The following is a 72,089-nucleotide window of genomic DNA, read 5'->3' on the forward strand; positions in this document are numbered from 1 at the left end:
CCCCCCCCCCCGTTCATATGGTTACTGATTGTATTGGCTTTTATCATTAGTGCTCACTGTCGCTGCAATGTGATGTATTTTGCATGTCTCTCAATATTATTATTAAGTGGCTGCAATGATAATCATAGCTTCAAATCAAGTCTTCTCTGCTCCTGGCTCACATGAGATCACTTGAAAGTCATCTTGGTCTTGTATAACCAAGTCATGTTGGCATTGTATGGTACCAGAGTTCTGAAATTCATAGGTGGTTGCTAATGTCAACATGCATGTTACAAAAGAGTGACCCAGCTTTCATGTTCTACAGTAGTTTTCACCCATGAAAGCAATATATTTTTCCATCCTATTCATTTCTTTGTCTGCTTTTAGATTTGAGTTTGGGCAGCTAATTCTATCCTCCAAACCCAACTGAGACCAGTCTAATGAATGTAGAAACAAAATACAGTGGTGCCTCGCAAGACGATTGCTTGGCATGACGACGAATTCACTTTACGATGAGGTTTTTGGAGCGATCTTGCGCTTCGTTTAACAATGTTTCCTATGGGCGATTTTTGCTTTACGATGTTAGGGACCTTGCCTCGCAAGATGGTTAAATTTTAGGTCCCTGTTTTTCGCTTTACAATGTTTTTGACAGCTTGGTCTTGCTTCGCTATATGAGTCTTTCAATGGTCTCTGTTTTGTTAGACAGCTGTCTTCGCTTGGGAACCACGTTTCGCTTAATGATGTTTCCTATGGCAATTTTCGCTTTACGGTGACAATCCATTCCCATTGGAATGGATTATCAGGTTTTCAATGCATTTCAATGGGAAAACGTGTTTCGCAAGACGATGTTTTTGCTTAACAGCGATTTTCACGGAACGAATTAACATCATCTTACGAGGCACCACTGTACATAGCTTAGGCAAAATTACAATTTGCCTTAAACTGAAATAATTGTTTGAAAGCTCTTTATATATTTCAACCCAGTAGACTTGTTCATGTGGTGGGGAGGTATTAAATGGAATAATTAAATGGAATGTGTTCATTTAGGATAATCTGACAACAAAGAAGTGCTGACTGTTGGTTTAATTAAAAGGTCACTTAGTGCTGCCCAGAAGAAATAAGTAGCTCCCAGCTGCTCCAATAAAATAAAGCTGTTTTGTCAATTTTATGATGGATTATTTATATCATCTGTACTTGGAGATATTCTCCCCTGTTTGCAATAGGATAATTCAGAAATGCTTGTCTCTCAGATTTTGCACCATGGAACTCCTGTTTCCCCACCCACATCTCTCAGTGTTTTGTTGTTGTTCGTTCGTTCGTTCATTCGTTTGCTTAAAAGAACTACCATATGATTTCCTATTTGTAACCCGCCTTGCTCATGATCCCTCAAATTGGGTGCTAAAGGAATATGAATGACTCTGAAAAAGGAGCAATTTGTTTTTTAAAAATGCTCCCAGTTCTGGATTTGTGCTCAGCAACAACACTTTGGGACAGGATATCATAAATTAAAGGAATAATAAATAATAATCATGTGCTATCAAGTCAGTTCTGACTTCGGGTGACCCTTTTTGTGGTTTTCTAGGTGCATTAGAGAGTACTCAGAGGTGGTTTACAACTCCCTTCTTCGTAGGGGGGCATTTTGGGGCTATGCAGCTTGCCTATGATTACACAGGTTGTCTCCTATTGTAGGAAGCAGTGGGGGATCAAACTCCCAACCACTAAAAAGGGGCTAAGTGGTTGTATAACTCACTGCCCTATCAAAGCATACCACTGTCTTCTGACAAAAAAAGAAACCCAGACAACATGAGTTGCACCTCCGGTCACTAGAGGCAAGTAAATATGTAGAAATCATGTGCTCCACCAAGATAGTTCATCTGCCCTTTTAATCAGTTTTATATACTGAATGAAATCGCTGTCTTGGTCAGAGCTTAATTTCGTTTAAAATGAGATAGACAGGCTGTGAAGCTTGCCTAGACAGGCTGTGAAGCTTGCACAAGCAGTGCCTAGAAGCTATTCCTTATGCTAATGGCAAGTGTGTGCCTTCTGGCTGTGGTTATTCAGTTTTCTAAGAAAGATCACATCTCAATTGTGATAAGAAAGATATTGTCTCTGTATCAAGGAGCTTTATTTGTTATACTAGGCCTCCAGGTGAAAAAAATTAGCCCTGTAAACATAGCCTGAGCCAAAATTAGTCCTTGCACTTGAGAAAAATGACTCGTAAAGTTATTTAATGCATCACCACAAGATATGGTGCTGGCTGCCAAGTTGAACAGCTCCAAAAGGGGATTAGATGAATTCTTGGAGGTGAGGGCCATCCAGGGCTCCTGGTGAGGACGGTTATATTTGCTTCCACTATTCAAAACCAAAAAATAAGCTGCTACTGCATAATATTTGGATGGCCAATGCTGATGCTACATATCAAAGATTTATTTGACAGACTTCATATATTTACACATCAAGAAAACAGCAGGAAAGTCTTTGCCATCAGCGTAATCCACTGTGGAGAACTAAGAGGATAATTATTTCAAGCAAATTCATTTTGGTCATCCAAGGTGATAGTGGAAAAGACAGATAAGATTGTGAATTTAGGGTAGTATTCAGGGTAGCACCATAAAGCATGGATATGTGACCTATCTCGCCAAAGTTTATACACCTTTGCCTCTTAGAATTGTTACTGAGGACCGCCACCATTTTATGAATCATTTTCACAGCTGAAGTCCACCAGGAACATAGAGAGATTGAACATCTCTTTCCCTCTCCCTCCGTCCCTCCCCCCCCTCTTTTTAAAATGCCTCTTCAAATGGAAAGGCTACTGTTGGACACACCCCAACACTTCGTCATCTGCAATTTGGCAGGCACAATCTCCTCTGGCCCATCTGGAAAATATATTTCAATTCTGCAGAGAATTAAAAAGTTATCAGCTGGAATCGTGTAAGTATTATGCAGTCTGCTGCCACTCATAGCAGCTAACTGATGAGGATCTAGGGGCATCTCACCGATGCAGCTAGGCATGTAATCAGACCTTAAATTGCTATGCAGACCTTACATGAACACCAATAGGATTCTGGCCGCTGGCACTTACAAAAGCAAAATCAAACACATGAAACACATTTGTGACACTTTATATGCAATTGATCAGCTGATACCTCAGGGTATATGTTGACTTTGAGCGACCCTAATAGGGCTTTCAAGGTAAGTGAGATATTTGAGCAGTGTTTTTATCAGTTCCACTCCCCCAGTGAGTTTCCATGGCTGAGCGGGGATTTCAGCCCTGTTCTCCAGAGTCCTAGTCTGTCACTCTATCTACTGTACAACACAACACGGGGAATTCACATCTCTTAGAAGAGGATGCAAATAACAGACATCTCACTTCAGTTATGAAAAAGAGAAGATAACTGACAATCATCTCCCCACACACACATATACACACCACTCATGATAATCCCTTGGAGACATGAATGATCAGTACTTCAATTCTGTGCATGAGTTTGGGAGTAGATCTGAAGTAGATTAGAGTTTGGGAGTAGATCTGAAGCAGCCCACTTTCAGATGAACTGAACTAGGATCTAAATTCACTTAGCATCCTCTGATGAGTGTGGACCTTCACCTCAAGGTCCATTAAGATACTCAACCTTGTCTTTGTGGACCTTGAGCTTCACTGCAACTGGACATCTGATGTCCCTCTAGGGTCTTTTTTTGCTAGCTAGCTAGCTGGCTTGCTTATTTTTGGTCAGTCCAAGGTCTCCAGTCTGTGGGAGATGGGATTTCTGTATATTCTGGATCATGTTTTATGTAGAGTAAGATGACATAACTTCCATGAGCACCCTTCTCCCCCCTTTCCCTCTTTCTCTCCCTCCTTCCCCCCCCCCTTCTCTCTCTGACACTGAGTAGATGTACTGTAATCCGGAATGTATGAACCTTCACTGTTAAAGCAAGACATAGTGAGAGAGACGTATGTTGTAAAGAAGCAATCAGCATTTGTAATATCATCTCTTTTTTATTCAGCTGTTTGCAGATTGAATCTTAGGAAGTGCAGCCCTGTATTCTTGATGGTCTCTACATGACATACAGTGTTATTCACTCAGATTCTTGTCAGGGAGGAATTCCTCATTCTAGGAGAAAGAGGTGGATATACAGAAAGTGGGCACTCAACCCAGGAGTTTCAAGAACTTTGAGATGGAGGGACGTAATGTTTCTCAAGGTTAGTGTTCTTACTCAAACCTCGGCTTTGTGGAACTTAAACTCCATGGCAAATGGAGACCCTGTGCCCCTCCAGCCGCTATGCTTTTATTCAGCTTTTCTGTCATTTTCAGTACATGCTTGTATGGAGACAAATGATGAGAAAGGGCAGCCTTATCCCTGACCATATGGCCAGTGTGTGTGTTTGCGCGCACGCATGTGCAGACGGCATGCTCTGATTATGATGAAACATCAGCCTTCTTTCGATTCTCCATGTGTTCAGAAACATTTTTGAATTCCTTGTCCTTTTGTTTTCTGTATCAAAACAGGAGGAAGTGACAGCGCAGTCTTAGCTGTTTGCAAAGAAATAAATTTCACCAGGAAGAACAGATAAGGCCCAATAATTATTTTACAGATTCCATTATCTGAGCTATTTGGCAAGCACCTTTATCAGGCCTTCTTGTCCAGTGCTGGTGCACCAATCCAGAGATATGGGCTGCGACTCATGTTTACAGATCCTGGAAAGCAATTTGTTGCAGGGAAACCAAATGAAAGCACCTGTTCTTCTTTCTAGGCCTAAGATTACCTTGTGAAATGAGAGAAGGGGAAGTCAATCAGAGTCATCAAAAATTTCTACCTCCTTTCACCTTGGGAGGCTGATTGCTGACTGAAAGTGGAAAAACCACCATTTGCTGAAGTAGCAATTCTTAGTGCAACTATTTCACAGAACACATTGGCCCGTGCAGTTCTCAATAGTGGCTTTATAAGATGCTTTGGACCTCTATACATTCATAAATACAACATGGAAGTTTTGTTCTCTTCCTGGAGAACTGGAAGAAGGCAGGTGGACCGATCCATTGCTCAGCTAGCTCAGGTGCTCAGAGATTGAAAACCTACGCAGGCAATCCGAAAAGGGAAATCTAAATGTTTGAAGAGGGTGATGGTGCTAGCTTCGGCCCCAGCCCCAGCTCTCTTTTCATGTGAAGAGTGAGGACCAGAAGAAACCCTCTGCAAAGGATGAGGGAGAAAGCAGGGCTAAAACCCAGCTTTTGTGTTCAAAACAGGCATTCTTGAACTGCATCCTATATCCTCAACCTGATTCAGATCCTTGATTCTGATCTAGAACCCATTTGACTCGGTTCTGATCCAACTCAGAATTTTTGTGTGGTCCATTGATTTGTGATGGGAAACCAAAATGGTCCTAAAGTCTTTGTTTTCCCAAAAAAATGCAGGAGACTGGGCTGCACCTCAGCCCCGCCGGAGGCTGAAACACATTCCCACTACAGGAAATGAACCCAAAGGAACTGTGGACAAATACTGTCAATCTAGAGGGTATGTGTGTCAATAACTGTGTTTGAAATTTGCTGATTAATAATGTTGCTCCTAAATACTGACATTAACATATAAATAAGGAACAAATACAGAACCAAGAAGGATAAAATGAGATTGGGAAATGGTTAGGAGAAGGTTGAAGGCTAAGCAACTGACGGAATGCTGGAAGAAGAGGCACAAGTTACAATAAACACAAAGCTGCCACCATGCTCCAGAAACATTCCTTCTGCAAACTCAGAACTAGCAAAAGAGCACTGGAAGACTCTCCACCATCCTCCAAGCTCCGCGTCTGAACAAGGCTGCTGAGATCTTTGCCCTTTGCAAAAATCTAGAAGCTAGAGCCGTCAATGAGTGAAATCTCATTTCTCTTTTACATTTTCCTTTTCTGGTGCTTTATTGCAACTTTTTGGAGACACACATTTTGGCTTTCTGTTCCTATCCAGTAAGCTGAATTGTGGAAACCAACTTGACTGGATTAATTTGGACTGGGTTTGGGTGATTTAAAACCAATCAGAATCAATCCAATTTGGCTTGATCCACTTCAGGATTTCACTGAAGCCATTGCACAGCCTTACCATATACTAGATTTTAAAACTTAGTGAGGATCAAAATTCCTTAAACATTCCAGCAGCTGTGCCCTTTGTTCTTGACTGACAATATTTTCCCTACTGGGTGCTTTCCTTCAAAAACAAAGACAGACAGAGAGACAGGCAGGCAGGCAGGCGGACAGACAGACAAACAAACAAACAAATGCATTGTTTTCACTTTTAATGCCCCTTGTTCCACATTGGTGGCAACACTGTACAGAGCATGGACAGAGTTCCTACTCCAGTCCTCTGAAGATGCCGGCCACAGAGACTAGCAAAACGTCAGGAAGAGCCACCTTCAGAACATGGCCAAAGAGCCCAAAAAACCCACAGCAACTACTGTCAGGTTTCTTGGTATTCTTGTACTATTACTTTCTTTTCTGTTCCCCCTCCATCTACCCTCTCTATAAGCCTGTTCAAACTGGATATGATATATGGATTGCAGATCACATGGTTTGGACTGGAGTGTGGGGGGAAAGACCTCATCTGCAAGTGTTTCTACAGTATTTAGAACAATCCATCCTTCCCCTTTAAGAGCTGTCATGTACCTTTCTGACCCAGCAGTAGGGCATGCATTCCTTTTTGGCACTCTCATTGTGTAACTTGTTTATCTGGGATATAACAGCCTCCAGAAGCTGCAGCTTCCAAGGGAGAGTTTAAAAGAGAGGGAGAATGAAGAAGGGGAAGCAAGGAGGGGGGAAGGGAGAAAATGGAACGGAACTGACAGAGGGAGAGAGGAAAAGCAAAAAACAAAGTGTGGTGCTGTGCAGTTTATAATTTAATGATGCAGTCTACACATTGCCCCTCCCAACAAGCTGAGTACTCAATTTGCCAATCTTGGAAAGATGGAAGACTAAATTAACTTCAAGCTAGCTACCAGAGCCAGAGATCAAACTGAAGTTGTGAGCAGAGTCTTCACTGCAGTACTGCAGTTTAAGCACTGCACCACGAGACTCCTAATGTTAAAAAAAATCACTTCCCTTGAGGCTCTGCAGATGACAAGGAAAGTGCTTAATTGTCAAAGGGCCATTTGCTGTTTGGATGGAAGGAGAAAGGCAAATAGCACATTGATCCTCCCATTGACCTCAAAAGACCCTTTGTAGCCCAATCCACCCATACCTAAAACAGTCAGTCTGGACAGACCCTGTATGGAATGCCATTATTGAACTGAAGACATCAAGAAGAACCTGCAAGGAAGATTTGTCCCTGTGAGAGGTTGTGGCACTTTTTTCATGAAAGCGATTATAACTGCATTTGCATGGATAGTTGACATGGATGGCTTTTGCCCAGCTGTGATGCAGAGACGATCCTTTGCTTTCTAGGAGTGATTTGTTGTAACTCTGTTCCATATATCTGACTCTTCTAGCATCAACATCAAGCATAGCAAGAAGCTACATTGCATTTATTTTTGATTTATCTTACTTAATGTTTTCTCTGAATAGTCTTTATTCTTCTTGAATGAGCCTTAGTTCAATCCCGAGTTCCTCTTGTCACATCATCCTCTCAGGTTTTATTTGACAAGATAGGAGAGAAATGTGGTAATCTGGAAGGCAAATAAAATCCTGAAGGGAGGGGGATCTAAAGCTCTAGCACCTGAATTCCTGGGAAGCTGCCAATCCCAAGAAACCTGGGTGAACTATGGCGCTCTCTGAAAGTTAGTGCCGTGCTGCTGCTTCCCTTGAATCAAGTTTCTGTGAATTCAGTAAAAAATACATCCACTTCCTTCAAACATAAGTACAAAAAAATTTCCCTCAATTCTGACTCCAAGTTGAGTTTGTTATCAGTGTAGCTTGTTTTACCACAGAACTTTGTGACAATTCAAAATAGCTATTATAATTACAAAACCTTCAAGAGATATTGGTTCAACAATATCATAAAGATAGTCAGGAAAATATGCTCTGATAATGGAGAAAGCTCACCAAGAATTACTTCTAAGGCAAAAAAAGGAAAAAAGAAACGGAGGGGTCTTTTTTGTGCCTCTTTCTTGGTACTTGGTGCCCTTCCCTGCTTCTGAGAAGTTTGCCTTTAAGAACTCCTGCTGTCTGCCAAGGATAATTTGTTGGCTTTTGCACTCTGAGGAAATCCAAGCTGAAAAGGATGCGGCACCCAGCATCCCCAAAGTACCATTCCTGGATGAAGTAGGTCCCGACAATGAAGGGGATGGTGGGAAGTTAGAGGAGACCTGCTAGGGCCAGGTTGATGATGTAGATGTACATCGAGGCTGAGTATCTTAGGTAGTGGCACATCACCACCAAGGTGTAGACATTGCCCGACACCCCAATAATGCACATCAGGGAGAGGATTGTCCCAAAGGTGCAGGTGGCTATGATGTCTTCCATGGAGTTGTTGTTGGAGTACCCATCCCAGGTGGTGTTGTAGGAAATGTTGAGGTTGATTCTGAGTGAGCTGCCATGTTTTGTGTCTGTGTCCACCATTGCAACTGAGAAGACAGTCACCTTCATCTTCTTGAATTATCTAACTACCTTAACATGTCTTGACCAGAACTAGAGTGTTTTTCCCATTGTTTCCTATTTAAATATTTTATTTTTAAACTACTAGGAATAGGGTAGGGAATACAAAAGGTAAAAGGAAGTGTAAGGGATGGGAAAAGGCTTTTAAGGATAGGAGAACACAAAGTATACAATCATCCAATCTATTCATATTAGGTATACATGCATCCAGTCCATTCATTTTTCAATGCAAAAAACAACTTTATATTCTTTTTTTATACTGTTTGGTTATCTTCTAAATATCAGCTTATATTCATGTTTTAATTTAAATCTAAGTTATTCCAACTCTATCAGGAAATCGAGACCAATTATAAAATACATCCCCTCTTTCAATTTCCTTCTGTCTTGGACTGTTTTTTTCCCATTGCTGTAAGGAGGGGAGGGAAATGAAAGATGCCTTATCTCATAGTTTTATAATGAGAAACAACACCAGGAGCTGTCAGACATACACATTTGCAATTCATTCTAGAGAAATAGTTTAAGAAACTAGTTTGCTAGTTAGTAGGTTTTATTATGTATGTTATATTATTGTGTTTTATTACTCATGTAGACTTTGTCTAGAGGGGCGGGGTATAAGTTCAATAAAAGTAAAATAAAGTGTTAAAATCATAAATGGTAAATCTGTAGAATCACCAAATGTTGGAGATATATCTGTGACCATAACAAGAAAGAAGTCTAGTTGCCATGACTCAATTTCCAGACAAATGTTGGAGAGTTTTAGTGATGGGTTGATAAAACTTTAAACAGTTTGTTTCTTTTTGGCTATGGAATTAATAACATGTGAATTTTTCTCTTTTCAACTTTTGAATCTTTGTTGAGTAACTCTGGATGAGCTAGCTCTCTGCTAAGAAACGGTGAGGCTGACTGCATTTAGTGCACTGTTTAGTTAGTTGCAGGGATGGTCTGGTTGATTCCTAAAGATAGGAATCAGACACTGGATGACCTGCTATCAGGGATGCTGGGAGGTGTGGATGTCCTGCACTGGCAGGGAGGTGATCTCAGGGACCCTTGAAGTCCCTTCCAGTTCTGCGATTCTATGATTCTATGTTTCTATGTCAATTTTGCTGAAGCAAACCAGGACAACCCCAGAGTGATTTTACCTGCACCTTTCTGGCCCCTGTTTTGGGTACAGGCAGGATTGCTCTCTTTTGGTTTGTTTCCAGGGTGTGTGATCACTGGGGATGAACCAAAAGACTTCCTTTAAAAAAATCTAGAAGTATTGTGAAGTGGCTTAAGAAGAAAGCTACTTCAGGATATTGGCTAATTAAACACTTCAACAGTGGAGGGGCAGAGGAAGTGGGGAAAAAATGAAAGTCTCTAACAGGACAGAAAAAATGTGCTGTATCACTTTAAAAAAGACAAATACAAAACCTCCTCCTAGAAGTGGGAGGAGAGAGGAGAACTAATAAGAGAGATTTTCATTTGATTTTCTCTTAAAAGTGAGTTTGAAAGTCTTCCTCATCTGGCCATGGGCAGGCTCTCAACAGTTACTGGCTTCAGTAATATCTGGCCAATGAAGTTTCTTCTTAGGAATAAATAAATAACAGACAGCTCAGCTGGCATGTATCTAAATGATTTTCACACATATAAAGAATCAGAGCAAGAGCCAACACTTGGAGTATCTGGAAGGGATATGAAAACAAAAAAGATCAGAGACAGAGACAGCGATTTAGCCAAGTATGTCTGAAATGTGTGCCCTCCCAATCCATACATTCACTCATGCCTGCTATTTAAGCTGCCTGATATGTTTAACATAGTGGAACTACAGCTGCAGCCAGCTATGTCAGGAGTGCTTTGAAAGAAGGTGGCACCGTCATTTGGAAAACCAGAGCTAATGGTTCCAGTGTTCTGCCTGCTAGCCTCAAATGCACTGAGCCATGCAAGAAGGACATTTGTGCTGTTTCTTTCAGAAAGAGGTGGGAAAGGCCACTTACACACTTTTAAAGACTATCCATTAGACTATCCTTTCCTTAAACTGGTGTAGGGAGTCAGGGGCAGTACCCTGGCCAATGAATCAGCATTTTCTCCACTGAAGCTTGGGGATGGAACAGCTAGCCAAGCAGCACATTTCCATGTAAAAAAAAAAGGGGGACCCATCCTTTTGTAACGGGCTCGTGTCCAGACGAATTCCAAAAGGGACCTGAGGTTTGTTTGGGTTGGAAAATGTATTGACACCTGATCTGCTGTGAGAGTATCTTATGTGACATCTTTTCAGACAGGTTATTCAGATCATAATCAACAACTGTCCAGTTTGTTTAGGCATAGGCGTATTTCTCTTTTGGTTGACTTCTCCTCCGATTGAGGTTGATTTTGGCAAAAATAGAAGGCAGAAAAGAAAATTGGACTGCTTTGAAAATGAAGCAAATGGGGACGCGGCTTTATGAAGGCCCAAGATAAGTGCAATTAGTGCAAAGTAGGGGTGGAAAATATTGAACTCGATCAGAGTTGGAATGAACATTATTTTCCCCAAATTTATTCTGATTTATAACAACTCATGTGAGGTTAAATGATGTCCTGTCCTTCTTTTGATTTAGCAAGGGTTAATTTGGTTAGCTTTATGCCCTACCACTACCAAATTCCTTGATAGAAAACAAATGCAGGTCTCTTTCATTATATGTAAAAAATTAGATTTGGGGGAGTGTCCATGGGGTGCTGTGCTACCATCCAGTTAGATTATAATAATGCAAGACTATGACTCCTACTTGACCAAGAAAAGGAGTTGTATATAATCAACACATTTTTAACTAGGGAACAGGTCATGATTTTACTCTTGGTGGTGCCTGTAAATGAAGAATGGAGAACCAAACGTACTCTCCTTGCTTCAGTTAGAATTGGTAACTGAACAGGGAGGGAATAAAAAAACGAAGTGGAACATTGAGCCATTCTCACTTCTTTCAACCTGAAAAGAAGAGTTTTGGTTATAAATCCTTTGGAAAAATGGACTGTCCTACTGTATCTTATCTCAGTCCCGCTACAGTTCTCTATGACACTTGACAACAACTCCATCTTTCTTTCTGCCTAATGTACGGTGGGGAATGAGAATAACAGTGGCAGTGGAGAAGAGAGTAACAAGAATGGGAAACCAGGGTCAACAGTGGAATCTCAAAAGGACACACTGTACAGGAGAACAGTGGTGCAGTGAGACAGTAGTGGAGTGGGTGGGAGACTTTCTGTAAGCCGTCTTTGTGATCAAATTCGCACAGATTCACGCTCCCCAAACACACTATCTTAAATAAGTGTATATTGTGCTTTTGTGCACATATTTGCTTCTGCAACTTATTCTTTTTGCATTTTGAAATATCTTTAGAGGAATATATTGGATGGAACTAAATATCGCCCCCAACCTTTTAAAGAAAAAAAATATTAAAAATGAACCTGTAACCAGTCCCTATAAATAGTTATTGTCCAAACGGATTGGACTTCTACTAGAACAGCAAGTTCCATCAATCCTAGTCAATACAAACAACGGGATGGTGGAAGATGCAGTCTGAAAACATGATGGAGGGTGCAGTTTAACAGCATCTAGAAAGGCACAAACTGCCCACCTTGGCTTTAGCCTTGCAAGAAAAGAGGATGGGGATAAAACTAAATAGCATGATCCCTCCCCGTTGGCCACATGGCTCTATGTCTATTGAATCTTCTGCTCTGCTGCTGTCCTCCACCTGGCCATGCCCAATGGGCACCTGCTGCCACAGCTGGCTGGCTTGGTTGAGGTGTGGTAAGAATTATCGAAGCAATGAATATCAATGTATTTTTTTTCATTTAGAAGAAATACTGAATAATTCACAAGTAGTCTTGTTTGTTTAGGAGAACAGACCAGAAGGCAAAGGTCAGAGCAACAAGTGGCATGCTGGCATTTTTGAAATATACAAAAACTTTTTATCAGTCACACCAGGGCCGGTGTGTGTGTTTTGAGCTGGCAGCTGAGATGTGATAAGAATGAATAGGCTTAGACTGATACAATTGATACCTTGTTTAAATATCAAGAAAAGACCTAGTAACCGGGGTTAAAAGAAATATTTGCATTTTAGAATTTGTTGTGAGGTCCTTCTAAGTCATTTAGTACAGTCAGGCAGCTAGGGAAATAAATTAAGAAAACTGTTAACAATAACCTTCCTTCCTTCCTTCCTTCCTTCCTTCCTTCCTTCCTTCCTTCCTTCCTTCCTTCCTTCCTTCCTTCCTTCCTTCCTTCCTTCCTTCCTTCCTTCCTTCCTTCCTTCCTTCCTTCCTTCCTTCCTTCCTTCCTTCCTTCCTTCCTTCCTTCCTTCCTTCCTTCCTTCCTTCCTTCCTTCCTTCCTTCCTTCCTTCCTTCCTTCCTTCCTTCCTTCCTTCCTTCCTTCCTTCCTTCCTTCCTTCCTTCCTTCCTTCCTTCCTTCCTTCCTTCCTTCCTTCCTTCCTTCCTTCCTTCCTTCCTTCCTTCCTTCCTTCCTTCCTTCCTTCCTTCCTTCCTTCCTTCCTTCCTTCCTTCCTTCCTTCCTTCCTTCCTTCCTTCCTTCCTTCCTTCCTTCCTTCCTTCCTTCCTTCCTTCCTTCCTTCCTTCCTTCCTTCCTTCCTTCCTTCCTTCCTTCCTTCCTTCCTTCCTTCCTTCCTTCCTTCCTTCCTTCCTTCCTTGCACCTGGTGTGCATGTGTGTGGTTTCTCCATTCTTTCTGCTCATTCTTGGCTGCTGCTTTACAGCTGTCTATATCACAGTATAGACATTATGGAGAGTTACTTGAGGTGTGATAGAATACAGAGCCTGACCAGCTCTGACCTGAACCTTTTGCATGCATTTTTAAGCTGCACACAAAATCTCCTTTGTATTTCAGGATAATCAGTTCTGGGGGGCGGGGCGGTGCGGTTTACTAAGTATCCTGATCCTTGTCCAGAAGATGGGTGGGAATTAGAGCTCTGTATTGATTTTCTCATCTATATAGCACTGAAAAAGAATATTGAATAATAAAATGTAGTGTGTGTGTGTGTGTATAATCATATAGTGGTAGTTGCAGTAAGAAGCTGCTAGAATGAGATAGAAAAGTACACCTGAAGATAAAGGGTGTGTTTGTTCAGACATGTTTGATTAATAGCAGGATCTCTTTTTGAGAATGGAAATAATGCCCGCAAGCATGTGTGCTTAAGCAAGCATATAGGCCATGCAATGCCCTGCTTTCTGTGCAAATGTTTTTAATCTTAAATGATGATTTGTTTACCCAGCAGCAGAACGGAGCAGTCGACTTAGGTGGCTGATGTCGGCTCACACTGCAAAAGGGCACCACATTGTTACTGTGCTTTTTTTTAATCATAGAGGGATGCTTTTGAGATTATTTTTGGCCTCAGGCATCGAAAGCCTTCAGCTAACCCCAGGGAAATGTGTAGCCTGCAGCTTCTCCACAGGCAGCAAAATATCCTTGGTGTGTGAGCGGTTGTGAATTCAGAGCCAGCCTGCTGTTAGGCCCTTGGGGTGATGGGAGGTTAGCAACGTATCAATAGGAACGTTGGCAGGTTTGTGGTTCTAAGTTCCAAGTCTGAATCTTTTGTTCCAAGTCCTGAGTCCCTATTAAAAACAAGATTGTCCCTCAGGGGGGAAAAAAGGGAGAAGTGGGTGGGTTTGGAGCCACAACTCAAGTCTGAGTCATTGGGAAAGAAACTCTGACTCGAGTTGCTGGTGCAACTTAGGCCCAAATCCTGTAACTCAAGTTCCCGTCTCTGCTCATGAGCAGTTCAGCACTGCTGATAAGCAAGGGTGGGTGGGTGTTTTCCCCCATTGTTCTGATCACAGTGAATAGTAAGCACATCCTAATGAAAGTCTCTTCCCCACCCCCAATCCATCTTCTTCCCCCAGCAGTGTTTTTGATTTACTTCATGCTGGAAAGATATCCTACCTCTTAAAAGGAGGGATATTTCCTAAAGGTGGGATTTCGCTTGCGAATGGGATGGCAGAATCCACTTGCTTATTAACCTTTTTAAAATGAGCCTCCTTTTCTGATCCTAAGGGTTCCCACAGGTCAGCAGGAGTTTCTCAGTCCTACTTGCATAAATACATTTTTATGTTCACTTTCTTTGAACAAAAGCTAAGAGGGCCAAGCATCAGAGGTTAGGAGACTAGATTCTTTCCCCTTCTCATAACTGGAGCATTGCTACAAGCAACTTCATCCACTCTCGATGAAACATAGGAAGCTGCCTTGCATTTAGGCCTCATGGGAACAGGTCTCAATAGATAGCTCCTGAAAACCTGTTAATATTGCAGAGCGGCGACTGAAGAAGTCATAAAATCAGACTTCAGAGGAAGTATATGCTTAAATCCCAAAGAGCAGGCACCAGATGAAGCAAGTTTATTTGCATGCTCCTGAGATGAGAAAAACCTGTGTTACTATGACACTCAGAAACTTTTATTAGTTAAGGATTTTCCTCTTCTAATCAGAGGCAATCTCTGATGTCTGCTGCTGGCTCAAGTCAGACTCTTGGTCCATCTAACCCAGTATTGTCCACTCTGACTGACAATAACTCTTCAGGGTTTCAGGCAGGATTCCCTCCTAGCCCTACCTGGAGACTCTTGGTATTATGTAGAAGTCTCTAGACAGAGCAAAAGTGTTGTCCTAGTTGGCTGCCTCCCGGAGTTGGGTCACAAAAAGTCGGACACGACTAAACAACAACAACAAGTTGGCTGCAGTTGGCTACAGCTTGTTACCCGTGGTGTACTCATTAAAAGCTTCCAGATGCTAGGCAGCTTTTTTGAAATGGAAATTAACTTTATGTGAAGCATAGAACACCTTATAGGCTAAATTCCACCTCATACAAAACCCCAAAACAACAAAGAGCATCGTGATGCAGTGGTTAAACTGTAGCACTGCAGTCAAACTCAGCTCAGGACCCAGCTTCAATCCCAGGCAGCTGGCTTGAGGTTCACTCAGCCTTCCATCCTCCTGACATCCATAAACTGAACACCCTGTTTGCTGGGGGGGGGGGCATTGTGTAGCATAATTTACCCTAGTTCTTCTAGAGCCATATAAGCCACAACATTGCCTACTTGTTATAGCAACTACAGCTACTATTACAAGTATGTAGGAACATTTCACTTATTTATGTAATTAAAAGATTACATGTTTTGTTGATAAAGCTAACGCTTTGATAGATTAATCTGTATGTTCTGATCTGGATGGGAGAGAGTTGTAACACTCTTGCCCTGTACTCCCATTTTATTGCCCTCGTCCTTCCAGCACCTACAGCAAAGATTTTTGTGCCGACATACACAAAAGGCCAGCCAACAAAGTAGCTTTTGTTTGATTATCTAGATACCCAAGTACTAAATTATCAACCCTTGAAAAGAAAAGAAGAGGGAAAAGGAAAGAAATGGGAAGGGAAGATGAAAGCAGAGAGGGGGCAGGTCCCTAGTGTTCTCGTGTGCTTCCAGAAGCATCTAGTGGGGCCCCTATAAGATACAGGCAGCTGGACTAGATGGGCCCTTGGCCTGATCCAGCATGGCTCTTCTTAGGTCCTTATGTTCAGACCCAGGTAGATACGGGGAGGAGAGGATTCAAATGCCAACCACATTCTCTGCTTCCCTGCCTCTCACACTCTTAGTGTAGGTGCACTGATTTTTACATCATGTAGTCAATGGAAAATAATGCAAATCAGACCATCCCAGTCCTGGAGCATTTCCCACATTATTTGTCAACACAGTCATACCCTACTTTTGTAGTTTATTGGAAACTGAAATAAATCCCTTGAATTGATTGCTATCAATGCCGTACTTAAACAATTTAGAATACCCTGAAATTAGGAGGGCCTTTATGTTATTGTGCGTGGTCTTGTTGCCACCTGCGGTGCTGCAATACAGCAATGCCCCCTATAAGACTCAGTTGTGTGTATGTGATGAGGGGACTCTAGAGACACTGAGTAATGTCATCTTAGAGTGTAAAATTTATGAGCAGATTCAGGAATGGTTCAATAAATCTAGTATACCTTCCTTGGATGGCAGAGACAGGAAAGAGTGCCTACAAAAGCTTTTGGAGGATAAGAATAAAGAGGTAACAAACTGAGTGGCCAAACTTGGACAGCTGGCAATAAAACTAAGGGATAACTGGCTAAATAATAAGGATAGAATAGGAAATACTAGCGATATGGTATAAGATATAGAGCTGATTAGTCTATATAGCTTATAAGATGTACAACATTGTCTATTGTTATATCATTTTACTGTGCATTTTAATGTACAATATATGTATATGCTCATGGTTTTAATAGCCAGTGGCTATAATAAACTTTTACCTTATTTAATTTTTATTGAAAATAATGTGAATCAGACCATTCCAATCCCGGAGCATTTTCCACATTATTTGTCAACATAGCAAAATCCTACTTTTGTAGTTCAATGGAAACTCTCAGCCCACTTTTCTCTTGATGAGAAGTTAGAGGAGTGTAGTGTTTACTTCATTTTGCTTACCTCTTGAAGGAATTCATTGAAGACTAACTGGGATTTTGTCATTTTAGCATTTATTTACAGATGTACAGGCTGAACATAGATGGAAATGAAACTCAGAACACACCAACAGAGAGCCAAAACATACTGTACTTACACTACAGCTTTATGGAAGCAGCCAACATTTGTAAGATTTTTATTGAGGCTCAAACACTGTTTGCTTCTTCTTGTACATGTATACCTAGATTTGCATCCTTAGCCGGTGAGAACAACTGTTTTTGGCTCCTTAACACCAATGGTGGGCAACCTCAGAGAGTCTACAAGCTAATTCTGCTCCCCATGCAGGCTGCATCATGTACTCCAAAAGAAACCATATGTGGCTAGAACTCCCTTTTCAGTTCCAGCCTCCCCAAGATTTTACAAGATTTGTTGTCATGAGAAAACAAATGCACACCAGCTCAACACTTTTCTCTGTTTTCTTTCCACAGGATTTCTTTCCCAAAGCATTCTGCACTGTTGTCTTTGTACATTGCTATTAGAAATGGAGCATGGAAATAACATATGGGAAACCAGAAGGCACGATATAACACAGAAAACCCTAAGGAGTGCGGGCATTGCTCCTACAGATGGATCTCATTGGGCAGTTAGCAAAGTAGGCAGCTACCCTAGCTTGGGACCACTTTTTGTGTAATTGGGTAGAGATTCAGGCTCTACCTTGTAGCTGTTATATAGTTAGGTACATGATCCCTCCACTCCACTCCTATATGGTATCCTATGAACAGCAGACTTTTAGAAGTCCAAAATACTTCAAAAGCCATTGTGTGTGTTTGAAGTGCCTGTATTTTGCATTCCTAGTCATTGCATGATAAAGTCTGAAGCTCAACATCAAAAAAACTAAGATCATGGCCACTGGTCCCATCACCTCCTGGCAAATCGAAGGGGAAGATATGGAGGCAGTGACAGATTTTACTTTCTTGGGCTCCATAATCACTGCAGATGGAAACAGCAGCCCCGAAATTAAAAGACGCCTGCTTCATGGGAGGAAAGCGATGACAAACCTTGACAGCATCTCAAAAAAGCAGAGACATCACCTTTCCAACAAAAGTCCGCATAGTCAAAGCTATGGTTTTTCCTGTAGTGATGTACAGAAGTGAGAGCTGGACCATAAAGAAAGCTGACTGCCGAAGAATTGATGCCTTTGAATTGTGGTGCTGGAGGAGGCTCTTGAGAATCCCCTGGACTGCAAGGAGAACAAACCTATCAATTCTGAAGGAAATCAACCCTGAGTGCTCACTGGAAGGACAGATCCTGAAGCTGAGGCACTTATACTTTGGCCATCTCATGAGAAGAGAAGACTCCTTGGAAAAAACTTTAATGTGGGGAAAGTGTGAGGGCAAGAGGAGAAGGGGACGACAGAGGATGAGATGATTGGACAGTGTCATCAAAGCTACCAACATGAATTTGACTCAACTCCGGGAGGCAGTGGAAGACAAGAGGGCCTGGCATGCTCTGGTTTATGGGGTCACAAAGAGTCAGTCATGACGTAACGACTATACAACAACAGACTTCCCTATACCATTCACTTAACAAAATATTATGAGGCATTTGCCAGTTCTTAGCAATAATCAATCTCTCCACAGTTAACAAATGGCAATATAATTCTCTAAATGACCACTTCCTAAATTTATCATTGCTTATTTTGTTTATTTCCTTTAAAATACCAGTTACCAATTTTTTGTAATATACTCTCATTCTCATCACATGTAGAAATATGTACCTGTTTTCTGGCAGTCCCCCAAGCCCATCTTTGAATAATTACTATCTGTTTGATTGAGTTTCACTGAAGTACCATCTCCAAACTAATAAAAATTCTCTTTTATCTTTATTTACATTGAGGTCAATACTCTAGTGTTCCACACATTTTTCCAACCACTAGAACGTATTCCTTTTCCCACATCAAATTTGGATAAATCATCTTAATCTTCTACTTCCTGTAGTTTATTATAAATAATACTCATTATACCTTTCCTATCTTGCTATTAACTTTTTTTTTACTTTTTGTGCTATAATTTCCTCGTATTTTGTAAATTCTTTACATTTACCATTTTTACATCCAATTTCCCTGTTCCCTGTTCTAACTGAATAATATTATGCCAAACTAATTCTAAAAACCTTGTCTCTTTATTAATAGAGTCTCAATTAATCTTTTTAGATTTTCTGAGAATTTCTCTAACATCTTTACCAGATAAAATGGGAAAACCTGTGGGGATGAATAATTTTCTATATCTATCCCAAGTTGTTCACATATTTCTAAGGAAAGGATATTCTATTTTTTAACTATATTTTTATTATCTTGTATGAAGAAAATATTTATCCAGAATCAAATGAAATCATTGTTATTCCTTGATCAATTAGTTTCTTGGGCTACAACACCAGAAATGTCTTAATTGATTGGCAATATAATATAACCTTAAATTAGGAAGTCCTAAACTTCCAACTTTTTGAAATGTATACCATCTCCTCTTATTACTCCTTGATTTTTTGTCTCTACTACAAAACGTATTGATTATATTTTCCCAGTCTTTTAGCTCATATTCACTAATCCTTATCATCATAAATAAAAAAAATTCTTAGACAATATTTTCATTTTAAGTGCTGCAATTCTGCCAAACCAAGACTGTCCAATCTTGTTTAAACCTTCAAATTTACTCATGGTTAGTTATTTCAATATTTTGGAATTGTCTTATTTCAATCATTCTAAATTACTTTGAATAGTTACAGCTAAATACTTAATAGTCTTTCAGATGTTAACATCCAATTCTTTTTAAATGTTTTATTTCCTCTTTATTATAATCAAAAATCAACATTTCTGATTTATGCTAATTTATGTGTATACCTGTTCCCTTCTCCAAACTTTTTAAAATGTGGTTTTACCTTCTCCATATTGTTAATAGAAAATATTTTCTATTGTTAATAGAAAATATTTTCTATTGTTATTGCCAAATAAACAGATTCTAACTCTATTGCTCGGCCAGTACCAAAAATCTTTCTCTTCTCTAATAGTGTTTGCTAATAGTTCTATAAATAAAACAAACAATACAGAGGAAAGGGGACATCCCTGTCTAGTTCCTCAGCCTAGAAATATTTGTTCTTTTATTCCATTAGTTACTTAATGCTGTTACAGTATTTTCTTAATATAGTTGCTCAATTATCCCTTGAAAACATTTACCAAAAGCTAATACCTTAATCATAATTTTTAATCTGTCATTTCACTGAGTCAACTTTTACTTAAAAATTAATAGTAACTCTTGCTCTTTCATAGCATAAAAAGTACTCAGGGTTCAGGACTGTTTATACAGAAATATTTATAAATTATTTTACTGAATACTGGAAACTTCCAGCTCAGCTGCTAGTCATGTTCAAACTGGAAATGGAACCCCAATCGCAGAAAACATTTGTGGCAGTTTTATTGGAGACCACAGATTCTGTTTGCTGCCATTCTAGCGCTATTAGTAACTCCTTACCAGGGGAGCAGCTTCCAGATTGTAGATCCCATTTTCTAACATTATCCCCCACTTTTTTGAGCAGGCAGGAGATCCATGGGTTGTCAGTCTTTGTCTCTCCATCCACAACCAAGGTGACTGGTGAGTGATCCAGTAAAATTTTGGGAGAGGCTGTGAATACCTACACAATCTTCATTTGAAACCTGCACTCCTCATATATAGGTGGCTGGGCATTTACCTGACTTTAGAACAACAACCTGAAATGGTACCCTTGCCCTCCATTTTTATCTAGAGTTACAGTATGACACTCCAGCTTGTAAAGTGTCTGCTTGTGTCGTAAACACAAAATGGCAATGCATACACAGTCTTTCAAACTTCTGCTTCTCCAGCAACTACAACATGATGTGTTAATATGTGGCATTTAGCTTTTAAGTTCAGTCCTGTTTTTGCTAAGCTGTGTTCACAGAGCAGCAACTGTGTTTTTTTTTTTAAAAAAAAACTGGTACAGTGGTAGTCTAAAACAAAAAAAGTCTTTAAATATACATTCTGACGACACCTTCTGACCTGAACAAATTACCATTTGGCATCTGTATCAAGCTTAGCAAAAATCTATAACACATTTTCTTTCAATTGAGTGGAATTATTTTTTTCAACTAACAAAACTGGTCTCTGAAAATTTTTGTTTTATTCCTGATTCTCCTAAATCATATCCTGCTCTTCTCAGATAGTGTTTTCACAAATCATACATCCATTCTGAGAATGAATTAACATATGTACAGTCACAAACATATCTGTTATTCCTCAAACAATTCTGTTTGTCTGACATTGTTCAAAATCGCCCTCCTCCCTCACAAATACGAGTTGAATAACGTAACTAGTATGTCATGGGATAGCATGGATACGCGACATAACTTCGCAACAGTTCAAAATAGTTTTATAATTACAAAATCGTCAAAGATATTGGTTCAACAATAACATAAAGATAGTCAGGAAAATATGCTCTGATTTTGTGATTTGCGATAATGGAGAAAGCTCACCAAGAATTACTTCTAAGGCAAAAAAAAAAAAGCAATGGGGGTGTCTTTTTTGTGTCTCCTTCTTGGTACTTGGTGCCCTTCCCTGCTTCTGAGAGGCTTGCCTTTACAGGCTCCTGCTCTCTGTCAAGGCTACTTTGTTGGCTGTGGGACTCTGGCGGTGTTCTTGTTCCTTCAGGGAGTGCTGCTTCCCCCAGGGAGGGGAGGGAGCACAAAGGTCTCGGTGTAGTGCTGGCTGCTGGTGGACAAGGATCTCCCTGAGCTTCTCTGAAACCTGCTCCTCCTCTGGAAGTAGCCACTGTGGCTGCTGTTAAAGGAGCGTTGCCTGTTTCTCAAGTACTCCTTATAGTTTTTGGTCAGCAGGGTGTAGAGGAAAGGGTTGATGCAACTGTTGCTGTAGGTCAGGCAGGTGGTCAGGTAATTGATGTTCCTTGTGGCCTTCTGAGAGACTGGGAAAGGCTCGCAGTATTGGGAGAGGAGCTGCCATATCCAGAAGGGCAAGAAGCAGGCCCAGAAGACCAGCACGATGGCGAAGATCAAATAAAGCACTTTTTGGTTGGGGAGCCGCTTGGTCTCTTTCAAGGAGGTGGTTTGGGACACCCAGTAGGTTCTCGCAAGCCGGATGTAAAGGTAGCCAATGACCACCCCTGGGCCCACAATGCTGGTGCAGAAGAGGACAGTGATGTAGATCTTGTAGGACAGCTTGCTCCACGTTGGGAGGCAGATGTTCTTGCCCCCTTGGACCAGCTGGATCATGATGAGCATGGGGAGGGTGAGAAGGAGAGAGACGACCCAGATGACAAGGGCGATGGCTTTGCGGTAGCTCTTGGACCTTTTCACAGTATCCAAAGGCTTCAGGACGGCCAAGTATCTCTCTGTGCTCATCACCATCAAGGTGAAAATGCTAGCATGCATGGTGAGGAAATCCAAGCTGAAGAGGATGCGGCACCCAGCATCCCCAAAGTACCATTCCTGGATGAAGTAGGTCCCAACAATGAAGGGGATGGTGAGAAGGTAGAGGAGATCTGCTAGGGCCAGGTTGATGATGTAGATGTACATCGAGGCTGAGTATCTTAGGTAGTGGCACATCACCACCAAGGTGTAGACATTGCCCGACACCCCAATAATGCACATCAGGGAGAGGATTGTCCCGAAGGTGCAGGTGGCTATGATGTCCTCCATGGAGTTGTTGGTGGAGGAACCATCCCAGGTGGTGTTGTAGGAAATGTTGAGGTTGATTCTGAGCGAGCTGCCATGATATGTATCTGTAGTCACCATCGTGACTGAAGATACAGTCACCTCCATCTTCTTGAATAATCTAACTAGCCTAACATGTCTTGAGCAGAACAAAGAGTGTTTGTTTCATCTGGGGACACCAGACACTGCAAGGAGGGGAGGGAAGGGAAGGGAAAGATTCCTTAATTCATTTGTAATGAAAAAACAACAGTAGTAGCCGCTCCTTGATGGCCACACACACAGTTAATTTGAGAGAAAGAATATAACAAAATTAGTTAGGCAGAATCATAGAACAGTGGCACTGTACAGGTCTATAGATATTGACTGGTGAATTTTTTGCCTATATAATAGTGTGACACGGTAGAAAAAGACTTGATCTATTCTAATTTTGATCCTCTGTCCATTCAGCTCTTTTCATTATTGCTGCTTGAGAGTGCAGCAACAGATATTATGCAACAGAGCAAATCAGGATTCCACAAGGTAACTCAGAAAATGGGGACACCCCAAACAGAAAATTATAATTTCAATATTGGACCTCAAACCTCATGTTTTCCCAAATAATTAATCTCAGGAGGAGAACTTTTTAACGCCTTCCAAGACAAACAGACATGTTAGGTTGTTCTGTCTTCGTACTGCCCCACCTTCCTAACAATAATGCCTTTTCTATTAACTTCTGCTCTGATCTTGCAAACTAACAGCTGCAGCTTCCTCTATTGAGTCAATCCATCTCATGTTAGCTCTTCCTGTTTTCCTACTGTTCCACCCTACATTTCCCAGGAGTATAATCTATTCTGGCCACTTATGTATTTCTATTATATGTGCATGATAGGATAGACTTGGGTTACTCATTTTTGCTCTTTTTGTTCAGACTTGACTTGATTGAGCAACTCCAACCTCTCCCCCACTTTTAAAAAACAATTCAAAAGGCAAAAGGACATATTTTGGGGGGAAATGCACACAACATGGGATTCTATATGGGAGAAGTTTCTGTTGGAATTTGCGTATAGCGTGTGTCTATTTAAATTCCCATTTTAGAAAGCCAGGGAATACAATTCTTAAAAAAAAAAAACTCTCCGGTTTACAAATGTGGGATATTGTGCTTCTTTCTATACCATGATTCAAAAAGCTGCATAATATCGTTCCTGCGTTGCCTGCAGGAAAAACTATGCCAAACTTTACAAAGCAAAGGGCTGCCTGAATATTGGCAGCATCAGTGGCAGCAGGCAAGATGGTCTCTACAGGATATCCTCTTCGGCTCACTACCATTCACACTTGTTGAAAAACAGCCCTGCCCATTGCTTTGCGTTAGGAGTCAACTTCTGAGATTTCCCCTTGTATGGTTTCCCTTTGTGAATGTTAATGAGCAGAAAAGGGTATCCCCAAGACCACCTTGACTGCTGCTATTGGTGTTGTCAATACTCAGGTTGCCGCTCATTTTATAAAACTAGGCATCCTTTTTCTTGCTGGCAACATGGGCACAATATTGTGCAGTAATACGGAGTCATTTCCTGATGTTTTGAATCATGGATTCGGAAGCACAATCTCCCACCTTCACAAACCAGAGGTTGTTTTTTGGGGGGGGGGGAGAATTTCATTAAGGAAGTTTATCACACTGCTCTTTTGAAATACTTGCTTTTTATTTGCCATTTCACTACGCCGTAAGACGACTGTGGAAATGAGCAGTCTCCCAGTGTGTTCAGATGGCGTACAGCCAATAGCTAAATTTTAGTAAAACCTAAAGGTTTAGAAACAGTTTAAAAATCAAAAATAGGGTATGAAGTGTTACGACTGAATCTGATTCTGATTCAGAATAAGGTGCAAAGATTTGTAAAAGCACTTGCAGAGGTAGAGTATCATGAGCTAGGTTTGAATTCTGGTAACCACCACAATGATTGTTATTTCTACTAAACAGAGAAATGAGGAAAGTACTGAGACTTGTTGACTTTGATGTTCTCTCTGTCACAATTTCTGCAACAGCAGCAGAGGCTTTTGCAGACAATATGATCACAGCAAGTGCATTGGAAGGAGTGCATGGACACCAAGTGGGAAGGGGCATTTTCCGTACCATATTAGTTATATATTATGGATGGGACTGTTTGTTTGTTTGTTTGTTTTTAAATACTGTGGATTTCACTGCCCTGTGTTCTGTGAAAAGCATGGGTGAATTTTTTTAAATAAATAAATAACATTTATTATTATATCATCAAGGTGATTTTATAAATAATTTCTACAAGTTAAGAGGTTGGTTTAATAGGATTTCTCATGCATCTTGTCAACTGTGTGGAGTGTTTGCATATGTTTCATTTTGGAAAAGAGATTTGGTGGGCCTGAAGGCTGCTGGCAGGTTTTATCAGGACACATCACTTGGCTTGTGGGTGTTGCGAGTCATCAAGTCACCAACTTACTGTGATTCTGATAGGGTTTTAGGGTATGTGAGATCTTTAAATGGCTTTATCAGTTCTACTCTCCCTAGTGAGTTTCCATTGTCTTTCCTCAATCTATCACTTTATCAACTACGTCACACTGGGGTGCCGGTAGCTTAATAATATTAAGTACTGCATTTACTGCAGCCCAAATTCTGCTCGTGACCTGGGTTCAATCCCAGGTAGCCAGCTTGAGGTTCATTCAGCCCTCCATCCTTCCCAGTTTGGTAAATTGAGTATCCCGCTTATGGTGGGGGGAACGGGGGGAGGGCTATGTGTAGCCTGCATAATTAAATTGTTAACCACCCAGAGAGTGCTTTAAGCACTATCAGGAATATAAGCAGCACACTTTAATGTGCTGTCAAGTCGATTCTGGCTTATGGTGTCTCTTTACAAGGTTTCTAGTCCTCACATATCAACTCAGATGTACGTCCCACTGAGTTCAATGGAGCCTACTCCAAGGTAATGTAAAGGTAAAGGTTCCCCTTGACAATTTTTGTCCAGTCATGTTCGACTCTAGGGGGTGGTGCTCATCCCCGTTTCCAAGCCGTGGAGCCAGCGTTTGTCCGGAGACAATCTTCCGTGGTCACATGGCCAGTGCGACTTAGACACGGAGCGCTGTTACCTTCCCACCGAGGTGGTCCCTATTTATCTACTTGCATTTGCATGCTTTTGAACCACTAGGTTGGCGGGAGCTGGGACAAGCGATGGGTGCTCACTCCGTCACGTGGATTCGATCTTATGACTGCTGGTCTTCTGACCCTGCAGCACAGGCTTCTGCGGTTTAGCCCGCAGGACCACCACGTCCCTACTCCAAGGTAGGGGAGTATAATAATAATAATAATAATAATAATAATAATAATAATAATAATAATAATAATAATAATAATAATAATAATAATAATAATAATAATAATAATAATAATAATAATAATAATAATAATAATAATAATAATAATAATAGTGTGCTGTCAAGCTGATTCTGACTTATGGTGACCCTTTCCAGGGTTTTCTAGTTAGAGAATATACAGAAGTGGTTGACCATTCCCCTTCTTCTGGGGCCACCCTGGGATGGTGTAATTTGTCCAAGGCTACTCCAGCAGCCTCTTCTCCCTGGAGACACAGTGGGGAATTGAACTCACAACCTCTGGCTGCACAGCCAGAAACCTAACTGACTAAGTATCAAGCTAAGCCAGTGGCTTAGGCTCATGCTAATAAATAAATTGGAAAACTGATAGGCCTTAAAGACCAGCAACTGTTTGGATGACAATCTCCTCCTCCTATCCTAAGACCCTTCTTTTCTTCTCTATCCAATATGATGTTTTAAATGTCTATGAAAATTTAGGGAGCTGTAATGAAGATTGTTTGGGAAAAAGACAAAACTGGATTAGAGTGGATTTACATTGCAAATCTGTATTTATTCCCATTTTATTTATTTGTAGCCAAATACAAGGCAAATCGCCCCTGAATCATCTGTTTCCTTATTCCAAGGAAAGAAAACTTAGTGTAAGTATTGGAACCTATTGCAGTCTTCCTGTCCATAGAATCTGGGGGCACAAAACAATATTGAAGCATACTTATTGTATTCTGAATCTATGACTCCATTTGTTCTGAGTTTGTTAAAAAAATAGCTGATGGCCACGATCAAGCAAAAAATTATACATCATTTATCAGATTTTGACAAATTGGGAAGAGATTAAAGTCTCCAGATTAGTAGCCGCTATCCAAAAGTTGAGAAGAAGCTTTTAATATGGTGAATGACATAATTTGATGTTCTCAGGGTACATATGTCTTGTGTTTTTTTAAAAAATTATGTATATGACATCCTTAATGCTTATTTTTGTATTTTTTATCCTTTTAGCATTGTTAAGCTCTTTGTCTATTTACTGAGACTTTCAAGATAAAGATGCATTCTGATTCCCCCCCCCCAAAAAAAAGTATGGAGGTACTTGGAGAAATTCTTTCATTCTTTAAATTTGTGGGGAGGTTAGGGTTGATATAGATGTGTACAGCTTTAAAAAAAAGATTTGGTATATTGGCATGGATATGGCCATGACAGTAGAAACAGCAATAGACTTCAAATATAACATTTACAGAATTGTACCAATTCTCTAGTAGTCGTCTATTTGTATTAACTCTCACGCGTCATTTTCATTCCTTCCTCAGTATTTCCCAGGAGCAAATTAAAATTCCTTTTCAGACTTTGATGGAGAGGGGAAATCTCCACACTGAAATCTGTGGCCACTGTGAGTGTCATCAACATTCATTCAATACTGACCTTTGTTGCCCAGTAGCTAAACAATTCCTTACGATACAACAGAGACACATAATCTGGATCCAGCAGAGGGCTGGCAGCTATTTATTATCATTTCACACTGACAGCTACTTCCCACCAGATACAGCGAGCACAGGATTTCCCAGTATATATGCTTGTCTCTTCTAGTGGTATGAGACCTACCGTATATTCCTAAGAGTCCCTGCCCTTAAAACAACCCTGCCAGTTTGTAACTGCCTAGGAACACATTTGCAACCCAAGTTAGGGCAACTAAATCAGAGTATTCATAGACAACAACTCCTGGGCTATCTATTCAGTACACTTACTTGTTGTCATGTAGAACTCATGGAGACCAATCGTATAAATGTTTTCTGAGACATAAAGCCCATTCACAATAATGAGAATTTCAAGTAAGTCTGTCTAGTTTGCAGTCCTAGTGCAGAGAAAGATTTGCTTCTTCCTAATCTATTCACTTTCATGCATTTAAGTTTGTTATTTGGATTGTTTTGGAAGACACCCAGAGATCCAAGCCATTTACCTGTTCAATGGAGAAGCACAGATATTCCTGAAATGTAGTGCAGAAGAAGATAAATTAGGCAATGTTTGTTAAGTAAGGGAGTAAGCATGCCTAAAATCAAGCAGAGAACATGTAAGTAGACAATAGCATACACAGATAAATTAGTATTACACTTTGTACCAACTGACCATACTGTAACATCACAGAAAGAGAAATTCTTGCCTCTCAACAATGACTTTATGATGGATGATCAACATAGGAAACCACATAGTAACACAACAGCAAACAAGAAGAAGAAGAAGAAGAAGAAGAAGAAGAAGAACCATTCCAGATCCAAACCTGATTTCAGTGAAATCCAGCTGATGAAGTTTTTTGCCTGGGGAAATCCTACGATCTGAAAAGGCTTGCTGACGCATCTAAAGGATCTTTGTGGACTCAAAGAACCAGCCGAAGTCTCGGTGCTCAGAGCATCTGGAATGGTTGTGTGCAAAAAAGAGAGAGCTACCTAGCCAAGTATGTTTGAAATTTGTGCCCTCCCAGTCTTTGCATTCATTCATGCTGCTTGGTGACGTTCAGCAGCTGCAGCAGGCTGGCTGTGGAAATGGATAGCTTTTAAAGAAGCAGCATCAGAGTTCTGAAAGCCAAAGGCAGGTGATTGCAATGGTTCTACCTGCTAGTCCAAAAGTCAGTGAGCCATGCAAACACATCAGTACTGTTTCCTCTTCTCTTAGAGAAACTGCAAGAGTTACTTAAACATTCATTGAAATGCCCCTAACCTTTTCTTAAGCTGTTAGGGGTGGGGGTGGGGAATAATCCCCATATTCTTCACATATACTTGAGGGGGGAAAGACAGGAAAGCTTCTCTCTAAGAACAGGATATGTTCTTGTAGGAAAAGAGTGTTTGCACTTCGATTTATTTCAGAGAGGAGCTGAGATTCATTTGGATCGGATGACTTATTGACAGCTCAGTGGCTGTGAAGGCATCCAAAGTGACATCTTTTGGACACATTGTCTTGATGCTAATAAGCAACGGTCCAATATTTTCCAGGGTAGGAGTATTTGACTTTGGCAGAAGTAAAGGTGGAGAAAACAATGGAAACTTCCCTTAATATTTGAGTATCTGAAAATAAACATTTTGTGCTGGTTGACATGATTTTATACAATTAGTCAATTCCTCCAATTATTGTGCATCAAGCTATAAATACTGAGTTAATTTTAATCTCGCATCTATACAGATCACTCTATTGGCATGTGGCCACCTTCAAAATCTCATCAGGCCTCTGAAACAAAACAAAAAAATTAAAAATTTAAAAGAAGAAGAAGACAAAACCACAGAGTCATTTAGCTGGGCAGAAGAGAAGGGCCCCTTTGATTAGCTGATCGCATTACTGAACTAGAGAAATACCGTGCTTCCCTTGTCTACCTGGATCCCTCTGAAAGAAAAAAAATTATTGCTTTTTAGTTATAGAATTTTGGTTACCTGCCTCGAATAGGATGGTGAAGAACAGGCACTGTGAGACTGTATCTTCAGTTAACCCACACTCCCTTCAAAGGGTGTACTTTGAATAACTGGGTGGCAGCCAGAAGGTCGGAAGCAGCATAGGTTCATAGGAGAGACTGTCAGATTTGAGTAAAAGGAGAGGCCATGGAAGATGTAGAGTCTTATGTGTAGAGGGAACCCTCTTGTCTTTTAACATTTTAAAATAGATTTTGTGATTTTCAAGAGCTAACTTATTCATGTTTACCTAGAAAAATTAATGCGTCCACATGAGCAACGACCTATTAATAAAATTAACATAATGTGCAGTCAGGCCCTTAACCTTGAATCTATAGTGATAAATTAGTGATAACTTTCAATCTACTGTGGTATATTAGTGATAGAATTAGTGTAGTAAAGTGGGTTGAGCTGGCACAGTCTTTATTTCAAATCTCAACCCAGCCACTAACTTAATGGGAAGCCTGAGGAAAACAATCACTTCCACATCTACCCTCTGTCTCCTTTACCCATAATCTGGGAATTACTGGATTTATTTACATAAGTATTGCAAGAATTAATGAGGTGATGAATGTGAATAGGTTTTTAGAGTGTAGGAGAAGTGCTGTATATTATTATATGAGGGCAAATGGGAAGGAAGGAAGGAGAAAATAAAACACATTTTGTTCAAATGAGGTAACATCTGAACCTGAATGACTTCTGTGTCAGGAGCTGATCTGTAATAGGAATGAATAGGTTAAGCCAACAGTGGTAATATTTAGTTCAAATATCAGTGATGAGAGCTGAAAATGTTTGGTATTTTAGGATTTATTATGTGGTTTCCTAACTTCTATTACCATAAGCAAACAAGTAAAAAGAGAGTTGGAAATAAAAGATTGCTATGGTTGCCGAAGTAAACCAGGATAGATATCTTGCAAGGACAGATTTGGAATTGCCTTAACGAGAGGTGCATATGTGGAAGACTCCCTCATCTGTCTGGTTTTCAGCAGGATCCTTTTTCCCTTGGCCAATGAAGCCTTACATTGGTGGGCTTTCCCGCCTCTCATTCTTTCTCTTCATCTCTGTATCTTTTTTAGACATTTAGAGCTGGCTTTGTCATGATGCAGGCAGATCTTATTATATGGGGCTACCTGAAATATACTAGATTTCGTTGCTTGCTCAGCTCTGACCTGAACTTCAGCCTGAATTTGCATGCCGCTCACAAACACTCCTTTGTGTTTGAGGCCAACCCAGTCTTTCAATCCTTTTTATCTGCACCACAGATTCTGCCCTACACAGGTGAGCTTGAAGTGGTTCTGCTGCCGTGCAGAAAATGGTTGGAGAGAGTTCTTCTTGAGACCATGGACTTAAAACTCATTTCAGATCAGCTTCTGCACTGGTCTCCTCATGCAGCTATCACTGGAAAGAATACCAAGGAAGAATACAAATACATAAAATAATGTTGTCTCTTGACTGCTTTAGTGTGCTCTGCATGTCATCAGCATGTTTGTTCTGCAGATAGTATAGCCGCAGGATGACTGCAAAATTAAATTAAATCTCTAAATGCCCTCTTCCTAATTCACTGCAGATACCTCTTTAACCTGTTAGAATTTCTGACAACACAGCACATGTCACATATTTTATGGATTTCATTTTGAAACGCTGACAGCTAAAAACTTCTTTGTTTACGGTGTGCATATGTATGTCTAACTGTGTGGTTTTGCCAGGGTGAGGTATGCGTGAAAATGGGTATTGTTAACTGCTAATGTGTTTCCAAAATTATTTCTGTGAACAGGAAGAGAAAAGAATTCAGAGAAACTTAGGGTCTGATTACATGGGGGGAAAGATAGCAATTTGGACTGTTTCTGGAACCATCAGGTGCTATCCATTTCCTGGTGATCACATGACATACACGGAATTGTGTTTCAGCCTGACCCTGGTCCACATCCAGCTTTTTGGTGTAGACTACAGTGATTCCCCAACAGACAGAAGGGTTGCTTTAAGAAAGATCCCTCCCTATGTGGAGATCCCCCTCACTGTAACGTTGAAATATAACCATGTATACTAGGATTTAGCAATTGTATAAAGACAGTCAATGAATTTCATGCGTATAGCAAAAGTCCAGTAATACTGTCCCTCAATTAAACATGGGAAGACATTGTCTGAGAAGTGTAGAGACACATCTTCCCTACCTTTTAGCAAAGGTATGATGAAAGCAATAAAAATACTCATGCTCCTTCCTGAAGGAAGATCAAAGGGACATCCTGAAAAAAAGGAATTTGAAAGGAACATCCCTGAGAATATGAAAGGGACATCCTGGGAAAGAAAGTTCAAAGGAATACCAATTTAGATTACTTATTTTTGTCCCTTTGTTTCCTACATAGCCATGTACTATCTTCAGTTCTGTAGACTTTCTTTTGGCTCTCTCTACTGGCCCATTATTGAACAAATGCTCTCCTAACCCTGCAAGACACCTTCTTACAAATTCTTAACTCCACACCTGCAAGGAGACCCTTTTTTTCCCCAGTGCAATTTGATGTGTTTCTTTCCCACCATTTGATTGCACCCTGAGTTACTTTCTTGGAAGCCTGGGGAATGGTTGAGGCAGGAGCTTCTAAGGGCGGAGTACTCGCGATGGATCAGCTTGTTGTTGAGAATTTGTAAAAGAGAAGTTTTGTCCCCCTTCCCCATTCACTCCAGTGTGAATTTCTGATTTGCTTCCTGCCAAAAAGATCTGAACTCTCCTGGAGTAAATAGAGACGGGCACAAACCGAACTGTGAACCAGAAAAACCAGTAAATCAGGCTGATCCATGGTTCAGTTCACAAGCACCACCCTGGGTTTTTTGCCTCCGTTCTTCATTTTCCTTTGGCCAAATGGATGCCCACCAGCCCCCTTCCCACTGCCCCTATTGCCTCCCTACCTAGTCCTGCTGCCACCGCCACTGCCTCATCCCTCCTCTGCCACTTCTTCTGCTGCCATCCTCAGAGACAGTGGGCCCAGCTTCCCTTCCAGCAGCCCACTGCCTCTGCACATGTGCCCACCACCCGGCTGATAGGGGGGCACATGTGCAGAGGCAGTAGGTTGGCTTCTTGAAGGGAAGCCGGGCTCACTGTCTCTGAGGTTGGCAGCAGCAGAGGCAGGACCAGGTAGGGAGGTGACAGGGGCAGTGGGAAGGGGGCAGGTGGGCAGATGGTCGCCCCGCCAAAACCTGAAAAATGAACTTTGAACTGGCATGTTTTTCATAGGAGAGGTCATGATGGTTCATAGTTCATGGATAGCCATGAACCATCACAACTCACTGGTTTTCTGGTTCCTGCCCACCTGTAGCAGTGAATAAATTGAGTTTTTTATGTTGAGTTTTTTTTAGTGCATCTCTCTATCTTTCCAGAACAAATGATCCTTTCAATTTGATACATTTCCTGCCTTGTTGAGTTCTGATTTCATTCACCTTTTAGCTATATTGGTGAAATAGCTGTGAATTCCATTCCAATAACAGAAGAATGGGGAGAAATCACATCTATTTTTATAGGGTTGGTGGTATTCTTGCCAAAGTGGAAACACTCACTGCCACATTGATATATTAAGGTTTTCCCACTAAATCGTTATTCATCTATATGACAAGTATGCTGGAACATTTATCGTCTCCTGATTGGCAAGTGTCCCCCACCATATTTCCTTATTCCAGAGGCTTCTTTCCAAATGCCATGATATTCAGCCTGAGCCTCCTGTTGTCAGATTATTGACATCTATATTGGCAGTGGATGAGCTCCTTGCGCTGAGCTTATGACCTCTGAAGAGTGGTAAACCATGCTGGAAACTGGTAATTTAGATATGCAGACAAAATGCATTTTTATTGTTTAAGGAAACCCATCCATGGATAGCGCAGGAGGAAAACATTTTCATCAACATCCCTACAGTGAGCTTCTTGGTTTACTCTTAAGCACCCACAAGAGCCCAACCTCCCTTTTCAGCAAGCTTCATGAAAAAACAGAAAGTGACCTAGAGGGAGGAGGAGGAAAGAGGTAAGCTTAAGAGCAGAAATCTGAATATAAATTTGGAAAAGGGGGGGGGAACACATTCAGATTACTCATCTACCTGTTCTCCACACCAACCCTGAGTCAGCTCACTTGCTTCAGGCATTGGTACTTGATTTCAAGCACACTCTTGTCTCCTAAGCCTGGTGTGAGAGGCAGAAACTTGAACGGAGGATTGGGGAATAAGGTGAATCTTTCTCATAACTTTGCCTCCCACACACTTTGTCTGTTTCCCTGCTGATTGCCATGATAGCCTTTGAGGAGCAGCTGCTCCTTCCAAAGCCCTAGAACTAGTTAACAAAAGAGAGGGGGGGAAAAACACAAATCTGTGCCTTTCCTTCCCAGGATATTTTAAATATATACATAGATAATTCTACAAGCAGTAGAATTAAACCATCAGAGATGCAAGAAAACAGAAAAGCACTTTCCCAGACTAAGATCAATTCCAGAGGCAATACAGAACTGCTAAGAATGCCCTGCCTCCATTAGCCAGCCTCCTTGCCTCAGAAGGCATGACTAACTCAGACTTCAGCCTGCCCTTGCGATCATGTCCTTGACCTTAGGCCACAAATATCCTGCTTGTAGGATACTTTGAGCGTTAAACTCTGAAAAGCTAGGCTGAGCATATGAAGTTCCTCTTGAAATCATAAACTGTAGTTTCCTTTTAGTGTGTTGCCTGAAAATTGAAAAACCACTCACAGAAGTTCATACACCAAGCTAGAAAAACTCTATAAATACTGGTAGAATGGCTGCGTAATACAACAATGGAAACAAAGCTCTGGTTTAAATAATACATTTTTTGGGATTTATAAAAAGTTACAAGCAAGATGAGCTTCGGAGTATTCAAGAACTCTGCATTATGTGAACAAGGCAAACAGAATTGAAATTGAGCCAGTTGCAATGCCCATGGCTCTTGAAAGCTGACCGCAGCAAGGCAAATTGGAGTTAACAGATTCCACAAAGGACAGAAGTGTCAAATACACACTCTTACAATCCCTAGCTCTCTCTGCAGACAAAAACCTGGCTTGGACTCATGGATCTGTCTGTTGCTTTAGACAAGGCACACAGACGTCTTTCAGGCATAGAGTTAAAAAAGGGGTAGAAGGGGGGAACAAATCAATCTTTATGTTAACAAAAAAAATGGAGATCAAATTTAGATATTACACTACATAATACCAATACAGAACTTTGTCCCATAAACATGGTCAGATTGTCACTCGGTTTCCTAGAAATTAGCACTTTTCTAGTAGTGCAGATAAATTTGACATTATTATGGCAAATGTCCATTTATTACTCCCTGGCGTGTTTCCATCACCTGGTTCTGTGATATTGCTACCATGTAAGGTAGCTTTTGTAGGCTTTTATTTTTGTTCCAATGTGAGCAGTTCCTAGTAGTGTGAACTGGGTCCAAAGGAAGAGGGCAGAAAAACAGGCAGTGAAGATATCTTGGAAGCTAGCCATTGAAATTCAGACCCAGCAGTGATAAGCTTTATTTTTTGATAAGGCCAAGGGAAGTCATGCATTCGTCTCGAGTGTGCAAAGCTGAGAAGTATAGAAGAAAATTGCATCTGCTATCACAAGCACATCATGCCATTAAGAAAATGGCACATTTCTATAAACTCATTCAATTGTTCCCAACTCTGATAAACACACTCAATCGGTTAGACCCTCCACTCTTCATCACTGGTTTCTACACACAGAGAGTGATAAGGCTGCAAAGGAGACACTCCTGCAGACATGTAGACTTTATACACCAGCAAGAACCTTAATTTTCCAGGGAGGCTGTGTTTTTCCACCTGGAAGAGTTGTCTTTGGAGGATGGCAGCCAGGATGCTCTGCCTCAGCAGGAAAGAACATGGACAGAGAAGGATTCGAGGTCTCAGTTGACAGCCCTCTCATGGGAGACTGAGGCACAGTCTGACCCTGAGAAGAGAACACAGAGAAGACCTTGTATTTCCAGGGGATGATGGAGGCTCAAAAGAAGAATGAGCCTTGAGCATGAGAAAACACCAACAGATCAAATTAGTGGATCAGACAGCACACCAAGAACCATTCACATTTTAGGACTGTACAGCTATACCAGAACCAGGGGACATCCACTCAAATTGAGTGTTGGGAGAGGGAGAACAGACAAAAGGAAATATTTCTTTAACCAGCGTGTTGTTGTGTGGAACTCTTTGCCACAGGAGGTGGTGATGGCATCTGGCCTAGATGCCTTTAAAAGGGGATTGGACAGATTCCTAGAGGAAAAGTCCATCGCAGGTTACAAGCCATGATGGGGAGGTATAATCTCCAGGCTTAAAAGGAAGGTACCTCCAAATGCCAGATTCAGGGGAGTGGGTTCAGGAGACAGGTCTCTAGTGGTCTCGTGTGCTCCCAAAGGCATCTGGTGGGGCCACCCTGAGATACAGGAAACTGGACTAGGTGGGTCTTTGGCCTGATCCAGCCGGGCTCTTCTTATGTTCTCATGTAGATGTAGTTGAACAAGGGAGGCATCCACACCATCAGCAACAGCTCTCTACTCCAAACCATTTTGGCTGAAACCAGCATCATTAACTCATTGGATTTTTGGTCCTCTTCTCAGCTTCCAGCTTTACTTGCCTCTGTGTCTGTTTGAGCTCCTGCAACCTGGCCTGCACTGCTTAACAGTCCTGCTTTGGGCTGCATTCCCTTTTGGGCCCTTGCCTTAATATGTTAGTGATTTATGGACCGATCTCAGCTCTAAATTCTATTATCTGCACAAGCCTTAAATCTCTGGTAATGTCTCAGCTATGCCTTAACTCAGACTTACCTTGGGCTTTATGCTCAGTGCATAGATTGTGTTTGCCTTTACTTGTTTTTGTAGGCTGGGACAACCAGAAGCAGGAACATCTGCCCTGAAGACTTGAAACTTTCCACATGTACGAGATAGAGAGGGTGGAAGCTTGATGCTCCTCTCTTAGCATCGTGAGCTCAGTCAGCTAAGGCAGTGGTCCCCAACCTTGGGCCTCCAGATGTTCTTGGACTTCAACTCCCAGAAATCCTGGCCAGCAGAGGTGGTGGTGAAGGCTTCTGGGAGCTGTAGTCCAAGAACATCTGGATGCCCAAGGTTGAGGATCACTGAGCTAAGGAACAATGGAATAGGGCTTATAAATTCAAACCAACCCAAGTATCACAAACTTTATATTCTGCACAGTTTATTTGGAGTTCTACATTTCTGCACAGTAATTTGGAGTTGCCTACCTGATGACGTCCAGGCAACTCACTTTAATTAATGTTCATGGTTGTCTGGTGGCAAGTAGACTTTAAAGTTAAAAAGATATTAATTACTGATGAATTTGCTTCATTGAAAGCACAAAAAGTACAACTGCAAAAAAGAAGAAGCCATACTTCATATAGTTCAATTCTGTGTGCATAGATGGGAAAGTAAGGAGTGAATTGGAGCAAATATCTAAAGTGATGGAAGAAATGCATGTTTTAGATCAACTGAAAGTATTTTTCAAACAGTACGTCAAGGCCACTTACTTACTTAGTAGTTTGTGGATGCAGATCTCATGACGGTGATAAACCTTGTTTTACTACTCTTGTTTTTATGTCTTGTTATTTTATCAAAACAACTACTGTAGCAGAATCATGTTTGTTTTCTCCACTTTGAGGACTCCCACCCCATTTGGTTTTTGCTGCCAACTTTTGCAAATGGGAGCCTTGTTGCTTGGAATGGGGGTGAACCCTTTTCCAGAAGCACATGCCAGAGGTGGAAGGGAGAAGAAGTTCATGTTCCCTGGATGTCTATAGAACTCTGGGTCCTAGAAGGATGGGTGGTTCTGCAATGTTATATACTGTATATTTTTTCCTCAGGCACCCAATTACCTAGTTACAACTCTGTTTGTTTCTACAGGACAGGCTCACATTTTTCTCATTGTTAATGGAGCAGCTGTGTTACTAAATGGCATTTTTTTTCTCCTCATGTTCCATCATCAACAGCAGAAGCCTTCCAAAAATATATCTGTAAGGAAAGGGCAATTATTTCTCCCACTATCTCAAGATCAAATGTGTTTACAACTTGTATCTGATATCATTCCTGATCATTTATGGAGCTTCCTTGCGGTCATTCTGCCCACCTTACCTGGTGCTTTAATGCTACACCACAAGAATTCCAGAAGTGATGGGGGAGGGGGTTAGCATTCTTATCAGAGTAGCACCTAAGAGGCAACTATCTCATTTAAGACTCTGATTTTCTCCTAGATTTCCTGTCTCACGGCACTTCTGTGCAGCCATGTGAAAATCAAAAACCCCTCATAATATGAGGTTTATTGATACTGCAGCCTTCTAATATTATAATGAAAAAGAAGCATCCTATTCCCATGGGATTCCATCTCTGACTTTTGATGCTGAGTGGTACATCTACTTCTGTTTCATTGACTATGCAAAAGCCTTTGACTGTGTGGACCACAGCAAACTATGGCAAGTCCTTAAAGAAATGGCAGTGCCTCACCACCTTATCTATCTCCTGAGAAACCTATATGTGGGGCAGGAAGCAACAGTTAGAAGTGGATATGGGACAACTGATTGGTTCAAAATTGGGAAAGGAGTACGACAAGGCTGTATATTGTCCCCCTGCTTATTTAACTTATATGCAGAATACATCATGCGAAAGGCCGGACTGGAGGAATCCCAAACCGGAATTAAGATTGCCGGAAGAAATATCAACAACCTCCGATACGCAGATGATACCACTCTGATGGCAGAAAGTGAGGAGGAATTAAGGAACCTTGTAATCAGGGTGAAAGAGGAGAGTGCAAAAAACGGTCTGAAGCTCAACATCAAAAAACCTAAGATCATGGCCACTGATCCCATCACCTCCTGGCAAATCGAAGGGGAAGATATGGAGACAGTGACAGATTTCACTTTCTTGGGCTCCATGATGACTACAGATGGTGACAGCAGCCCCAAAATTAAAAGACGCCTGCTTCTTGGGAGGAAAGTGATGACAAACCTCGATAGCATCTTAAAAAGCAGAGACATCACCTTGCCAACAAAAGTTTGCATAGTCAAAGCTATGGTTTTCCCTGTCGTGATGTATTGAAGTGAGAGCTGGACCATAAAGAACGCTGACCGCTGAAGAATTGATGCCTTTGAATTGTGGTGCTGGAGGAGGCCCTTGAGAGTCCCCTGGACTGCAAGGAGAACAAACCTATCAATTCTAAAGGAAATCAACCCTGAGTACTCACTGGAAGGACAGATCCTGAAGCTGAGGCTCCAGTACTTCGGCCATCTGATGAGAAGAATCCTTGGAAAAGACCTTGATGTTAGGAAAGTGTGAAGGCAAGAGGAGAAGGGGACGACCGAGGATGAGATGGTTGGACAGTGTCATCGAAGCAACCAACATGACTTCGATACAACTCCGGGAGGCAGTGGAAGATAGGAGGGCCTGGCGTGCTCTGGTCCATGGGGTCACGAAGAGTCGGACACGACTGAACGACTAAACGAACAAACGGTAGATCTTTGGCTTGCAGCCACATTAGCTGGATGCATCAGAAATTAAAAATAACTTCCCTCTTGTGTAGTTTTTCAAAGAGTCTCATAAAAGGGGCCAGGGTCAGAGCCAGCTCTACCATCAGGCAGAGGAAGGCAAGGGCTTTGGTTGTTCCTTCTGATCTTTCTCATCATTTCTTTCCCCAGAAGACATGCAGCCTGCTGTGCATCCCTAAACTAGCCTGCAATCCTCAGGCAGAACTTAGAATGTTATTTATTTAAAAAAGGAATTTGTGATTTAATTCATTATTTTTACACAGCCTGCCCTAATCTCTTTACTATCAATGGATCTTTTAAAAACTGCTAATTTATTAAATGTCACTTTTCCATTACTTTTCTGTTCCTTTTATTTGATTTCTTTTAAAGCAAGAAAATAGCATAGCACTGGTGGGGGAAAGAGAAATTTCCAAAGAATTTTTCCATTTAAAAATGTGCAACATTTTCTTGGTTAAAAAAAGAAGGAAAGAAACAAGAAGTAGTGAATAAACAATATTCATTATAGAAGTAATGCTATTCATATTACCTAATGTGTCTGTATCCACATATATTACATTGACAATTAACCACATTGCTAGTTTTAGTGTTCGGACAAAGCAACAGAGTTATGCCCTTGTGATCCTTCAAAAAAGTAATGCTCTAAGTAGAATAAGTTCCTGTAACATGTTACTTCTATGCTTTACTCAGCTGTCATAGACAATACTATCCAGTTGGGCATCTTGAAGTAAGAGTCCTCTGTCAGTTCATTACTATGCATGGAATATTTTCTTTGCCTCAGGCAGCAAAATACCTTGGCCTGTGCTTGAAAAGGGGGCTTTCTATCACAATACTCCTTAAATGGAATAATAAGCAGCAGATTTAAGCTTCTCTTCTCATTATTTTAAGAAAGAATTTTAAGAATGGAATGTTTCTAGAAAAGAAGTGTTGTATTAAGCTCAAGAGCTGCCCCGGACATTCCGACCGCTGAGGTACCGGCCAGGACAGGTGTCTTCTTGCACCCACTCTGCCAGCCTCCTTCTGAAGTGCTGGGTCAGAGAGAAAGATTGGTCTCTGTTTATATATCTATATAGCCTGTTGTATTCTGGAATGTTCTCTCTCTCTCTCTCTCTCTCTCTCAGCTTAGTTTACTGAACTGTACTCAAATATTATTAGCCTATTAGGATTGTGTCGTCTCTCTCTCTCTCTCTCTCTCTCTCTCTCTCTCTCTGTGTGTGTGTTTGATTGTGGAAAGATGATTGTTGTACTGGCTTTACATGGATAAGGCACACAAGTAGGGGGCTGTGTCAAACTCCCCACCCCTGTCATAATCATCTGATGACAGAGTTTGCAATCATGACGAAGGAACCGTTAGGCTATGCTGACCTGATAATCTTTTGAATTTTACCCTTTCTCAGGCCTTCTGCTTTTTTGTTTGTTTGTTTTTAAATGGCAATTCAGAAACATGTAGATGACACGGATCCAGGGATCCAGAGATGGTGAAGGTCAGAATTTCTCTTACTGGGCACAGAGCTAGGTCGGCCCTATATGTTTATGCTTCATTTTAGGTCCAGAACAAATTAGGGGCTTCCATACAGCTCTAATTAAACCTTTCACAACCACACACAATGTGTCTCAGAGCAGACTGGGGCTATGCATTTACTTGGGAATAAGAAAGAAAGAAAGAAAGTGATTCGAATCAGAGCACTCTGCATTCAATCTTCTTTGTATGGTTGTGCTGTCAGGTATGGAATTAACTGATCAAGCAGGCCACAGCACTGCCTTTTAGTTCCCCACCTATAAAATGACAACAATGGCAAGTTACCTGTGAGATTCAAAGAGCTGCACTTGGGAAAAAAAGCCTTTATGTGCTAAATATGCTAAAGATGATTGCTGGAAAGTAAATATAATTTCATTTGACTTAGGCTGAAATCTTGTACAGGGATCACATAGTACATATAAACAAATTCCACATTTGGTCTATAATAGCATCAGAAAAGTTGTCCTAATCCATCAAAAAAATTAATAACTCGTCACAATTGGAGAAGTTGTTCAATATTTTTATAATACTATTGTGTGATTTCACAAAGGTCTGAACCAAAATTAATTCCAAATGTCAATAGCTATCTAGTTTTATTGTAGCATCCAGATAATTTTTCATACAATTCCTTGCCAAACGTTTTTTAAAAATGCGATCTAAGTCTACATATTAAAGATCTGTATGCAGAACCAACAATAAATACCCCATTTATGACAGCGTAGTCATACTGAGCTTTTAAAATTATAAACAAAGCCCTGTTTGAGTTTCTTCCTATTCAAATGAAGTGAACACAGAACTAGGGGAAAGAGAGGATAACCTTTCAGATTAGCTGGGCAGTAAAAAGCAAAATATGTTGAATGTGATGTGTTTTGTCTTTGGGCATATATGTAAACATGAACTCAATCAGGGGTATTTGTGTTTTTCTAGACCAACCAAAGAGCCCAGAAGCATAAAAGGGGGAGAGTGGCACCACCACAGACCTCTTGTGTTAAACTTGGTTTTCACATATTGTGGTTACAAATGGAGAAAGAAGGAGAAAAATTAAAGAAGATACTAACTGGTGATTGCAGAGAAGAAGGGTATGTTATTTACATTAGAAATGAATGGTAAATGTTACTGTACTTGCCTTTTCTGCTGCAAAATGATTGACTGGAACCATGCTGGAGTTTGTATAAGATTTGCATAACTTGCTGTGGTCATCCTCTTTTCCTTCTGCCTTCAGCTTTTCTCAACATTACTGCCTTTTACAGCGACTGGCCTGAAGATTGTTTAACTATGGCTATGACTGTGCAACAAAAGTTTTATATATATTTATATTCTCGAAGGCTGTATCTCATTTCAGCTGTTCTAAAACACTAGTGATATGCTATATGGGAAGTTGAGTGGCAAATGGGATTGTGTGTAGTGTTTACTTGGTATGGAAGTTAAGGTATTTAAAGGATACACTGGCATACTCATACGTAATTAAATTGAGGGTAGTTGATCTGTGGCCTGAAATTCTTTCTTTTGAGGATGTAGCTTCAAACATGTTTTGCTTTAAACCAAAAGATTTTTCTATTTGGGAACTACATAAGAAGCACAAAATCTGAACATACAAGATTTAAAAAATGAAATAAAAGAGGCTAGAAATGGTTCTCACATTAACTTCCCCATTTCAGCAAGACCACCAGAAGCAGAGCTGCCAGACTAGCAGCATCCTATTCCCTGAGATTTAAAGGTCAAAACCTGAGATACAATGGCAGATCTTTGTGATGTGACAGAGTTGGGTAGGAAAGGATGGCAGGTAGACACAAGAGGAAATCAACCAAGAATGTGGATAAAATATGCTAACCAAGTAATATGGCAACCAATACTGTACCTAGGTTAAAAAAACAACAACACAATTTTCGGCTACCCAACAGCTATAGTAAGTACATGTATTCCTGCTAAGGGTGATATCCTATATGACATTGCCTATGAGGTTACACATTTTATGTGTGGAGTTCTCCCAGGCCCTGAGCTGGTGGTGCTGTTGCCACCAAGGCTTGAAGTATAAGAAGTCTTGGGAGTCATGCTGGCAGTACTTCTCTCTCTGCCTTGCTCTAGATGAGATGATGGGCCCCAGTAGACATACTTATCTGCTCTCTCCCCAGTACTCTCCCCATATCACTGGCATTGTGGGAAGCCCATGTTGTGTAAGCACATCAAGCCAGTGAACCATGGCACTAGCTGGGCATGGTTAGAAATGAGTCTCTAGGCTTCACACAAGAAAATTCAGATTTTCTCTTCTCCAAGTACCGGTTGACCTGAAACCTATCTCCCTGCATGAGGTTCTAAGCATTGTCCTGAGACTTTACAGCCACACCCACAAGACTTTGGATTGATTGGAAGCTTTTTCTGGAACATTCCATAATTTCCCCTAGGGTTCGCTTCCAGGTGTAAGACCACTTTCAAGCATAATCTTCACAGCAGTTAAAATCACTTGCTTGCAATTATGTTTTCTTTCCAAAATCTACCCCCAGCAACCCTAATGGGCACTTAACAGACGGTGCCCTTTGGCACCACACTTCAGGTATGCATAACTTGTTTGTTTTCTCCTGTTGGTGCAAAACAGCTAAGGGAACTTTAATGAGAAGAAGTAGCTAGAGGACAAAAAGCTATTTAACCCTTCATCTTCCATTCCTTTGCTTAAACGCTCAGGCTAGTAGCCTGTTGTGCAAGACTGCACATGTCAGGTCAGTCACACAAGAGGGTTTTTGTTGTTTCCTGGTGGGCTGTTACATGACTGATATGACAATTCATTGCATAAGCAGAACATAATGCACCCTAGAAAACAGTACACTCAAAGTGATTGCCCATTCAGCTTCGTGATGGCAACAGGATTCCTCAGCACAGTACACATTGTACTTTTGGCTTTAAAACAAAACAAAACAAAATATGTCAGGGAGGAGTGTGACGACTGGTTTGGCCCCCAGCCTAGAGCTAAAAAATCTGTATTGCAATAAAGGGGCCCTAAAACTGAAATGGAAGCCCATCTTCTTTATCTTTTGGAAACATTCCACGGCATCTTAGCTTGTTACAGAAATACAGCTTTCAGAAATTGCTGTCAAGTCAAAGATGACATGGCTGTATGCTGAAAGCAAAAGACTGCAAAATAACCAGCAAAAATTGGCCTATCATTCCTGAAAGCTTACATACAGAAGTTAACAAAAATATTTTGGGGGGGGGGAGAAGACACAGGGGGAAAGCAGCAGTGTTTATATTCAGGCTTATAACCATTTTAGTTTAATATCCAAGAAGACTGATTGGCCAGTTTTCACTTTCATGCACTACAACAGAAAATTTTATCCTAATAATGTTTGTTTACAGAATCCAGACAGAATTAGACCTACATTGTAGGCATTCTACAACATATTTACATGAAAGTAGTAAGCAGTACCCCCAGGTTTCAATTACTTGCAAAGTAGGTTTAGAAGGGGGGAAAACAGACAAGAACAGCTGGAACAAAAACTGTTGTAACACATCTGTTTATCTGTCTGTCACCACTGGGATATTTTTTTGTCTTATCCCATGTAATGCATTGGGACAAGATATGTTCTATGCAAGTTGTTTTTCGGTGAGCCATGTTGCTGAGGAAGCACATTATTATGATTTTCAGTAAACAGGACATTTTTGGAAGGGACTGTGGGCTTTTCAGGAGGTTCCAGGAATGTAAGAGCTAGATATGGAATCTAACAATACCCTAACCACAATATGGGGCCAACTGTACACTAGAATTCCAGTGGGGTCAGAAAATGTATAACATGCAATGCAAGTAAGTTTGTTTTGGAGCAGAGGGATTAAAGGAGAATGCATGGGATACCTTTGCCATGAATAACTTATGAAGTGTTTATTATTTTTGGAAAAGGAAGCCTGATATTACATGAAAGGGCTATGGCTAATATTCTCACCTCCTGTCCTGCCTTTTGTCCTCTGCTAGCCAGGCAGAAAATCTTTGTGAAGGTAAATTAGTGGAGAAAGGTCCAGGGACATCAAGGAATAGATTAACCAAAGAGCCCACTGCAAACGTTGAATATCTCAGAGTCATGTTTTCATGTTACCAGTCAGAACTGGGAAACATAGGAGCTGTGAGAGTCTGCAGGGTCTCTTCAGTAAAGCCCTAAAACACAAGCAAACACTTTATAAACACTGGATATCAGAGCCTCACTCTTCAAGGGTTAGGTTTAAAGAAATTGTCAAGGATCTGGATCTAAACCATTGGTGCAGCAGAGTTAAACTGGGCCTTCTGCCTTCTCCAAAAGGCCACAGACTCCTATCTCAGAAAAGGGCAGTCTTGAATGGTTGGTGGGTGGATCAAGACCCTGAACTATGTGAGTTATTCCAGGTTCAGAAGCTGATGAATTGTACTGTTTTCAGAAAGAACTAAATTGAATTTTGGCAAGTTAGAGACCATGAGAACATTATATTTTCAAAGTGCCTGGGAAATAGGTTGCAACTCCTAAGTTTCATGGAAGCCTCTTTTTATTCAGACTTTGTTTTATCACACATTTGTGATTAGTGGGAAGCCCATGAGGCAAGAAACTTAATGATGCAGAAAAATGGAGAGTATTGTGAGATCACAGTCTACCAAAGCCACCCCCTTTTAAGGAAAACATATTCCTTCAGACCCCAAGAGCACCACTAGGAACATTATTTAAGTTGTGGCAGCTTTGCAGTCGCCCTCTTGTATTTACTTGTGGGACAGGCACCATGCTGTCTCCAGTGGTTTCCAAAGCTATTCTATTTTTCTGCTTAAAATGGAGGACAAAATCCTTCATCCCTCCATTCCCAATACAGAGGTAAACCAGTAGTGGAGTTTCACTTCTATACTAGTGGTGGAGTCATGTCCTGCACTGCTAGAGAGGCCCTGAGGCTAGTTTATGAGGTCCAGCAGAGAAGGATGGCCAAGAGGCTAAGGAAGAACAGCCCGCTGGCCTCCCACTGCCATGCTCAACATCTAGCATCTCAGGTGGTTGCCTCACTGTTGAAAAATAGGGCCACTTGTGGTACAGTCCAGTGAGTTGGTGGGGAGGAGGACCAGGTACAATAATCTACACATTGTTCTTGTCTGTTTGGAGTCTGTTCACATATGACTGATTCAAATAATCCTTTAATAAGGTTCCTTCCTTCTCACCTTTTGCTGTATAAAAGCTTTATGAGTAATATGATAATATATGTGCAGAAGCTGGTAATGTAGCTGGGTAAATATAAAAACCAGATGGGATGCTAATGGAACCAAAGCACAGTGGCATTTCCTACAGCTGCATTGGGGGAGGAAGTTATTTAATTCAGGATCGTGGAAAGCTGTAGATCTTGTGGGCAGAAGACTGAGATCAAAAGCCAGGACCAAAAGATATAGGAAAATACAGAGCTTCAGTACACCTCACTGCTCTGCCATGTCTTAAATGAATCAGAAATCCTTCTTACAAGTCCTCCTCTCCAGGAGGTTCCAATAGACAAGTTGAGAGGGGTTACTGCCCAGGGCTTGAGAATACTTAGGTGCCTATGCCAGGAGTGAGGACTACAACTCTCACCAGCCTTAACCAGCATAGCCAATGATGGGAACTGAAATCCAACAATACTGGGGTGGGGGAAATAAGCTGTCAACCCCATGCCAATCTAGAGATTGCAACTTGAACGTGGGGCAGCAGCAAACATCCCCAAATCTCCTAGTAGATCCTGACGATAGTGTCCTCTGCTCGTTCATGTGAAATTGTTTGGGTAACTACAGCACAAAGCAATGCTCTGTGTTCTCTCAAATGACTTCACCTTTTGTAGTTTTTCACTGTTCCACTGGACAGAATTCCTGTTGCTCCTTGTAGCAGTGAATAAAATTGAAGAGAAGGTCACAAGAATATGTTTTGGAGTGATGGCAACGAGATCCTGTCGTGGTCATACTTAAATTGTCAGAAGCTGTTGCAGGTCTCAAAAAAAAAGTAGCTTATTCATTTTTATCTTTTTATTCTAAAGAATTTTAATTTTGCTGTAAATGAATAGCGTGACTAATTGTCTCGTTCACTGTAGTACAAAGAAGTAGGGAATTGTGTTATCTTCTGGCAGCAGCGTATCTCTGCTTAAAAATAATAAATAAGGTTTCACGAGGCTCACTACTATTACAGTTTAAATCAGTCACTGCAGGCCATATGCATAAATTTTAGATTGCTATAACAGTTGCATGTAATCCTTCAGTCAGAAACATCAGGTAGGGAACAATGAGGGGTGGACTTTTCTTCTCTGCCTGTTCTGTATTGGACGACGTCCAGCTTCGTAATTTGAGGGTACAATGCATGTGGTCTACACATCACTTCCTTTCTGACATGACATGAAAACTTGGAAAGAGGAATTGTGAGTCATTTGAACTCTTTGTCCTTGTCATACCTGGAGAATATCTAAATTGACCCATAGCTTCTATGAGAGCTTGGAAAACTTTCTCTTTCTTTTAAACCACCCTAAAATTCCTGGAATCCCTCATTTGCAACGCCTGTAGTGTCTGCTGGCAAGGTCATTTTAAAAGCCAAAATCCAATCAAGCTGCAGTCCAGTCAAGAAGCTCTCTTCTTAGGCTGTAAAAAATAAAGACAAAACAAGAGGCTTGTCCATGGAGGAGAAAATGCAAAAGAAAAAAAGAAAAAGGAAGGAAAGGGGAGGGGGAAAAAAGAAAAAAAAGACGGTATCTAGTTCTCCACTTGCACATCTATTCATTTCCAGTTGCACTTTTTTTGTTGTATTTTACCAACTGCACATTTTGTGTCTAACTGGCATTGAGGGGTCTGCAAAAAGCAAAGCAAAAAGCAAAAGCAAAGTGTGCTGCTTATATAACCCCCCATAGCACTTAAAGCACTCTCTGGGCAGTTTACAAGTTAATTATTTTGGCAAGTTAGAGACCATGAGAGCATTATATTGCCGCTGCCCCCCAGCTGGGTAATCATTTTACTGACCTCAGAAGGATAGAAGGCTGAGTCAACCTTGAGCCGACTATCTGGGATTGAACCCCTGATCCTGAGCACAGTTTGGGCTGCAGGACAGCAGTTTGACCACTGTGCCAGGAGGCCCTGGTTAGGGAGTTAGGGAGTGGCCCTGGAAACTTGTCCGGTGGCTAAAAAAAAAGAGAGATAAATTGTTGTGTTTGCGTAAGAAGATACTGGAGTCTCCACAGAATGAAATATTTTTGGCTCCTTCCTCGTTCCTGTAACTCTGGTTTTGAATCATGAATTATTATGGGGTGTCAAAGTGGGGAATGTGAGCACAGTGATTTAGGTGACAGCAGTCTTTTGGCGGTTCAGCTAAAAGGAGATGACAAGGAGCCGTGGGAATGACCTATGGTGACAGCCATAACATCTTGCTAAATTGGAGGATTCCTTCCCCCCTGAAAATGGGCATCTTACAAGCTCTACCAAGCCTGTAGTTGTAAGGGTACACTGTGGAGAATTGTTAAAAGGGTAGACAAAGATTTGAACAGAAGCAGAAAAAACTGATAAAATCAAATAATTCTTTATCTGTTGGGGTGGGAAGTTCTGAGCATCCATAATAGCTATGGGCTTGCTAAAGGAGAGAATATAAAATTTACCAATAATCCTCTCATTGGAAACATTAAATAGAGAAATTAGACAGAATCAAGGAATATAAGGAACAAAGATCAAAGATGAAATTTATAAACTTCAAGCTTTTGTAGGTAACCTGGTCTTCATCTTAGAGAACCCAATAGAAAGCTCCAATTTTACTTCAACAAATTAAGGAATTTGGCAAAGTAGCTGGATTTGAAATTAATCGAGAGAAGACAAAATTCTTAACCAAAAATTTAACCCAAAAACAAAAGAGCCAACTCATCCCAAATACAAACATTAAAATTACCAAAAAAGGGTAACATATTTAGGAATTAACTTGACTGCCAGATGCTCTTCATTGAAAGAAGATAACTATGTGAAATTCCTTGTTCAGATCAAGCAAGACTTGGAAAAATGGGAAAAATTACAACTTTCCTTTTTAGGAAAAATTGCAATGGTCAAAATGAATATTCTCCCAACAATAATCTTCCTTTTCCAGAATTTACCAATCATGTTAGAGTAAAAGTTTTTTTGAAGAATTAAATAGTCTAGTTTCAAAGTTCATATGGCATAAGAAGAAACCAAGAATTAAATGCAAAATATTACAAGACGAAAAAGAAAGAGGAGGATTTGGTTTGCTAAATTGGAACCTATACTATCAAGCAAGCGCATTAACTTGGATTAGGGAATGGATAAAGCTAAAAAACAAGAGAATACTATACTTTGAGGGACACGACCTGCAAGCAGGTTGGTGTTCCTATGTAATGGAAGAACTAAAACTCATAAATACTTTGAAAGAAATATAATAAGGAATTCTCTGTTAAAGTTCTGCAGAAAAATTAAGCTTAAAATATATGTGAAAATACCTAGATGGGTCTCAACCATGGAAGCATTTACACGCCCAAATTTACTAAATTTTGAAAAATAATGACGTATAATGAGCTTTTGAACACTGAGGGACTTTTAAAGACCAAAACTCAACTAGAGAACCAAGGATTGATCTTTTCATGGTGGCCTCAAATGCAATTATAATCAATCTATAATCAAGATAAGAAAAAACCAGGATTCTCTAAAGAATATACAATATTTGATAAAATACTCCTTACCACAGAAGAACAAGAAATTCAAAAACTGTATAAATTTCTACTGCAATGGGACACACAAGACGAAGAAGTTAAAGAGACAATGTTAAAATGGTCTAAAAACTAGAAAAATGGCAACAACTGTGGACAAAAAAATTCCAAATTAACATTAGCAACCCCCTATAAAGAAAATTTATATAAAATGTTCTATAGATGGCACTTGCCTCCAGCCGGACTTGCACAAATGTTTCCAAATATATTGAATAAGTATTGGAAATGCAAAAAACATGAAGGAACTTATTACCATGCATGGTGGACATGTGATAAAGCAAGAAAGTATTGTCTTAAAATCCATATGTGGATTAAGCAAATGTCAAAACAGGAAATAGAATTTAAACCAGAAATATTGCCAAATATTGCCAAACAACATAAATACACAAAGTTACTACTTAATACTACATGTTTTGGCAGCAGCTAAGTTAGTATGGGCACAGGTCTGGAAGCAGGAAAATGCACCAAAGGATGACATGATTATTAAGAAAATATTAGAAAGTGTAGAAAAGGACAGATTAACAAAGAGATTAAAAGGACAAGAAAAGTCAATTTTTTACCTAAACTGGAATTTATTTTATGACTGGTCGAAAGCAAAAGTCCCGTAATAAAGAAATTAAAATGAATGTATGGATAGGATCTCACCAGAAAAATTGTACAAATAAATAAGATTGCTTGTAGGTTAAGCTTATACTTTATATTTATATCTTAAAGATATATGACTTCTTATTTTTATGTTTTTAAGTTTTATGTTGGAAAAATAAAAATATAATTATAGCTAAAACTTACCAATAATGCTTGATACGTTGGAAGAATTATGCATGTTTCAAAAGAATGGAATTTTGAAACAACAACATTTTTTACGTCCAAGAAAAATGCATCTCCAACTATAAATCAATGTGTAACTGAATGAAGCAGGCTGAGTAAGAGCATGATGACTTGAAAGAGTCTCTAATAACTGCTGCATAAGGGATGATACCCTCAAAGGGCAGCAGCTTCATGCAGGAGATCTGCCCAAAGCTCTTTTGACCTGCAGGACCTCAGAAATGATGGAAATGCAGGCCAAAGAATGGAATTCAGTAGAAGGTGCTTCATATGCTTTGAATGTGAAGAGACATAATACAGTATTGACAATTTTGTTGTTGTTTAGTCGTTAAGTCCTTTCTGACTCTTTGTGACCCCATGGACGCGACAGGCCCTCCGGTCTTACACTGCCTCCCGGAGTTTGGCCAAACTCATATTGGCAGCTTTGATGACACCGGGCTCCAAAAGGACTATTGTCCTTACAAGCACCTAGAAGGAGAGGTATGCAAAACAAGCATGGAAAAATTGTGGAATGAAGCAGGGTCCTACACAGTGTTGTGCATGCGGAAAACTAGTCTTAATTGTGGGGAGTTACAGTAATTCACTTTGCAAGTCCAATGACAAAAAGTTAGGTGACCACCACTGAAGACACTTCAGACTACGGTTCGGCATTGTGCACCCCAAAACCATTTTTTGCATCTCTGACCACCTAGAAATATTAATTTGAAAAAGCAGTCCAAAATCAACATGATCTGGTGGCATAGCTTCCCAGATATTTTCTCAGATTCACAGTGGCTGTTTAATGTCTATTTTAACTTTATCAAGATTATAGTGGGCCAGGGAGGCCCACACTAACCACACAGCAACACTGCCCAGAAATTCTTGGAGGGTCAGATGTGTTGATGGCTAGTGGAAATCTTCTTGTGCTGAACTCTTCAAACACCTTGAGTCACTCTGAGTACTCAGTGCACCAAGGTGTTGCCAAAACCCCACCAGCTTAAGTACTTTTGACTCTTACATCTTGCAAAGTAGGAATACCAAAAGTACCCACAAAATAGACAAGTGCCCAGTAGTTAATCAACACAAGGCTTGTCTTTATTCTGAAAATAACTAAGTAGCTGTAAAATTTTATAGTTTATTACAGGTGGTGAAAAAAGTGAAAAGAGTAGAGTTTCCAAATAGTCTCAAAAGTTACAGAAACAGTCAAAAAGCTGTAGCAAATAAGCATTCAAAAAGATCTGAGGCAAGAATAATCCTAGAACAATTCTCACAAAAAGAAAAAGAAAGAAAGCTGATACAGTATTTGTATTCTAGCAGAATTTCATCATGGTTCTAAAGCATATGTAGAGTGCAAGTCAGGAAACAAGACAGCAATTGAGCATAACATTTTCCTTAGAGATGACTAGGCTAAACTAAGTAACTTTGGTCTCGACTTTTATACTCATTATTCCAATTTCTAGACTTTTCAAGGAGATGTGCAAATGAGGCTTTACATTGCTTATCCACATGTCATGACTTTTATTCCAGGATATTCCCATACTCCCATCTGCATATGGAGAATGAAAACTGGATTTTTTTCTCATTACACCCTAATCTTTTCCCTCCCCCACCAAGTTCTCAGTTCTCTACTCTTTTCCTTCCATTTTTTACTAGTTTTTCCTTCCATTTTTCACTGTCCCTTTCAACCATCCCATTCCCCCTCTGGCACTAATGTCTCTCCAAACTTCAGTTCTTCAAAAAAAAAAATCAATAATTTTGATTTTGTATTCTCGAAGGCTTTCACGGCCGGGATTTTGATTTTGCTGTATCTTTGTGGTGAATGTTATATTTATCTCTCTCCCTCTGTGTGTGTGTGTGTGTGTAAAAAAAGTTGGAGATTTCTTTTGACAGCTTTTGGGAATGGGGGATCCAGTGTGTGATGTTTTGCAGTAAAAGAAACAGCACTAGATCAGCAAGAATAAATGATTTCCATGCAGAACCACAGATGCTACTTTAATACAAATAAATACAAGAAACAGGAATCAGTTGCATATTATTTCCATGCATATGATGCCATTTTAGAAGCAGCCAGAGTGAAATTACCCACACTTTTAGTGCCACACGGATGTCCATTAGATAGCAAAAACATGGTTTTATCCATTGAGGGACGCATATAAAGAGTGATGTAGTAATGGTGATAACTGGATAACTCTCCGTATCAGAGAATAATATAACCAGTAAGGAAGTAAATCCTCTGCTGAACCAGGTTTACTGATGGATAAATATTGTTCTGTGCTTCTCTTTTCATATCTGCCTTTCAAACCCTTCATCTCCTTCCCAACATCAGGGTCTTTTCCAGGAAGTCTTCTCTTGTGACAATTCCCAGGACTTTTTATGGAAATTTCCAAGGCCACTAAGCTGGCGTAGAACATATATAAAAGCTGCATATATAAAAATCTGCACATTCTGTAAGATCTGCTTCAGAGCCTCTGGGAAATTGCCGTGCTGGAGAGTTGCCCTGTCTCTCTCAGCGCTGTCTGGCATTCGTACTTACAGGTTTTGACTGGAGCCTTTCTTAACCTGACTCAGAGATGTGAGTAGCTGAAAATGAAGTAGAACTTGTGAGAGTTACTTTTTTGGCCTACAAATCACAGTGACTATGTTGGCTATGGAATTCTGGCATTTCTTGTCTGAAAAGTAACTTCCCAAGCTCTGACCCACAGACCTTCATACAGATCCTGTGCTCCATCTCCTTAGCTATGTTCCCTCACTTTGCTTTTCTACATCCTTTTCCAGGTGCCTCTTCTTCAGAAATTGAGCAGGTAGTCATCTGAAAAGTGATTTTCTACCTTTGGAACACTGTCTCCAAATGGAGAAGGCTTGCTCTTTCTGTTGCTGAAGTGAGACATTTTTATTTTCCAATATTCAAGTTTGACTTCTTACCTGCTATTTAATTCATTTATGTTGTATCGGTTTATTGCTTCCTGCTGTTCTATATGCTGTGTCATTGCCTTTTTGAAAGGCATATTTACTTTTAGTGCTTTCATTGATGGCTGGTTTTCTATTAGTTGCTTTGAAAACTTTTAGTAGAAAGAAATGCCATCTACAAATTGAAATGGGTGAATAAATTGTGTAGCTATCCGCTCTGTCCTGGATTTGAAACACAAAGGAAACCCAAGACATCCCAGTTGGTAGAGCAAGCATGTTTACGCATAGAATTTTGAGCACATTTGTTATCCCACTCTCTGAAATGATAGAAGTTCAGGAGAAACAGTAAGAGGGTGTATTGCAGTGAATTGTGGTGCAAAGAGAGAGAGACATGACACATTTATTAGTAATGCAGGGCAAAAATGTTCAGAGAGGTTTGATTGGTATGTACAGTAATTGTGCTTCTGAAACTGCTGCTCTATTCCTCAAATCATTGTTGATGTTTCTGAAGACCCTTAAATATTCCTTCACCTAATTGTGATTTCTTAACTTTCACAAATCATAAACTCTACCTTCAAAACTCTTTGGTAAACACAGAAATAGTGATACAGTATTATATTTGGGTATCCAAATACTACAGAAGTAATGCACAAATAGTTTTTGTACCGATTAAGGTTTTCTGCAGTTCTATCATCCCGGCTGCCTGACACAACTAGACCCAATTATGTAAATCTCTGGATAGCAGTGTACATGTTAATTGCCATGTCTCTTTCACTGTCTGAGCCTCCTCAGTTAATCTAAAGGAAATATGACTTCAGGAACCTTTTTTTTCCCATTTTGAAAGTGATGGAGGTTATTCTGTATTAGCTTCTACTTGCAAGGTCCTAACTTCTCACAGAGGTCGCAGCGACCAGATAGGTGGGGTATAAATAGAATAAATAAATAAATATAAATTGACTTCTTGTCACTCCTCTGATGTCTGAGATGGACCCACATGTTTCTGGACTTCAGTTCCTATCATCCTTACTTATTGCTTAAGCTACCATGGGTTGATGGGACTTGGGCGTTCTTCAGATATCATTTTAACAGTGTATTTCGTTTACCCCACCTTCCCATGTTACTTCCCAGTCTATAATTCTGAGTTGAATCTTACTTTATAGAACACAGGGGAGAGGGCTGTGGGAGAAGGAACAACTGAACATAAGGGATAGAAAATGCAGGTGCCTTTTCCATTGACAGAGAGCACTGAAAGGAACAAGGACAGTCTCCGTCCTGGAACCATGTCCTAATTGGCTCCTCCAGACAACTGGCTCTACTTAACAATTAGAGGTATGGAGAATTCTGGGAGTGGTAGTCCAGAAACACAAACCCACCTTGGGTTCGTTTTAAGGAAAAAGGTGGGATAAAAATAATTTAAATAAAATAAATAAATCTGCACAGCCCTACTTATATATTTCCCCCACCCAATTGTAAAGGGGCATTTTTTTGCCATTTTTAACACTTTAATTCTATTATAACAAAACCACAATCTCTATCAATATTTAATCAATTTTGCCTATCATCCTGGAAAGGGCATTTTAAATGCGAGTGAGGAACCTTGTGTGACTATTAACAAAATCTAAAGCAGGCAGGAGAGATAAAGTGTTCACCACATTCATATGAAATGGTCTTTCATGCCTATTTCACCTATTCATATAAAACCTATGTTGCCATCTTATACACAATTGCATATTCACCAGAGAGTAAGTACAACTGGCCTCTGTGGAGTATATGTGCACGGGGCACCCTGTATAGGGGCTAAATAGAGAAAATGGGTCATGGTCAGAGTTACGGACATATATAGAAGTGGAAACTAACAAAAAGTTCACAAGAAATAGTACTAGGAAAGAAACTTGTGGCTGGACAAATCCTTTAGGCAGTTCCTTTTGATTCTTCATGATCATCATCATCATCATCTTAGAACTGAAGGGCTGAAAGGGACCCTATGGATCATCGAGTCCAGCACCTGTCAAGGAGGTACATTTCAATCACTCATTTTTAACACGAAAAGATATACAAACTAGCACACCATTATGAGAGAAGGAGTGGATTTCTGGAGTAAACTGAGTTTTCTGGTATCTTTCAGTGGATTCTTACTGTCAATTGTAAGATCCAGTGTCATATATTTGCAAGAGAACTGGATTTGGCTGTAGAAAGTCCATCTTCAGACCCTGCCTCAGTCATCACCCTCAGTGTCTTTGGCCTATTATTGTCTCACAGAGAAATCTACCTCAGTGGGTTAAGTCTAAAATTCCACTTTGTACATTAAAATGTAACAAATCAGTTTATCAATCCAAGAAGCTTTGTTATTGATCAGATATAATCAGGCATGTGCGCATGTATGTGCATATGTGAGTGATGTGCCTTCAAGCAGGAATTGACTTATAGCAATCTTAATAGGGTTTTTAATATACGTGAGATATTTAAAGAATAGTTTTACCAGCTCCAGCTTCCATGTTTTCATGTCTCACCAGGGGTTCAAACCTAGGTGTCTTCTAGTCCATCACTCCATCCACTAAACCACACTGGGGATGATGAACAAAGAAGCTTGCAGTGTTCTATTAAGCAAACTGGTCTGCTCAGCAAGCCCCTATGCCCATGCTAGGCACTCTCTTTACATCATTGCTCTTTGACACCCTACTATGGAGTTTGGTGCCTCCAATGTGGTAGTGGTGGTGAATATGCTTTATTTTCTAAAAGGAGCTATCCAAGGTGCTGACCCTGATTGAGAGATTCACTTCAGCACCTTCATTAGCTTGGAGCAAATTCACAGCCTCTGTAAAATCATTTGCCAGTCTCTATTGATTCCTAATACAGTAACACTCGTGTGTCAGTGTTACCAAGCTGTTACCACTAGCAAAGTTGCTCCTGCTGCAGAATTATATGTAACTCCCAACCAGAGTAATATCTCACAGAGCAATCTTGCTGCTTGCTCATGATGCTAAAATCTGCACAAGCAGCATATTTCAGTGATTTCATCACATCAGAAAATAGTCAACTTTTTCTAGCTTGTAGCTCTAGCTGAAAATGTTCACTGTATGGTGATGCAGCATGGTGTTCCTTGTTCCTTGGCAATATGTGCCATTTTAGGTCTACAAACCCAACTGGTTATGAAAACCAAACCAAATTAGGAGATTCTTGGAGAGACCAATTGCAAGACCACTTCAGATGAGAGAAGGTGCGAGAAAGAGAAGGGCTTAAGGAAGCATAGACATATAGAAGCTCAGTCACATCAAAGAATCATTGTTTTTATGAGTGTATCAGTCATACTTTTAACAAATAAATAATCAAAAATTGGACAAGGGGTGGGCCTTTCCTGTTGCATTTCTTCCATGGATTATTTCTATTGCTGCCAGGCTGCCTGCCTGTGCCCGTGTGCCTTCTTGAAATTAGTTTTTGGATCCCCTCCTGATTTCTTTTGGGATTCCTCCACCCTTTGGTTTGTTGGTTTGTTTGGTATTGTTTCCTTACTTTCTTGGTTTATTTTTGCTGGTGCCTGGATTGCCAGCTGAACTCAAAGAAGAGAAAAGGGGGGGAAGCATCAAGTGGTGATGGGGAGAGAAATCTAGTGGTTTTAGTGGTGGTGGGCTTTCATTGGTCTTTTTGTTTGTTTTGTTTAGTTTTTGTTCACTTGCTTGCCTTTCTTGGTTTTGGAAAGAGGAGCTGTGTGTGTATTTTTTAAATTTTGCTATTTGTTCCCCTTCGCACATATGTTTGTTTGTTTTTTCACTGTGAGACTGATTTTTAAAAAATTGCTATTGGGTTAATTTGCTTTCTGTTTATTCTGTGAAAGTTGTATATTTTGGTAGGGTTTTGGGGGGACAGGTGTTTTTTTTTTTGCTTCATTGGGTGTGGGGGAGCATTGTTGTCCATTGGGTATTGCTTGAGCCATGTCTCCTTTTTTGTTCTTGGTGTTGTGTTGTCATTAGCTGCTTGTGTGAACAGGTGTCTGTGTGTGCTGTGCAGCCATTTACTAGCTGGCTGGCTGCTTCCTTGCCTTTTTCCTATGTGGTGCCCTAGTCCGGGAAAACTGTTGCAATGACACTGAATTCATACTGCTGTCTTCTCTAATTCAGGGGTGTTTTACTGTTTTGTGAACTGGTTGGTAAATAAATGAGGTATTTTTTGCTCTGTTATGATGATAAATAGACATGGTCTAGAGGGGCGGGGTAAAAATCCAAAAAATAAATAAATATTATAATATAAACTAATGTTTATATAGGTCTGATGATTTTTTTTCTTTCTCATTTACTGTTGCCTGTGTTTGGACCAAACTGATTATCTGTTGCCGTACTTCTGTTTTGTTTTTTTAAGTAGTTTTAAAGGAATATTTATGTTTGTTTGTTTGTTTTTTGAGTGCCAGAAAAAATGAATTGGGAGCACAAATGGGAAACTAAAAATATACAGTGGTGCCGCACAAGACAATGTTAATTCGTTCTGTGAAAATTGCTGTTTTGTGAAAACATTGTCTTGTGAAATGCTGTTCCCCACTGGAATGCATTGAAATCCATTTAATGTTTTCCAATGGGGAAAAATCATCATCGTTTTGCGAAAATCGCCCATAGGAAAACCATTTTGCAAAGCACGGATCAGCTGTCAAAATTGCTGTCTTGCGAAAAATGGTCCCGTAAGCACCCGTTTTGCAAAGTGCAGACTCAGCTGTCAAAATTGTCATCTTGTGAAAAATGGTCCCCCCCCAAAAAAAAATGTCTTGCAAAGCACGGTCCAAAACATCGTCCAGTGGAAATCACCCATAGGAAACACAGTTTTGCAAAGTGCTATAGCAATCGCAGAAACTCATCGTCTAGCGAATAAACCATTTTGCGAGGTAATTGTCTAGCGGAGCACCACTGTACTTCTCTTTCACTAAAAGAAAAGGAACTATGCTTTGGTCATGGTAGCTGAATGAGCTCTGGCCTGCTGGCAAACAACTAGAGAAAAAACATGCAGAACAGCCAGGAAGCATATCAAACAAGGGACTAGTCCTTCAGTCTTGGCAAAAGGGAGTTTCAATGAACCTGAGCAACTCAAACACAAAACAAACAAACAGTAGTAGGTAGTTCAGAGAAGCAGACAATATGGAAAGCTAGAACATAAGTAAGAAAGCCAAGCCACATTTCCACCTAGAATCACAGTTCTACCCAGTCATCAATCCAAGCAGGGAGCAGCCAGGAGCAAAGTCAGTGGAGCACCAAGGTCAGGTTGGCAAGGTATAAACAAGTCAGGAATATGAGAAGAAAAAAAATCACAAGAAATAATAAGATACCTCTTGTACTTGAGTTGACCCATTACACTGCCCGAGATTCATCTACAGCAATAGTTCCCAGTCTTTGGTAACCCAAGTATTCTTGGACTGAAGCTCCCAGAAAAGCACAGCTGGTAGTGAAGGCTTCTGGGAATTGCAGTGAAAGAACACCTGAGTTACCCAAGGTTGGAACCACTGGTCTACAGGTTTTAAAACATCAGAATTCCCCAGCAGTAGAGTCTTATTCTCAAGGTGACCCTTACTCCTTAAGTAGGTCCCTCTACTTCTAAAAAGAACTTCTAAGCCACTGGGTGGCCTTCTGCCTGATTTGTGCCAGCACCTGTCTCTTGGGCTGGGATGACTCCTCTCCTCCGACTCCAGCTCCGAGCGCTCTGCCTGTAGCAGAGGGGACTCCACAGCCCACTCTAAGGGGTCAGACTCATACGTGGCTACCTGATCATCAATGCTATTTGATCCTTGTCGAACCAAGATCCCTCCATGATGCAATAGGACAGTACACAGGTCCTTTACAGCCAGGAAACAGAGTGCAGGTGGTGGTGGTAGTGGTGGAGGAGGAGGAGGAGGAGGAGGAGGAGGAGAGCTGGCAGTAATCCTTGACCGCTAATCTAAGAAGAATAATATTCAATGGAGAAATTCAAATAAGGCAGTTTTCTATTAGGCAATGGGAAACATTGAATATAACTACTCAGAACTGTCCATGAGAGAAGTAGCCTTACCAGTCAGAAGCGTGGAATTGACTCAAGTTTGTAAGGAAGGCCTAGGTAGCACTGGCAGTAGCAGTGTAACCTACCATCCCCACCCCTCCATTCCACTTGCAGCAAGGACAGCTCCCAATATAGCTGAGACATGGCTGTCTTTCAAGCCTAGGTCTGCTTGATGGATTGCAGGACACCTTCCCTTTCACAGTAACTGTTCAGGAAGAGTAGATATGATCCAACCATTTCCTTGTTTGTCTCCACGAATCTATAATAGATATCATATTGGAAGTAAGTCACAGGGGAGGGAGGAAGAGAAGATTAACTTTGCTGGGACACGGAATAAAGGGATTAATTGTGGCAGAATATGACCTATGAGCAGAATGGTTCCATTTTCTATGTGGCATTAATTTGCCTATCCTTCCATGCCAAATTACACCTCAGACTTTTCCAAAAACAGAATGACATTTCACTACTTCAGAGCAGCTACAAAAGCGTTCAGAGTCATGCCAGTTATGTTCATCTTAGAGTTAGAGTTATAGAGTTGGTGTACCACCAGAGGAGTGGATCATGTGCACAATGCCACCAGTCCATGAAACAGTACCATGGGATTTTGAGGACACTGATTCTATTGAGACATCTTGACAATGCAACATCCTTAGAAGTAAAGTATATTAAGAACTGCAGCCCAAAACTGATGAAACCCTTGGTACAAATGCAAATGAATGATATTTATGATATTTAGCCCCATACAACAGTGTTTGCAATCAAGTTGCAATCACAGTGCTTGTTAAAATATTTTGCTTATTAAAATAACAAAATGAAATGGTCATTTAAAAAATATTTTTAGGACTAGGACATGAAGATGTAAAAAGACCTGGGTCAGGTCATTGGGGAGTGTGGGCCTTTGTGTCATCAGTACGCTGATGACACCCAGCTCTACATCTCCTTTTCCCAAATAACAGTGGATGCCATTTCATCCCTTCAGCGCTGCCTTGAGGCCGTATGGAAATGGATGCAGGTGAATGGACTGAAGCTGAACCCGGACAAGACGAAGGTCCTGAGGGTGGGTGGCCCCAACATTGGTGGTTTGGGAAACTCCCTCTTTTTGGGGGGGGGTGACTCTCACCACGAAGCGTGAGGTTCACAGCTTGGGGGTCCATCTGGAGCTGGTGCTTATCATGGAAACCCAGGTAGCATCAGAGGTCTGCACCTCCTACTTCCATCTCTGGCGGATTGCCCAGCTGTGTACCTATCTTGATGTTGGGGCCCTCACCACTCTGGTCCATGTGCTTCTGGTGTCGAGATTAGACTACTGTAATGTGCTCTACATGGGGGCCACCTTTGAGATTGATGCAGAACCTTCAAATGGTGCACAACATGGCAGCCAGACTTCTTACTGGGGTGAGAAAACATCAGGATATCTCCTCCACTCTGGTTGCCCTGCATTGGCTGCCCATTCATTTCTGCATTGATTTCAAAGTATTAATGATGACATATAAATCCCTAAACAGTTTAGGACCTCAATATCTAGCGGAACACCTTCTCCCATCTTGTTGTTGTTGTTTAGTCATTTAGTCATGTCTGACTCTTTGTGACCCCATGGACCAGAGCACGCCAGGTCCTCCTGTCTTCCACTGCCTCCTGGAGCTGTGTCAAATTCATGTTGGTAGCTTCGGTGACACTGTCCAACCATCTCATCCTCTGTCGTCCCCTTCTCCTCTTGTCTTCACACTTTCCCAATATCAGGGTTTTTCCAGGGAGTCTTCTCTTCTCATGAGATGGCCAAAGTATTGGAGCCTCAGCTTCAGGATCTGTCCTTCCAGTGAGCACTCAGGCTTGATTTCCTTTAGAATGGATAGGTTTGTTCTCCTGGCTGTCCAGGGGACTCTCAAGAGCCTCCTCCAGCACCACAATTCAAAGGCATCAATTCTTCGGAGAGCTTTCTTTATGGTCCAGCTCTTACTTCCATACATCACTATAGGAAAAACCATAGCTTTGACTATGCGGACTTTTGTTGGCAAGGTGATGTCTCTGCTTTTTAAGATGCTATCGAGGTTTGTCATCAGTTTCCTCCCAAGAAGCAGGTGTCTTTTAATTTCGGGGCTGCTGTCACCATCTGTAGTGATCATGGAGCCCAAGAAAGTGAAATCTGTCACTGCCTCCATATATTCCCTTTCTATTTCCCAGGAGGTGATGGGACCAGTGGCCATGATCTTAGTTTTTTTGATGTTGAGCTTCAGACCGTTTTTTGCACTCTCCTCTTTCACCCTCATTACAAGGTTCCTTAATTCCTCCTCACTTTCTGCCATCAAAGTGGTATCATCTGCATATCGGAGGTTGTTGATATTTCTTCCGGCAATCTTAATTTCGGCTTGGGATTCCTCCAGTCCGGCCTTTTGCATGATGTATTCTGCATATAAGTTAAATAAGCAGGGGGACAATATACAGCCTTGTCGTACTCCTTTCCCAATTTTGAACTAATCAGTGTTTCCATATCCAGTTCTAACTGTTGCTTTCTGTCCCACATATAAGTTTCTCAGGAGGTATATAAGGTGATCAGGCACTCCCATTTCTTTAAGGACTTGCCATAGTTTGCTGTGGTCCACACAGTCAAAGGCTTTTGCATAGTCAATGAAGCAGAAGTACTGTAGATGTTTTTCTGGAACTCTCAGGCTTTCTCCATAATCCAGCGCATATTAGCAATTTGGTCCCTAGTTCCTCTGCCCCTTTGAAATCCAGCTTGTACTTCTGATAGTTCTCGGTCCACATACTGCTGAAGCCTACTTTGTAGGATTTTGAGCATAACTTTGCTAGCATGGGAAATGAGTGCAATTGCACAGTAGTTGGAGCATTCTTTGGCACTCCTTTTCTTTGGGATTGGGATGTAGACTGATCTTTTCCAGTCCTCTGGCCACTGTTGAGTTTTCCACCTAGATCTACCCAAATCATTCGTGCTAACCAGGATGGGCGTTTGAGTAGCCTAAGGCCGAGGTAGGCCCAGAGAGAAAGAATAAGAAACCGGGTCTTCTTGGCAGTGGCCCTTCACCTCTGGAACAATCTCCCCTCAGAAATGTTTCTGGCTCCCTCGCTGGGTGTTTTTAAGAGCAAACTTAAGACCTGGCTCTTTAGGCAGGCCTTCCCTCCTGTCATCTCCCACTGCCAAGTGAAGGATGTTCTATTTTATGTAGAACTACAAGAAGCTGCTGTTTGTTCCGGCTTGACACCGCGATGAGACAGCAGCAGGAGGACAGAGCTCTGTCCCCTGGGCTGAATTCTGACCTGTTTGGGACACCCTAGGGTGTCGAAACCACCCCGAAGAGGTGGTGAAGTGGGGGGGGGAAGCCTGTTGATCACGGGGGGGGGGGGACGGCGGCCATCCCCGTTTGATCCAGGAAACTCCCTAATCAGCCAACGGGCAGAAACAAGCAGCTTGGAAGCTCACTTGCAAGTCGTCGGCAGCCGGCTAAGAGAAGCAACAATCAGCTATCTGGCATCAGTGCTACTATTGGGTGAGATATATTTTTACAACTAATTGCTTATGATTACCCCTGGAGAAGACAATTCCTATATACAGAAAAAAGAACCTGCTATCAATCTCAGCAATCATAAAGCGGCAGAAAATCTGGAGAGAGGGATAGTTGATGCAAAGAAAATAATTTAAAGATTAATAGTGTGAGGGTTCGGTTTTAGGGTCTTCTGCCACACCAAATAAAGATTGAGACTGGTTTAACTCTCCAACATTGTTTTCATTTATTAACAGTTCAACATTAACATCAACTTGCTTCTGAACTGGGTTTAACGTCTCTTGCGGTCTGAACCTCGACTGCAAGGGTGTCCAAACATTTGAAATAAAAGGGTTCGTTTCTTCAAAGTTCCATGGTCCAGATAATATCTTCTCTGAGACCAATGGTTCTCCTTCTTCTCCTTGTGTACCCAGAAGTGGTAAAGTCTCTTCATCTCCGCTCCACCCCCAGAATGGGGAACCCTCTCCCGGACTGGCCAGCCACAGTCTGGGTAGACCCCCATCTCCTGGAGCTCTGCGAGATGCCATGCTTTCTTGTTCTCCAGTTCTCTCGCCACCGCCTCTCGCTCTTCTCTCAGACGTCAGCGCCACTCCTTTGCCTCGGTCTCTCCCCAATAAGAAAGGCGAGGTTGTAATCTTTGTCGTCAGCGTCTTTCCGCCTCCTCATGGGGTACCTTAACCTGCTCCCATTTCCCCATCCAGGGATCCTGGACCCATATCATCTCCCAACTGCCCGGGATTTCCTCCCGCCTTTCCTTTATATCTCCAGCCCCCGCCTCTATCGACTTTCTCCCTTTTCCCGCCAAAACTCCCCCAGACGCCGCTGACACACTTAACCCTTTCATTTTGTGTACCAAATCCCGGGTGTCTACCCCTTGATGTTTCTGACCCTTTCCTTTGCTTAACTCTTCCAATTCTGTAGTGTCCACCTCCTTGCTTTCCTTTCTAGGCGGAGAAGGTGGGGGAGAAGTCTGGGTCTCCTTAGATTGAACTCAGAGTCATGGCACTCCTACATAAGCTTCCTGCCCCTGGCTGGGAGTCTTACAAATGGGACATTAAGTACTCATTCAAATACATTTAAAATATACTTCAAGAATATTATAATTTGGCTTTATAAATCTTAAGAAATTTTCTTATAAGTTATACTTGATAAGTCTGGACTTTGTTTTGTCTACTTGAAGTCTTTTGGCATAAAGCCCAGGACAGTGACCTTGAGTACTCTACTGCTGCTTAAAGCTTGGAAACCTGTTTTTTCTTTTTGATTTTTTAATGCCTGGCTGGATAAATTAACCCTAAAGTGGACTTTTAAAAAATTGTGCCTTGGGAATTAGTAAACCTGTAGGAATTAGACCATCAGGCCGCAGATACAACCATTGCATTCTACCCTGGTACTTTGGGGGTTTAAATTTGGTTCAGGCCTATTTAGCCAAAGCGGACTTTTTGAAATGACTCTGGAAACTTGGAATATCTGTTTAGCTGGCATCAATTTGCCAGGGATCAATTAGGACACAGATACAATCATCGATCTGGACTGTGAGACTTGGGGACTTCGAATCTTCGCTTAAGTGCTTAGGTAGCTGGAACAGAATGGCACAACAAGGACAATTTTGGGATGAAACAAAATCTACCCTTCAAACAATACTAGAAATAGTGAGATCCCATTACCAAGAGACAAAATTATCCAATCAACATCTGAAGAATTATAGTCAACAAGCAACAGAGAACAACAAAGAAGGAAATGAGAGTGTGCTGGATGATGTATGCCAATCAAAAGAGGAGCTGGAGGAAATTAATGGGGAAAACCTAAGAGAAACAACGTCAATCTTGGATCAGAGGAGAGTACTAAGGGAAGACAAGGGGACAAAATCAGCAAAATTAACAACAACAAAAAAAGCCTGGAAGATCTATTGAAGATAGACCAAGTGCATAAAGAGCTAGTGGACATAAATCAGATGCACAAAATGGTTTCAGAGGGCATGAAAGATGGCAGAATGCTTAGAGACACAGAAACACAAAGTGAAAAAAGAGAAATGAGAGAGGGAATTACTTAGAAAGATGAAAAAGGGGAAAACAAGAAGGGGCCCCTTAATGTTGAAAAACATGTATATATTTCACATCAGGAATTGTAAAGGGGTATATCCTTTATATTAAAAAGGAGAATTAAATTGAAATAAGGGAGCCCTAATCAGGGAAAAGATGTAATATGGCGGCTCTTCATTTTGGGTAAACTAAACTAGATATAAAGCTGGGGCATGGATCTGGAACCACTTTCAATAAGAATGTTATTAGAAGACCTTGAGAATATTGTACACTATGAGAGTGATATTATGATAGTAGTCATATTATATACTAAAATATGAACATGAATGGTTTGAATGTCTGAAAGATGTCTGGAATTTGGGGGGACAACCGGGAAGACACTGAGATGTAAAAAAAACACAAATAATTGTAAGCAAAGCATGTAACACGATGTTTGATAAGCACAAACCAATGTAGATAGATTGAAAAACTAATAAAATGTTTTTTTAAAAAGAAGCTGCTGTTTGAAGGCAGAAGAAGACTTTATGGATAGCCCATAATTAGAAGGGCAGATGCCTTGAAAGTATCACAGTGCACAACAGGAGACTTGCTTACCTCAAGCAATTTACAAATCAGCAAGCTTTGTTTTGTGATTGGACTTAAAGCACACAATAACTCTGATTTTTTCAAAGAGGAAAGATTGCCCGAATCAGACTCCTCCAATCATACCCCTTTTCAGTTTAAATCATGCACTATGTATAGCATAGCGGTCAAAGTCATGATGTCTGGGGGACTGCACATATTCATCCCTGGATCTTGTGAGCCACACCTGCTCCTGCAACCCTCTAAACCCATTTTGTTTATATAAAATTTTTTGCCATGCTTTAAGGGGGTGGCCTCTGCTAGCCAGATTTGGAAGACTTGGAGGACACCCCCTCAAAGCATGGCAAAATTGCTTCCCACTCCCACTGGAGAGTACAAGGGAATTCCATCCTACTCTTATTCCCCTGCAATGCTGACAACACTGGCACTGATACACTGATACAACTTGGCAATGCTAATTTCATTTTCTCTTCTGCTAATATGAGCAGTGCTCTGGCCCATGGGGGTCACAATTTGACAACTAAACAACAATATAAGCAGATTTGTTGCAATCCAAACCAACATGATTACTTTGGGGTCAGAATTATGCTGCAATTCCTTTCACTCCTTTTCTTTGCATTTCCTCCTTGACTCTGACAATCCATATCTATTACATTTTCATTCTGTAATTAATTAATTAACAAAAGGAAAGCCTGCAATATGACACAGACAAAGTTAGGAGTTTAGCATATCCTTAAATCTATGCTACTCCAATCATCAGAACTATAGTAATGGGCCATCAGAAGTAAGTGTAATTGAATTCAGTAGGATGTTACTCCTAGGTAGGGAAACACATGATCAAAGTCTCAAAAGTACTTAATTTTAGCCGTATCTTATGATTTCTTTTGTTTTCAGAAAAGCTCAATATCCTCACCACCGTTTCTTGAACACCATCCAATAATGGCAATGCAGGTAATTCAGCATTCAGATGTGGAAGTAACTGAGAAATAAAATACAGGGTACATGATGTACAAAACTGACATGCTGTTCTATGAAAATAACATGTGGTGGGATATTTTTTTAAAAACAAAGCCTAATAATAATAGGCTTTCTACACTCTAGACATGATCAAAGCCAAAAATAGCTTTCTCTGCAATTGGAGGAGGTTTTGATGTACATCACACTCCTGATGGTTCCAGCATATATCCAACTGGATAGATGCCATTTCCTTTCCCGGTGCCATGTAAAAATACAACAATCTGTCAATCTGCTCCAAAGGAAGGCTCCAGGGTTGTTTTATTTTTGTTTTATTGCTGGAAGGGTTCAAACAACAGTGCATCAGATACTTTTTCATTGAAGTCAAGTTAATAAAGAGGCAATAATTCAACTGTTGGTTTTGCATCTTTGATATATTACAATTTATCAAAAGTTTTTTTCATTTCAAATCATGGCCCTGGAATTCTAGCATTTATGAAACTTGTAAACATCAAATGGAAATCTCTCAAAGATAGCAATCACCTTATATTTATAGTCCATGAATTCTCCTTTTCTACTGAAGCCCAAAATCTGCTTCAGAAAATAGGGGCTAAAATTAACTTTCCCCTCTCTCTGGATTACTCCACTGTTATGCTCTTTTCTGGTCTAGTTTCTTGTTGTTACATGCCATCAAGTCACTTCCATCTTACAGTGAATCTAATATAGTTTTTGAGATATAGGAATTTCCATGGCCAAGTGGACATTCGAATCCAGACCAAATGAATCTTACTAGCCCAACACTTAATCCACTACATCAGACTGGCTCTCCTTTCTGTTCTTACATTTCATTAAACTTCCTGCCTCCTGCTGTCGCCTCCAATGGATTTTAAACACCTTTTGTAGCTAACATCTCTGCTTGCTTAGTCTGTTGGAATCCTAAGGTGTAGTTTATCATTCAGCCAATAACACAGCAAGGAAAAGACGACTGGAAACTTCCTGGTTTCATAAGCTGCATTCAGAGAGAGAATTTTCTTTGCCAATAAATTGCTAGATGTACAAATTTGAAAGAGTGAAAAAGTTTAAATAGTATTAATAACAAACTAACATGCTGAGTAAAATTCCAGGCCTTGTTGTCCCTCTCTGTGAAAACGCCTTTTCACTTCAATTACCGCAGCACCACCAGGCCACTCTGTCTTTTAGGACTCTGTGGTCTTAATCATGTTAATTTGATGTGAATTTCTAGAAATGTACAGACATTAGCTGAGTGCTGAGCACAAAGAGGAATTATATGTTTGAAAAGTTCTGTGGAAAGAATTAATATTCAGAATTCTGAGGATGTTAATTTGGATTCCAAAACAGAAGGGGCTGAAGCCTTTGAACAAGAAAAACATGCCATATAACATTGCAATATTATCACTAATATCACTAATATTACGCTAAAGGTAAGTGCCCTTAAAACTAACAGCAAGAGTGTAATCATAAGGCTGAGGACTTCTTCAGTGTTTCTTTCTTTGACAGTTTTACAAATTCATAAAATTATAATGCTTAGCAGAAATAATTGCTTCTAATTATGTTAATTGTAAGCCAGAATAATTTTTGAAAGTTCGGAACAAGCTCAGCGTGTGGGGACATTGACATAGGCATGTACGGCTCTGCTAATGGAAGTTGGAGAGAATTGTTCTGTGGCTGCTCCCAACCTGTGGAATGCTCTTCCAAGAGAGGTCCTCCTGGCCCTCCTTCCTGTTTTCCTTCTTCCATTAGCAAGGGTTTTTCTTTCATAAACAGATTTGGCAACTGAGGGACTGCCAAGGAAGGGGCTTTAATAGGACATGCTGTACTTTCAAACTTTTTTAAAATGTGCTTTTTAAATTAACATGCTTTGAAAGTGATTTAAGATGCTTGATTTTTTTAAAAAAATCATAGTATTTTTCAATATTTGTCTTTTCAGTATTTTGTCAGCTGCCTTGACTTTCCTCTATTCATCATCATCATCATCACAGAACTGAAGAACATATTTGGAGAAAGGCATGACAAAATGAAAGAATGGATGAATAAATGATGAATGAAACGGTACTGAAAGGTCCCGATGTATTTTCATTCCCAGGCTTCTGTTCAGGGTTCCAGATGACACCTCTCTTGCTGATCACTAGCCCCATTTTGGCTCTAGTCTTTCTGCCAGACAACTGACTTTGCTAACACAGGGAATGTTAGGGAGGTCTTCATTGGTCTCTTTTCACAATCTATTACATGTGTGTTCTTATCAATAGGCAGCACCTGCAAACTACTGGATTTTGGCCACTCTCATCATAATTCGCCTTGATTCTATTTTCGTCTGATGTGATGGCTGTGATATGTTAAATCCCTTCCACCCTGGAACAATCCATCACTGATGTGACCATTTTATTCCATGAGTGGCTTTAGTATACAATGGCACTGAAAATGTGTGTTCCAAAAATACACACTATGAAAATGTGTATTTCAAAAGAAGATTTTAGAAAAAAATTTTTTATTAATTATAAACTTTATATTGAATCAAGATGACTAATTCATCAAGGAGCTTACCATTTAAAATTCAACACAGAAGAGACAATAGTGAAAGCAGAAGGATGATCATAACTGGGGGATGACATGTATTCAGTTTAGAATTGGGAAAATAACTGAGCTGGCTGGGGGGCTGCAGGAACTCTAGTCCAAAAAGGTAACTTTTCCAAGCTCTGATTCAGTTCAGAGGCTCGCTTCTGTTTAAAAGGGAGAACCAAAAGGGAAGTTGGAGACTTTGTGGTAAAGATGGGTTAAAAGGTAAAGGTTCCCCTTGACAATTTTTGTCCAGTCGTGTTCGACTCTAGGGGGCGGTGCTCATCCCCGTTTCCAAGCCATAGAGCCAGTGTTTTGTCCGAAGACAATCTTCCATGGTCACATGGCCAGTGCGACTTATACACAGAACGCTGTTACCTTCCCACCGAGGTGGTCCCTATTAATCTACTTGCATTTGCATGCTTTCGAACCGCTAGGAGCTGGGACAAGTGACGGGTGCTCACTCTGTCACGTGGATTCCATCTTATGACTGCTTGGTCTTCTGACCCGGCAGCACAGGCTTCTGCGGTTTAGCCTGCAGCGCCATTAGAAGGAAATAAATTGATGGTGTTTCAGGAATAAGAGGGCAGTTAGAGAGAAAAGGCAGACGTCTCTGAGGAGAAGAAGCCCTTTGGAGAGCTGAAGGAGCGGAGCAGAAGGAGCAAAGTAGGGGAGGGACATATCACAATACCAGAGTGGAGAGGTGGGTGGTTAAAACCCTGCAAGGTAAAGCTGTTCTGACTGTGCTGGATCTGGAAGCAAACAAGGTCAGCATAGGAATTTAAGGAAGATACAGTAAAATGATCAGAATGATGAAAGGTGGGAATGATTTTGGCTGTGAAGGTGAAAGGACACAAAGATGGCAAAGGGTGATCAGAGAAAAAAAATTGCAACTAGGGATGAACAAGCAACCCTGCCCCAAACCTAGTCTATGCCTGAATTAAGGGCACATGGATTGATGCTTTCCCTGCCTTGTGCCCTTCTGGAGATGCTCCAACCAAATTCTTATTTAAGTCCATCCTCATGTCTGTTTTCATCCTCATCCTGATCTCAGAGGGGGAGGATCCCACATTCCTGCAAATAGCAAAGTGTAAACAGCTATGACTTGAAAAGGGGTGGGGTTACACACAGCCATCAGAATTATTTCAAGAGCAACCATTTGAGAGAACACAAGAGGAAAAAGAGGAGCCAGCGATAGCTGCTACAAATGTTGAAAGTGACACCATTCCACCATGGAAAGATAAAACAGATGGGAGGGGGAGAAAGGCAGACCCGGGTGTCCCAAAGTGAACCACTCAAAATCAGTACAGGAATGGATGCATTCCTCTGCATGCATGTGTGCATGCCCACATGCAGGCACACACAGAGTCCTGGTAGTGTAATTTTCCTTCTTTTTTAAAAGAGAAAAGGCTGTGTTTTTGCTACATTGTCCAGGGAGATGATGGCAGATTGATTGTGATTGGGGTGGGGAAGGTGAAAGCAAGGTCAAAATCAAAGCTTTAGGCCTATTCAACAAAGTGGATTGTGATGTCAGTTGATAAAAAGTCAACTTGGTAGATAAAGTAACTATTCATATATTCTTTTGTTGGACATTCCTATTGAGACAAGAGTGAATGGTACAAGTGAAAATTCAAGGCAGGCAGTTGAAGAAGAGAGACTGGATGATGGGGTGAAAACTGGAATAGCATGATAGCACTGTGGTTAGTCATACTGAAACCCATGTACAGTGGTGCCTCGCTTAGCGAGCACTCTGTTTAGCGACGAAATCACTTTGCGACGAACTTTTTGCGATTGCAAAAGCGATAGCTTTGCGATGTTCCCTATCGGGGAATTTCGCTTTGCAATGATTGGTTCCCTGCTTTGGGAACCGATCACCGCAAAGCAACCATTTTCGCACAGCTGATCTGTGCAAAATGGCCGCCGGGTAAACAAAATGGCCACCTGCTGTTTTCTGGGACGGATTCCTTGCTTAAAAGGCGGGAGAGCATTCATCACCCAGAGTGGCAGAGGAAAATGGAGCCAAAACCTGAAGGACCTCCAGCCACACAGCTCTAACACTGGTGGAAAAGATGCCACAAACAACACCATTATGAAAATGAGAGGGAGAGAACTGTGCTATTGGACTAGGGTTTCTGGAGACCTTCCAGGAGAGATTCTCCATGTCATTGCCCTCATTGTGGGCACATAAAACTTCACTGCTAAAAGTGTGCTGGTATCAAAGATGCAATTGGACCAGGGTGTACCATCCACTTCCTCAGTAATGAGAACTGGGGGTCTCTAGGGAAAGTATAGATCTCCCAGTGAAGGGGACTAGGAACAAGGGACCATAGAGCCAGGTAGCTAACCAATGCCTTCAACTAGGTCTGAAGAGTTAAAGTATTGTTTGAATCCATTGCTTGTCAACTCAATCCCTGTTTTTTTTTTAAAAAAAAAAACAGACAAATTGTGTCCATATCTTCTTGTCATATGGAGGAAGGATAGCCCCTCAAACAAGCTAAAACTTTTCCTTCATATGGATATAATGAGCACACATGAATTATTAATCTGGACAAAGAAATATATATAACATATCCCCCCTCCCCGAAAAACTAAAGAGATTGCTGCATCATTACAAGGATGTTATCTAATGGCTTAGTTTGAACTGGCAGTCTAATGTCTAGGCAGTGTTTGCTCTGATGCTGACGTTTGCAGTAATCAGAAAAGCAGTCCTGGTTGGTGAAACAGTTACATTTTGTCTCTATTTTAATGAGAGGAGACCCCCATCAAGATGGATTTTATCTATTTAATTACTTCAAGTGTCAAAGAAGCGTTAATCGGAATCTTCTTTAAAGGGTAGTTAATATTGTTTCTATGAGCATTCTACTTAATCTTGTATAGAATTCAAATGCAGGGGAAGGTATGGTGAGGGAAAGATAGCTTTTTTGCCACAGGCTATAAGATCACCTCAGCAGATCTTTCTTAGAGACTCCAGATCCTCTTTTTTTTAATGCCATATTGGGGAGGCACATGGAAAAGATGAATCCAAAGAAAAACCTTGCAATGCATCCCTATGGAGGTCTTGGCAAGACTGAGTGAATCAACTTTGTATCCCAGTTGTACAACACACAAGGGTCTTGCATGCACTCCCTCTTGTCTTCTCAAGAGTCTTTTCCATGGGCTGGAGTCAAGTCTCTTCAGTGGATCTTTCCCAGCATTGTTTTGTCCTGTTTCCATCTATGGATATGGAAGGACGTGTCATGAAAGAAAACACTAAATGCATCTATCCACACTCCAACCAAGTTACTTTTCCTGCCAATGTAATTTAGTTATTACATCTACAAAATGTTTGCTCTTTTGCAATGGAAACAGCTATATTCACTACTATTTAAGGAGAGGAGCAAACTAAGAGCCAAGGAGAAAACAGCAGTGAGACATCTTAATATGCATTTTGTGACAGCTATCCCTCTGCACTTCAAAGATGCCAATGGAGTATTCAGAACAAATGGGGTGAGGCCCAAAC

At 40.7% G+C, this 72,089-nt stretch overlaps 1 protein-coding gene and 1 long non-coding RNA gene across 3 annotated transcripts; one reads left to right on the top strand and one right to left on the bottom strand.

Annotated features, from left to right (window-relative positions):
• Positions 1–17,041: 17,041 nt before the first annotated feature.
• On the bottom strand, positions 17,042–36,380 carry LOC110075074 (urotensin-2 receptor). Of its 2 annotated transcripts, none has more exons than XM_020785970.3 (3): positions 28,312–36,380; positions 27,994–28,020; positions 17,042–22,903 (listed from the first exon to the last, which is right to left on the bottom strand). In XM_020785970.3, the coding sequence occupies exon 3, from the start codon at positions 22,824–22,826 to the stop codon at positions 21,696–21,698; it is 1,131 nt and encodes a 376-aa protein (XP_020641629.1). In that variant the 5' UTR covers positions 22,827–22,903; positions 27,994–28,020; positions 28,312–36,380; the 3' UTR covers positions 17,042–21,695. The 2 variants fall into 2 exon arrangements, with proteins under 2 accessions (XP_020641629.1, XP_020641628.1); XM_020785969.3 differs by having other exon boundaries at positions 27,994–28,083.
• A 3,250-nt stretch (positions 36,381–39,630) lies between these two features.
• LOC144586905 (uncharacterized) lies at positions 39,631–59,202 on the top strand. Its single transcript, XR_013542002.1, has 2 exons — positions 39,631–39,717; positions 41,437–59,202. It is a non-coding gene; the product is annotated as an uncharacterized LOC144586905 (long non-coding RNA).
• The last annotated feature ends 12,887 nt before the right edge of the window (positions 59,203–72,089 follow it).

Source organism: Pogona vitticeps, chromosome 2 (genome assembly GCF_051106095.1).
Source record: "Pogona vitticeps strain Pit_001003342236 chromosome 2, PviZW2.1, whole genome shotgun sequence".
Taxonomy (NCBI): domain Eukaryota; kingdom Metazoa; phylum Chordata; class Lepidosauria; order Squamata; family Agamidae; genus Pogona; species Pogona vitticeps.

Bases quoted from the DNA above. Each gene is read 5' to 3' on its own strand.
- LOC110075074 (XM_020785970.3), bottom strand. From the start codon at position 22,826: ATGGAGGTGACTGTATCTTCAGTCACGATGGTGACTACAGATACATAT.